This window comes from Phragmites australis, chromosome 12, assembly GCF_958298935.1.
Source record: "Phragmites australis chromosome 12, lpPhrAust1.1, whole genome shotgun sequence".
NCBI lineage: Eukaryota > Viridiplantae > Streptophyta > Magnoliopsida > Poales > Poaceae > Phragmites > Phragmites australis.
The window spans coordinates 3,130,863-3,201,648 of record NC_084932.1 but is presented as its reverse complement, the minus strand read 5'-3'; the positions used below and the strand labels follow the sequence as shown (position 1 = coordinate 3,201,648).

Genomic DNA, 70,786 nt, shown 5'->3' with positions numbered 1-70,786 from the left:
TGTATGAGATCTAGTCGGGCTGGTGGACAAGGGAAATTTATACAGGTTCGGACCGCACGGAGGCGTAATACCCTACTCCTGTGTGGTGTATTGTATTATCAGGGCTCTTGGAATGCCCTTCTATGGATCTCTAACTCTCTCGAGCTGGTCTATGTTACAAAGGTGTTTGTGTTCTATCTATCTTGAACCCGGGTCTTCAAGTGCCGGACTCTCTGAGCTTGTTCACCTTCACCTAGCTTGATTCTTCCTGGACTCTGTCGACCTCTTCCAGTCTTCAGAGCTTCTATCATCAACTCAGCCCCCTTGGCCCCTCTTCTTCCTGATGAAGTGCTCCCCCTCTTATACAACCGGGGGAGGCTTGGCGTGCCCAGAACTGGGGTACAAGTTCCCGTAAACCATAAATGAAGAACAACCATCATGGGTCTATAGTTTGATGTTACAGGGGGTTGGAGTGCACCCCTTGGGCTGTCCCGTCGGCCTTCACGCCCCAGCTTTAGCAGGCGCAAGGGAGGGGGCCCGCCGGGTAGCCACCAAGCAGCCCCGCACGTTCGCTCGGTCAGAGTGGGTCTAACACAGCAGGGGGGTAGGCGATAAGCCTCGAGCCCAGTGACGATATCTCCAAGCCGTGTAGGATGACGGGCGATGGGACCCGTCGCATTAAATGTCCCCACGCCTTCCTACCAGGCGGTGGCAGGGACTGACGTACTCAGTATGACAGGTGTGGGGGGAGTGGTTGGAAGTGTTAGGCTATGCTCCCTCTTGAATGCAGGATCGGGCCTCCCACCGATTGACACCTCATCGCTGAGCCCTTGTGGGGTCCAGCGGCAAGGGGCTTCTAACGTCGTCGGGGAACTGCGGGTACCCGGGGGCCACGCCCGAGCACCCTCTTCCCGGAACTGTTCATCTTGGGTCCTCGGTGAACTCAGGTACTCGGGGACCACTGTTCATGGCCCCGAGCACACCTCTCCCGGAACTGTCTTCCTCAGGTCTTCGGGGAACTCCGAGTACTCGGGGGGCCACTATTCCTGGTCCCGAGCACTCCTCTCCCGAAACTGTCTTCTCAGGTCCTCGAGGAACTCGGGTACTCGGGGGGGGGGGCATTGTTCCTGGCCCCGAGCACATCACCTCCCGGAACTGGATTCGTCGGGCCGTCGGGGAACTCGGGTACTTGGGGGCCACCTGTCCGTGGCCCCGAGCACCCCCTCCCGGAACTGTCTGCGTGGGTCCTCGGGGAACCCGGGTACTCAGGGGGCCACTGTTCCTAGCCCCGAGCACCCTCTCCCGGAACTGTTCACCTTGGGTTCTTCGGGGAACTCTGAGTACTCGGGGGCCACTGTTCCCGGCCCCGAGTACTACCTCCCGGAATTGTATCTTCTCGAGTCCTCGGGGAACTACGGGTACTCGGAGACCACTGTTCATAGCCCCGAGCACCCCGTCCCGGGACTTGTCTTCCTCAGGCCCTCGGGGACCTCCCGGGGAGGCAATCCCTGAGGCACGGCGCCATGTGGCACTGCGCTATCCTGCCCTCTGGACTCGGGGACCCTCCGATCCCATTACACCGACAATATTCATTTCGACATTTTCCTGGAATTTCCCGAAAGTGACAATTAATTATAGAGAAAATAGTAGTACTTTTATGCATGTACATAGTTTTAACATGTAGGTGAAAGTAATACTAATCTAAAAAAATTGTTTCATATTTTTTTTGAGTTTTAGATATTTTTCTTTGTATTTTAGATTTTTTTCAGCCGATTTATCAATATAATTAATATTCATTTCGACATTTTTCTAAAATTTCCCAAAAATGAAATTACCCATGTATGTATAGATATATGTATATATAACCCGTATCAAGGCTACTGCTACAGTAAACTACAGTAGCAGAGGGCTTGAGAGGCCACCGAATCTTGACTGGATAGTATATGTTACTGATACACTAGGCTACGTGTATCTCACCATGAAGAGACTAAAAGTTTTTTCCCATTATCTAAAAAAATACGATCCACAAGATATGAAAAATAAATTATAGATCAGTGTAAACATACTAGCTAGTACGACGTGCACCGTCCAGTCCAATGCCTTTTGGTTAACCTGGTTAGGTGACTGTCCAGAGCTAGTCAACTAGTGCATTTTACGTGCACAGATGGCCACAAGTTATAAGCTGACCCAGATCACAGGTAACGACTACCTTGACCTTTTGCACCTGTCTCACTTGGGGGAGATCAACCCTTCATTTGTTATTTGCATTAGTGTGGCTGCAATGCCCGATGAGTTATGAACACCACGTATATGTATGCTTGTTTAGAGTTGATGGTAACCAAGATAGTGACAATGAGTTAGGAGAAGCGTCGCCTTCATATGATCGTCAAGAGAAGATATTTTTGGTGTTGAATCAAACGGCCGACAACTTCCAGCTCGCCCGTGATTTGCATCATATTCATCTTTACCAAAAGGAAATGATGCAAGAGGACCATATATCACGATGGCATAAACATATATATGATAATGAACTTAGTTAACAAAATTATCAAGGATCATCTCTCATTGCGTAAAAAATAGCCATAGGTAACGGGTAATAACCCTCATTGTTGACAGGTCATGTACCCGTCATTCTGAACACGTCACTGATGACTAGTCATTGGTGACGAGTAAAGACCCGTCAATGATATCATCGGTGACGGGTCATAATCTCTACCCGTCACCTTTAAGTGGACATAAGTGACGAGTAACCTTTTAACCCGTCACTTATATCCTAATATAAGTGACAGGTATCTGTCACTTATGTGTATGATACCCTATAGGAATATCTTGTTTTCAAGCTGCATCCTGAAGCGTAGCCAGGATTTAACAGCCGTCTTCTCCATGCAAACAATAGCAACACATCCAAATCTATATCTACAAACACGCATATAAGAACTCGCTTCATCACATAATCGCAAAGATTACAAAGTTCCAATCAATTCATTACAGAATCACATATGTTACAAATTAAGTTTCGATCAACTCATATTACATATATAAGACCTCATAACTTAGGGATTCTATAGTGGAACTCGTCGTGTGGGCTTATGATTTCAGCCACCAAGAACTCTGTGATCCATCGTCGAATCTCCGAAAGTGCACCGTCGTTGAAAAAAAGAGCATCAAATTCCTGAATAATTTGACGCATAACCAATGTCATGTTATCATGGAATTAAACTAATTACTAAAATTAGTTACAAATAATCTCGTATTGAACTTACACCGAGATGGCGACGACGGTAATGCTCCGTGTGCGGCGGGGCTCCGACTGGGGTGGGGACCCGAGGGCAGCGGAGAGGGGGCCGCGATAGGCTCGGAGGCGACGGCGATAGGCTCAGCGGTGACGGCGATCGGATCGGTGGAGGGCACAGGGAGGCGGCGAACCCTAGCGTGCAAGCAAAATGACTTAGGCAAAATGAGAGGAGTGCGCGCGGGGACGACTCAGCCTATATACATATAAGTCATAGATGATGAATGATTAATATCACCTGTCACCTTTGAGTATCACCCGTCTCTTATTTTAAGTAATAGGTGACAGGTTAATAATATAACTCGTCACCTTTTACTTTAACTCGGCTCTTACATATAAGTTAAAGGTGACGGGTTATGTTATTTACCTGTCATCTATTAGTTATAAAAGTGACGGGTTAATAATATAATCTGTCACACTTTATAAATTCAAATACCTTGAAACCTAAAATTCAAATTTTAAATTAATATTACAAATTCAAATAAACTGAAACAAACAAAATTCAAATTTTAAATTAATATTAAAAATTCAAATAACTTGAAACCTAAAATTCAAATTTGACATTAATATTACAAATTCAACTTGAAACCTAAAATTCAAATTTGGCATTAATATTAAAAATTCAAATAACTTGAAACCTAAAATTCAAATTTTTCATTTTCGTGCTTTCTTGACATGGATCTCTTCGTTATGGTCGGAGCGCAGGTATAGAGTTTTCTTGGTCGGCGAAAGGCGTGGCACGATTGCAGTAGAAAAAGGGGAGATTTCATCGAATTTATTGAACTCCTCGTCATCTACGACGTTTGCAACTCTGACGATGCGTTTTTTCCCTGCGAGAACCACATGACGTTTCTTCTTTGTTGTGTCAGTCACATAAAAGACTTGGCGAACATCTTTAGCGAGTACGAAGGGTTCATACTTGTATCCGACATATTTGAGATCAATGCTAATGAATCCATACTTATCATTAGTGACACCCTTTGCCCCAAGTTCCCAACAGCACCGAAACAGGGCTACCTTGAATCCCAAGTAGTTCAGCTCCCAGATCTCTTCTATTTGACCATAGTATGTGCCCCTCTGCATGTCGTTGTTGTCATAAGCATCTATACAGACATCACGGTTCTGGTATATACTCTTCTCATCTTAGGCAACCATGTAAAATGTGTATCGTTTATATCGTACCTTTGATATGTCATAATTGTGTATATAGGCCCCGATACCAGTTTTTTTATCAGAGTACTTGTAGGAGTACTCGATTGTCTGATTCGATCTCGGAACCAAGTCGTGAACCTTTGCATATGTTGCCTCGCAACCCAAGCTTCGGTTTGCCCTAGATTCTTTTCAAGTAGCATCTATTTGTGCTTATTGACATATGGGCACACTTCGCTCAGTTGTTCCAGCATGAGAAAATGAGTTTGGTCATATGCCTTCTGATAAGGAGTTATTGCCATCTTCCCCAGGACCCCTACACTTGCGAGCCTCCTCTCATGGAGAGACTTAGGCACACCAATTGGGTTATTTGGGTCAATATAATTAACAGACCACTCCAATGCTTCTTTTGTCGCATAACCCTGCATAATGCATTCGTCAGGAAAGGCTCGATTCCTTACGTACAACTTGAGAACGCCCATATATCTCTCATATGGAAACATGTGATGCAGGAACACGGGGCCAAGGTAGTGTATCTCCTTCACAAGGTGAGCAGTGAGATGTACCATGATATCGAAAAAGGATGGTGGGAAATGCACCTCAAGAATACATAGAATCTCAAAGTGTCTTTTTTCAAGCTCCTCCAGCGAGTCTAGATCGAGCACCTTTTATTCAATTGCATTGAAGAAAAAGCATAGGCTCAGGATAGCCTCGCGAATCTTAATTGGGAGGATGTTCCTAATCGCTATCGCAAGTAGTGACATCATCATCATATGGCAATCATGGGACTTCATCAAGGTGAAATTCATTTTCAGCTCTTTCACCAAAACAAGTCTTGCGATGTTGGACGAGTAACCGGAGGAAACTTTCACACTGTGCAAGAACTCACAGAATTATTTTTTCTCCTTCTTTGAGAGAGTGATAGCTGCTGGGGGTAGGTGTTTTTCTGTGACCGTATCATGTGCATAGAGCTCCGGCCTTAAGCCTATTTCTTTAAGGTCAGCTCGTGCATTCTCACGATCCTTTCCTTTTCCCATCATTTGGAGCAATGTACTGATCAGACTCTCGCAGATATTCTTCTTTACATGCTTGTTATCGATAGAGTGGCGAACATCTAATTTTTTCCAATACTCTAGCTCAAATATTATTGATTTCTTGTTTCACATTCCTAATTGTTCATCATCCTTGGAGGATTTTTTTTTCTCTTGCCAAGGGCAACGTTGATATTTTTAACCTGATTATGGACATCTTCCCTGTTGAAATGCCTCAGAGGTAACGCTTTCTCCCTTGTGCCATCGAACTGCTTGTCCATGTTTCGGTACGGGTGCTTCCTGGGAAGGAAACATCGATGCCGCATGTACACTATTTTTTTTGAGTTGTTCAACCTCAAACTGCATGTGTCATCTAAGCAATATGGGCAAGCTTCACCTTTTCTTTTGCTCTGACCTGACAAGTTACGAAGTGCTGACAGATCATTGATGGTGATGAACAACATGACATGCAAGATAAAGTACTCTTGCTAGTACTGATCTGACCTAACCAGAGTTTCCTAAGATCATCGACTAAAGGCCTGAGGTACACATCAATATCGTTGTTAGGTTGTTTCGGTTCTAATATCAAGATCGACAACATAATGTATTTCCTCTTGTTACGAAGCCAAGGTGGAAGGTTGTAGATTGACAATACAACAGACCAGGGGCTATGTGAGGTACTAATGTTATCGAATTGATTCATACCATCTGTGCTCATAGCAAACCTAATATTTCTCAATTATTCAGCGAACCAACCAAATGTGGAATCAACGATTCGCCACTGAGTGGAATTCGTCGGGTGTCATATCATTGCGTAGTTCTTACGACCCTCTTTATACCAACGCACCAATTGTGCCTCATTTCTGTTGGCAAACATACGCTTCTGACAGGGAATTACAGGAAAATACCACACCACCTTCCTGGGACCACATTTACTTTTCTCGCCTCCATCCCCGTCACCATCATCATTTCTACGCTTATATCGATGGGTTCCAGAAACGGGGCATTGATCCAGCTCTGCACACTCTCCAAAAAACAAGATACAATCCTGCTTACATGCATGTATTTTTTCTATTTTCAGTCCTAAATGACAAATTATCTTCTTCGCGTCGTAAACGCCCTCGGGCACCAAATTCCCCTCCGGTAGCATGTCCCTTAGCAGATCAAGCAATGCTTCAAAACTCTTGTCAGTCAGACCATGGGTTGCCTTCAGCTGTAGAAGCTTTAGGTTCCCAAATATCCGCATGTACTTCTTCTTACAGTTGGGATAAAGGGGTATCTTGGAATACCGCACAAAGTCCTGGAATCTAGCAAACTCACCATTGTTATACTCGTCATGCCGCTCGACATCCCACATCATCTGGTCCACATTCTTCACAAAATTCTCGAGATCATTATCATTGAAACCTAATATATCCTCATCCTTGAGATCATGATCCATTTCACCGGGTGTAAGTCCTTGATCCACACTATCGGTATGGAGGGCCCGATCCAACTCTCCCTCGTTAAGGCCTTCCTCGCCATGTTTATTTCAACAAGTATAATTCTCTTTAAATTCACGCATGACCAAGTGCGCATGGATATTTTTTGGTTTCGGAAACTTCTTATCATTCATGCAGTCACAACATGGACAATACATTGCCGTTTTACCACGATCTTTCATATCCGTCAAGGCAGCACTCATGAAATGCTTCACTCCTCTCAGGTACTCCGTACAAGTTCGGGTCTCAAAGTATATCCAATTTTTTTTCCGTCATCTACAATTAATGTAAAAAAAACATTCATTCTTCATTAACAATTACCTTAATTTTGTGGTTAAGCATGCGATTAAAAATTTCAGACAAATACACTACATCTGTGGTATCTCGCGATAGATCAGGTAAACTTAGTATCAAATCTAACATAAATACAACTCACCTGTACTAAGATTTTGGATCAAGATGCAAAATGACCGATTGCAACTCAAAGCACAATAAACCTACCAAATAGGGATTAGAGGAGGAGAAAAGGGGAGATGCAAACCTTGAAAGACCTAGCACCAATTCAAACTTCAAATCAATAAGATATTAAAAAATCTCTACCGGAGCTGGTGAGAATCGCCAGCACTGTACGGGCGGAACCATTGAGTAACTGTTCGCCCGCACAGTGACTAGCCAGGTGTTAAAAGCTATCTAAGTAATAAGTGACGGGTGATAATATTACCCATCACTAATTATTTGTTATTAGTGACGGGTAATATTACGACCCGTCACTTATAACTGGCCTAGGGAGACTCGTCACCTTTGCCAAGTCATAAGTGATGAGTCGTAATATGACCTGTTACTTATGACTAGTACATGAAGCTCCCGTCACTTATGACCAAGTCATAAGTGATGAGTTTAGTTATTACCCGTCACTCATGTTATAGGTGACGGGCAATATTACGACCCGTCACCTGTTATCTGTGACGTGTAAATACCTAATCCTGACCTGAGATGACATAAGTGATGGGTCGTTGTCGGAGAGTGAACTCCTGTCGCAGGGATCCCGAGAGACCCCTCTTTAGAGATTCGGCCGGGGGGATGATCCTAGAAAAGCTTGTACGGGAAAACGAGCGGGAACGGAAGTAAATGCGATGGCTTGCGGGTACACCGGGTTTTTGGACAGGTTCGGGCCGCGCGGGGGCGTAACACCCTACTCCTGTATGAGTGTTATATCTATCCTTGAAGGGGATCCTTCAAGGATATATCTGGTTCTCAAAGGAGAGCTGTTTACAAAGAGCTGGAGGCTCTTATGTTCTAGCTAGCTGGTCTCTTGATCGTCTTGCGATCGGGGGCTGTTGTTTTCTTGTTCTTCGACTGACTCTCCTCTTCCTTTTGGTGTCCTCCATCCTTTCCTTTTATAGATGCGCCGACCTCGACATATCCTGAATGGGAAAGAGGGGACGCGAATGCCCGGGTGCCACGGAGAAAGGCGTAATCATTTCATTTTGGCGAAGTGACAGGGGCGGTGGAGGAAGGCGGCGTGCATTCGACCACCAGCCGCTGCGGAAGCTTCGGGGTGCTCTGAAAAGGGCCCACCGGACAGCCTCAGAGGTGCCCGGTGCGCCCACCCTGTCTTGTTCTCCTGCCAGGGCAGGGTGGCAGGCCGAGCGCTTCGACTCTGGCGACGTTATCCCGAGGCGCGCAGGCGAAAACAGGACGGGACCCGTGCATTTAATGGACCCACGCCCCCCTGCCAGTGCATGGCAGGGTCTGACACTGGAGCGTGGGCAGCCGAGAATGTCAGGATGTCAGAATGTCAGGCCACGCGCGCCTATTAAATGCGGCATCGGGCCTTTGACTGGATGACACCCTGACGACGGGGCCCTTTGAGTCTTTGAATGATCTTGCGTGAACCTTCTGGGGACCGAGTCCTCGGGGGCTGCCACGTGCAGCCCCGAGCATTCTCTCCCGCGCACCTTGGAAGGACCTTCGGGGCACCGAGTCCTCGGGGGCTGCCACGTGCAGCCCCGAGCACCCTCTCCCGAGCTCCTCGGTGGGACCTTCGGGGCACCGAGTCCTCGGGGGCTGCCACGTGCAGCCCCGAGCACCCTCTCCCGAGCTCCTCGGTGGGACCTTCGGGGCACCGAGTCCTCGGGGGCTGCCACGTGCAGCCCCGAGTACTCTCTCCCGAGTACTTCGGTGGGACCTTCGGGGCACCGAGTCCTCGGGGGCTGCCACGTGCAGCCCCGAGTACTCTCTCCCGAGTACTTCAGCGGGACCTTCGGGGTACCGAGTCCTCGGGGGCTGCCACGTGCAACCCCGAGCACTCTCTCCCGAGCACCTTGGCGGGACCTTCGGGGTACCGAGTCCTCGGGGGCTGCCACGTGCAACCCCGAGCACTCTCTCCCGAGCACCTTGGAGGGACCTTCGGGGCACCGAGTCCTCGGGGGCTGCCACGTGCAGCCCCGAGCACCCTCTCCCGAGCTCCTTGGTGGGACCTTCGGGGCACCGAGTCCTCGGGGGCTGCCACGTGCAACCCCGAGCACTCTCTCCCGGGACTCTGCTTCCACCTATCTTGCAGGGTGGTGATATGTGGTGGACGGCCGGTCTGGCCTCGGGACTTAGGGACCCCTGGTTCTAAATACACCGACAGTCGTACTACAAGACATCTAGGAGAATTCACCTATGTGAGTGTGATTGTGTGGTCGCAATCACAGAGAAACCGGGTACTTCTCTGAGTAGCACTCATGAATCAAAGGTATTAAGACATGACCATAACGTCCAAACCGAGATCTAAAGGCTTAGCAGCCTAGTACAGGGTGTTGTATGGATGGAAACTCTTACACCAAGATAGAGGATCAAGGTGTAGTCCTCCTCTGTCTGTTCGAGTTAAAATCTATATGACTAGGTATTGTGTTCAAACCCGAAAGGTACACTTTAATCAATTCCTGTATTTAAAATCGCGCACTGCCAACATTAAAATTTTGGTGGGGACTGTTGTAAATTATGGAAATTTCAATGTTTTATGCTTTGGGCTGATCTTTGGGCTGCCAAGACCGGGCCTCTGCTCTGTTTTCGGCCCAGGCCCAAGATGGGCACCATATATTTGGCTTCTAGGGTTGGGAAAGGAAAGTGTTTCTTCCCTGGCTATGGCGTTCGATGCTTTCCTGGGTGCTGGCGGCAGCAACGGCTTCGGCCGAACCTCCCGGGTGCTTCCTCGGGCGGTTACTCCTCTGGGCGGCATGGCCGGCTGCAGCAGCACCGGGAGCCGTCGGATCGTTGGATGGCCGCGGGAATCTCGCTAGGAAGCTAGCGCTGGTTCTCTGCAATGGGGATAAGGCCCCTATTTCTTCCCTTCTCCCTCTGTGTGTGAAAAGCATGAGATTTGACTGTTTTCCTCTCCCCTGTGATTTCTCTCTGAGGTGCATCGGGAGCTAGAGCTCGAGGCTTTCTCGTGCTGTCTCTGGTGTTCTACTCTAGAGGAAGGGCTGTTGGTGGCCGGAGCTGCAGTGTCGAGGCTCGCCCGTATTGCGGTGGCAGTACGGTAGAGGGCTTTGTATCTCCGATCTCCTCTCACCGCCGGCAACGGAGGGTGATAGGTTTTCTGGGTCAGCGTCTTGCTAGCCGTGCCTAGCCACTCTTCATTTTGATTTCGGTCGATTTTTCGCTGTGAGTATTCTCCCTCTCCCTCTGGACGGCACATGCTCTGTGATGATCTTGTGATTTTAGGTTGGGCTATTAGATGAATACAATAGCTATGGACTTGTGATCTGGACATAAAGCTATTGTTCCTGTTTTAGGTTCGGCATTGCATTTTGGGCATAATTCTGTTATTGCTTTTGCACATAATAGTAGCTGCAGGCTTGTGTGCACGTGTTGTTGAATGTTGGCTGTAGCCAACTGCGCATGTGTTGCTGATTATTGGCCGTAGCACTGTCAGTTCTTTTGAAGGTGCTTTGATCAGCTCAGTACTGAGATGTTTTGGCCATAACATACTTCAGTAGATCTCATATTTTGTATGACTTGGTTAGTTCTGTTATGGCTAGATGAATTCAGTTAAAGGATTTCATTTCAGTCCACTGTCCAGAACATACACTTAATTTTTGTCCAGGTTCTATTTGCTAGTTGAGATCTCACTAATAGCCCAATCTCTGATAAAATCAAAAAAAAAACAATTAGGGGGCAAGACAACTAAGTCTTAGGGCCAATTGTTACATAAATCTGAGAGCAATAAATCTTCTTTCATATTTAAACTGTCATTATTTTGGAGCTCTTACTCATATGCTTTATTCTGGAATTCGGCTATTGAAGATTCACCTGTTAGACATGTTTGCTACTGTTAGTATTCATTCTCTCAGTTGCTTATTCATGTGTATAGATATGTCGAATCTTTATTCTTGTATTTATGTATGTGGAATAAGATATATGCTCATTTTATGGCAATTCATTCAACAATCCAGAAAACCTATTAGTGCTTCTGAGATGACTAGCTCTGGCTCTTCTGTCCTACCCCCGTCGTCCTCGGACGCTATTAAGCCTGAGAGCTTTGACGGAACCGGTTTTAAGCGCTGGCAGGCCCGAACGAGGCTATGGTTGATGGAGCTCGGATTATTCTGGGTCCTCATTGAAGAGCCGCCCGCCCCTCAGGGGGAAGCCGTGCTAGACGAGGTCGAAAGGACGCGTCTCGACGCGTTAAGGGCCCGTTGGGAGAAGGCAAATGCCTCAACCCTGTCACGTCTTTTGGCCGTCCTGTCGAACAGGCTATTCGACATCTACGTGGGCTTCGGGGAAGCGCAGAAGGTGTGGACGGAGCTGAATGACAAGTATACTAAAAGCGACAACGGCAACGAGTCCTTCATGGTGGCAAGCTACCTGAACTTTCGTATGGGAGATGGTAGATCAGTCATGGAACAAATCCATGAGTTACAACTGACCGTGCAGGACTTAGGCCAGTACGGCTGTGTCCTCCCTGAGAATTTTCAGGTTAATGCCATCCTGGCCAAGCTGCCTACTTCTTGGCGTGACTTTGTCACTGCACGTCGGCACTTAAAGCAGAGATTAACTCTTAATGAGCTCATTGCTGCTATAAATGTCGAGGAGAAGTCTAAAGCAGGCTATGGTGGGGGAAAGACGCCCGCTCAAGCTAATCTTGTCGAGCACAAGAACCAGTCTGGAAGAAACATGAAGAAAGAGAAGACCAAGCCTGGGTTTTCGGGACCGAAGGCTAATGCAATGAAGAAGAAGAAGAAGCCCGAGATTGTCTGCTACGTCTGCGGTGGGTTGGATCACAAAGCCAACAGATGCCGCAACCGTAAGGGCAAGGGGCCGACACCTGACCAGCAGAAGGCAGCCAAAGCCCAAGTGCATGTGGTTGTTGCTACGGTCGATAACATCGGCAAAGGCGACACAACTAGTGGGTATGTACTTGAGGCCTTTATAGCAAATTCACTAGTAAGTTGGTGGGTTGATACAGGTGCTACAAGGCATATTTGTACTGATCAGACATGTTTTACTTCTCTCCAGGGCGCAGACGGTGGATCCGTACTGATGGGGAACGGGGTATCGGCAGCAGTGCGCGGAGTAGGACAAGTGAGCCTGAAGCTGACTTCTGGCAAGACTCTTGTCCTGAAGGACGTACTATTTGTGCCTGCCATGACCCGCAATCTACTCAGTGGATCGATGCTGTGCCGGCAAGGAATAAAATTAGTTTTCGAGTCAAATAAAGTAGTGATGACCAGGTGTGGGTCGTTTGTAGGGAAAGGCTATGATTGCGGAGGCATTTTCCACATCTCTACTCTTGATAGCTCTACAAACATTTTCTATTCTTCATTTTTGAATAAGAACATTGATATTTGGCATTCTCGCTTGTGTCATGTTAATAATGAAGCAATTGTGCGATTGAGCAAGATGGATCTTATTCCTTCATATAAGTTTGATAAGAGCCATAAGTGTGAAGTGTGTGTGCAAGCAAAGCAGCCCCGTAAACCGTTTCATACGGTCGAGGGGAGAAGCACATCGCCACTTGAGCTGGTCCATTCAGATCTTTGTGAGATGAATGGAATATTAACTAAGGGTGGCAAGAGATACTTCTTCACTCTCATAGATGATTCCACTAGGTTCTGCTATATCTATTTGTTGAGAACAAAGGATGAAGCACTAGAATACTTTAAGATCTATAAGGCCGAGGTGGAAAACCAGCTGGGGAAGACAATAAAAAGATTGAGGTCTGACAGAGGTGGGGAATATATTCCCAGGGATTTCTCCGAATTCTGTGAAGAAAGTGGCATAATCCATGAATTTACGCCACCATATGCACCACAGGCCAACGGAGTAGCCGAAAAAAGAATCGAACAATTTGTGACTTGGTTAACACCTTGTTAGAAAGTTCTGGTATGGCTAACTCATGGTGGGGTGAGGCTGTTCTCACAGTTAACTATGTCCTGAACAGGGTCGCTCCTCGGAATCGCGAGGTAACCCCTTATGAAGGATGGAAGGGGAGGAAACCAAATCTGTCTTTTCTTCGCACATGGGGCTGTTTAGCTAAAGTACATGTTCCCCTGCCAAAGAAAAGGAAATTAGGACCAAAGACTGTCGACTGTGTCTTCTTAGGGTATGCACACGAGAGCACAACCTATAGATTTCTAATGGTCCAGTCTGAGGTCTCAGACATTGCCGTTAACTCGATAATGGAGTCTCGGGATGCGACATTCTTTGAGCACATCTTTCCTATGCGAGTGAAGGATACTGTTTCCCATGATCTTTTAGTTGATGAACATGTTCCTCAGAGCGTTGATGACACGGTTCCTGATCTGGAACTTAGGAGGAGCAAGAGGCAAAGAACTGGAAAATCATTAGGAGATGATTTTGTCACCTATGTCGTGGATGATGAACCACGAAACCTTTCAAAGACATACGCTTCTCCAAAAGCAGAGTACTGGAAGGAAGTAGTCTGTAGTGAGATGGATTCGATCGTCACTAATGGGACCTGGGAGTTAGCAGACCTCCCAATTGGTTGCAAGCCAGTCGGCTGCAAATGGATCTTCAAGAGAAAGCGCAGACCCAATGGTACTATAGAAAAGTACAAGGCCCGATTGGTGGCTAAGGGTTTTGCGCAAAAGGAAGGAGAAGACTATTTCGATACTTATTCTCCTGTGGCCAGATTACCCACTATCCGTGTGCTCTTAGCACTGGCAGCCTCGCATAATATCCTTGTGCATCAGATGGATGTCAAGACCGCTTTCCTCAATGGAGAGCTGGATGAGGAGATTTATATGCAGCAGTCAGATGGATTTGTGGTAACAGGACAGGAGCGTAAAGTCTGTAGACTAATCAAATCCCTATATGGTCTCAAACAGGCCCCTAAGCAATGGCATGAAAAGTTTGACACTACACTGACTTCGGTCGGCTTCTATGTTAATGAAGCCGATAAGTGTGTGTACTATCGCTATGGTGGGGGTCGAGGTGTTATTCTATGTTTATACGTGGATGACATATTGCTGTTTGGTACAGATCTGGAAATGATTAACCAGACCAAGTCTTTTCTATCTCAGAACTTCGATATGAAGGACCTGGGAGAAGCCGATGTAACTCTAAATATCAAGCTCTTAAAGGGCGAGAATGGGATAACACTCAGTCAATCCCATTATGTGGACAAGGTGCTTACACGTTTTGGTATGTTAGACTATAAGCCTGTAGCCACGCCCTATGATCCAAATGCTAAGCTGAAGAAAAATGTAGGCCATAGAAAAGACCAGTTAAAGTATTCACAGGTGATAGGTTCCCTCATGTACTTGGCCAGTGCAACTAGGCCTGACATCTCATATGCAGTATGCAGGTTGAGTCATTATACGTCCAATCCAGGAGATGATCATTGGATAGCACTGGAGAGGATTCTCAAGTATCTAAAGGGGACAAAGAATCTTGCGATTCACTATTCTGGCCATCCTGCAGTCATAGAGGAATTTAGTGATTCCAACTGGATCAGTGACTCGGATGATATGAAGGCTATGAGTGGATATGTTTTCACTCTAGCAGGCGGAGCAGTGTCCTGGAGGTCATCTAAGCAGACCATCCTTACTCGTTCCACGATGGAGGCTGAGCTAGTGGCGCTAGACTCAGTAGCCGTAGAGGCAGAATGGATTAGAGAACTCCTTTCTGACCTGCTGATATTGGATAAACCAATTCCGGCTGTTCTCACCTATTGCGATAACCAAACCATTCTGGTTAAGGTGAAGAGTAGGAAGGACAATATAAAGTCTTCGAAGCATATAAAATGGCAACTCAAGTCGCTAAGGCATGCACTAGAGACGGGTATAATCGTTGTGGATTATATTCAGTCTGAAAGGAACCTTGCGGACCCTTTCACAAAAGGAATGGCTAAAACAGTCATTCAAGCGGCGTCAAGAGGAATGGGATTATTACCCTCTGATAAGGTTCACACCGGTAGTAACCTATCCTAGCAGATCGGAGATCCCGTGAACTAGGCTTTAGGAAAACAAGTTGTGTGGATACAAGAGCAAATCGATCCCATTTGCTGCTATGCTCTTTTGTAGGAGAGGTTGAGCTGCTAGCTCTTAATGAATTCAGTGCCGAATGGCAATAGATATCGTCCTACAAGACATCTAGGAGAATTCACCTATGTGAGTGTGATTGTGTGGTCGCAATCACAGAGAAGCCGGGTACTTCTCTGAGTGGCACTCATGAATCAAAGGTACTAGGATATGACCATAACGTCCAAACCGAGAGCTAAAGGCTTAGCAGCCTAGTACAGGGTGTTGTATGGATGGAAACTCTTACACCAAGATAGAGGATCAAGGTGTAGTCCTCCTCTGTCTGTTCGAGTTAAAATCTATATGACTAGGTACTGTGTTCAAACCCGAAAGGTACACTTTACTCAATTCCTGTATTTAAAATCACGCACTGCCAACATTAAAATTTTGGTGGGGACTGTTGTAAATTATGGAAATTTCAATGTGTTATGCTTTGGGTCGATCTTTGGGCTGCCAGGACCGGGCCTCTGCTCTGTTTTCGGCCCAGGCCCAAGATGGGCACCATATATTTGGCTTCTAGGGTTGGGAAAGGAAAGTGTTTCTTCCCTGGCTGTAGCGTTCGATGCTTTCCTGGGTGCTGGCAGCGGCAACGGCTTCAGGCCGAACCTCCCGGGTGCTTCCTCGGGCGGTTACTCCTCTGGGCGGCATGGCCGGCTGCAGCAGCATCGGGAGTCGTCGGATCGTTGGATGGCCGCGGGAATCTCGCTGGGAAGCTAGCGCCGGTTCTCTGTGATGGGGATAAGGCCCCTATTTCTTCCCCTCTCCCTCTGTGTGTGAAAAGCATGAGATTTGACTGTTTTCCTCTCCCCTGTGATTTCTCTCTGAGGTGCATCGGGAGCTAGAGCTCGAGGCTTTCTCATGCTGTCTCTGGTGTTCTACTCTAGAGGAAGGGTTGTTGGTGGTCGGAGCTACAGTATCGAGGCTCGCCCGTATTGCGATGGCAGTACAGTAGAGGGCTTTGTATCTCCGATCTCCTCTCACCGCCAGCAATGGAGGGTGATAGGTTTTCTGGGTCAGCGGCTTGCTAGCCGTGCCTAGCCACTCTTCATTTTGATTTTGGTCGATTTTTCGCTGTGAGTATTCTCCCTCTCCCTCTGGACGACACATGCTCTGTGATGATCTTGTGATTTTAGGTTGGGCTATTAGATGAATACAATAGCTATGGACTTGTGATCTGGACAGAAAGCTGTTGTTCCTGTTTTAGGTTCGGCATTGCATTTTGGGCATAATTCTGTTATTGCTTTTGCACAGAATAGTAGCTGCAGGCTTGTGTGCACGTGTTGTTGAATGTTGGCTGTAGCCAACTGCGCATGTGTTGCTGATTATTGGCCGTAGCACTGTCAGTTCTTTTGAAGGTGCTCTGATCAGCTCAGTACTGAGTTGTTTTGGCCATAACATACTTCAGTAGATCTCATATTTTGTATGACTTGGTTAGTTCTGTTATGGCTAGATGAATTCAGTTAAAGGATTTCATTTCTGTCCACTGTCCAGAACATACACTTAATTTTTGTCCAAGTTCTATTTGCTAGTTGAGATCTCACTAATAACCCAATCTCTGATAAAATCAAAAAAACAATTAGGGGGCAAGACAGCTAAATCTTAGGGCCAATTGTTACATAAATATGAGAGCAATAAATCTTCTTTCATATTTATACTGTCATTATTTTGGAGCTCTTACTCATATGCTTTATTCTGGAATTCGGCTATTGAAGATTCACCTGTTAGACATGTTTACTACTGTTAGTATTCATTCTCTCAGTTGCTTATTTATGTGTATAGATAGGTCGAATCTTTATTCTTGTATTTATGTATGTGGAATAAGATATATGCTCGTTTTATGGCAATTCATTCAACAGAATATTATAAAGCAATTTTTGTTTGTTTGCTACCTCGATCAATGTTAACCAGGGGAGATGAAAATATTATCCAAGTGGCACATATATTTCCAAGTTTAGCGGCCAAAATAAGAATTTCGGATGTGCAATAAGAAAAAAGTTGTACATGATACAAGTACAGTCGGCTAGCTGCTAGCTCGTGCCACGTGTATCTATACTCTTATATAATCTACCAGTTATAATTAATTCGGACGATCTCTACCATCCATTCAAATTGATAAAATGGTCACCATACAAAGTTAGATATCGTTTCTCTTTTCAAAAATACATTTAATCTTACATCATTTGTCTTTAATACCTAGATATCAAATATTTATTTTTTATACATTCTAAAAATTTATTTAATTCTTTATTATTTGTCTTTCATACCTTCTCAAATTACTATATACTAAATTGATTTTACGTGTGTAACACATGTACAGTTACTAATATCTAATCATGTGAGACTTCGATCGAGAGAATCACATATTTTTTATTGTGTGCAGCCCTACGCATTTTCTAGTATCTCACGAAACGGAAAAAGCAAAATCTATGGCTTAGAGGCTAAGTCGTTCAACATCGCGATCAGCACTCCAATCAAGCTTTTTTTAGGGAACACTGAATCAAGCTATTTTCTGTCACTCATATATATTATTATTTTCTTTATCAGACCCGGTCCCTTTTTTCCGAACTCCAATGGACGGCGATTACTTCAATTCTAGGCAATCATATTTTTTTTTGTCAAAAAGATAGAGATGGCGTCGTTACTTCGTGACCACATGGGTGTCTACAGGCACGGGCTAGGGTGCAAAAAACCCATTCTGAAAAGAAAATGAAAAAAAAATCGAGTAGAAGATTTTGTTTAGGAATGTGGTTTCCAAAATATAGATTTTACCAATGACTTATTCCATTTTACTGCATCTGAAAGACTAGTAAAATTAAGAGGCTACAAATTAAAGTACTCCTTGAGACAAAGTTAAACGTATGTATAATTTTCGCTACCAAATATTTAGAAATACACACGTAATTTGGGTACGCCTGTGCTGCCTTGCATATTCGTCGACGCGCAGCTGCTGGGAGGCGTGTGGACGTAGCCTGTCAGCCAGTGGTACTCTGCATTCCCGTAGACCAACACGGACACCAGCCAAGCCTATAAAACCTCCACCAGTAGGAAGACACCAGCCAAGCCAAGTGTACTATAGTTTTTAAGCTACCGGACCAACTAGGCAGCAGCCATGTCGGAGGAGAAGCACCACCACTTGTTCCACCGCAAGAAGGACGACGAGGACAAGGCCACCGGCGGCGAGTACTCGGAGACCGTGGCCACCGGCGAGAACGAGTACGAGAGGTACAAGAAAGAGGAGAAGCACGACAAGCGCAAGGAGCACCTCGGCGCGACGGGCGCCGTGGGCGCCGGCGCTTTCGCACTCGTACGTATACCGCGACGTATCTTTAGCAAGCCATGCATGCCAAGCAATTCACTGTTCCATTAATTTCTGAATCGTATCGATCCTTTTTTGCATGCAGTACGAGAAGCACGAGGCGAAGAAGGATTCGGAGCACGCGCACAGGCACAAGATCACGGAGGAGATCGCCGCCACGGCGGCCGTCGGCGCCGGCGGCTACGCCTTCCACGAGCACCACGAGAAGAAGAAGGACCACAAGGACGCCAAGGAGGCCAGCGGCGAGAAGAAGCACCACCATCTCTTCGGCTGATCGATCGACGAGCACGCACGCACCCTTCGGCTTGTAGTTTCTGTGCATCTACCGTGTTTGACGAGTCATAATAATAAGTCCCTTTCGGACCTCGCTTGTGTGAGGCCGAGAGGTGGGCCCGTGCGTCGAGCTGTCGTACCTGTCCGTGGTTGATTTTGTCTGGATGTGTGTGGTTGCGTTGAATAAGTGGAAGCGTCGTGTTGCTCCCGGTGATGTATTTTTTTATTTTATAATGGAAGCTTTATAATAGAATCACGTAAGATTTTACCTATACATCCCGAGTGATGTATGGGTGGTTGAATGTTTTGAGCCTTTTGGGTTTTTGGGTGCAACCTTAACTTTATCAACAACATAAGAATCTAATTTTTGTTGGTGTGGTAGCTTTACGTTGAACTATTTAGCTATATTGTAATGATATTGTCTTTGATATGTTGAGCTATTTAGTTATGTCATAATGATATTGTCTTCGATAAAAAAAAAACAACAATCACTTCTTCTTTGTAGGTATTTTTCAGAGGAACGTGGCTTCGGTATTGGAGTTCGCTACAGAAAGAGGAGGAAAGGGTATATGTGCACAAGGTGTGCCAAAGATTGGAGATAGTTGTATTGCAAGTCTTCATCAAGAATGTGTGGCGATTTAATTTCAGAATATGTGCTGGATGATGTTTCCGTCCTTATACACTTTGAATACTTATTTGCTTAATCGATCATACATGTGTCATGCAACTCGATTGTAATAATGAACCAGATTGTGTTTTTATAGTGTAGAGGTTGAAATTTTGTTTTCCATTATTAAAAAACTAGTGGAACTTTGCCATATTCGTGTCAGTGTGATTATCATTTCCTGTTCTTAACTTGCTCTGTCCTCTGGAAAATTCGACACTATGCAATTTGCTCTCTTAGCTGCGTTCAAATTTCCCATTGTGTTCGGCCTCCTAAATATTAGGGGCCCCAGATCTTACTTAACCATTAACTAGCACTAATTAATTATAATGATACTAGCAACTACACATGTGTTTCACATATGTGAAATCAATTAAGGAGAAACTCAGCTGTGAAGGTATGGAATGCAAATAATTTGCGTCTAGGTATGGAAGACAAATAATGGAATTGATCATGTGAGTAACGGTGAGGTTAATCTCTTGATTCGTGGGCAGGGAGATTGAAAATATTTTTGGAAGGGGGAACATGGTTGAATTTTGCACGGTGGCCGTTTGATCAACTCGGATGGACGGTGAAGATCGTTCAAATTTATTACAATTCGTGCATTTTATAGAAGTATAGATTAGGTAAATTTGACACTATGCAAATTTTCTTCATGTAAGAACTAGTCCATCTCTCTGAAAGTTAACTCCTCACCTCCTAATTCTCCTCCTCCCATGTAACCTGTGGTTTCTGCATATATAATAATCCATTTTGATGGAAATTGATCTGATCTCCCTCCTCACTACTACTCGCTCCATTCAATAATGTTTTGATGTATTTTATTTCGAAAAAATCAAACTTTATAAGTTTTGATCGACAATTAGTTAAATTATATGCATGTTAGTATACGAATTTGTTTTAATAAATTTTTATTTTAAAGTACTTTTAATATGATGTTGATTTTATAGTAATTAACAATATATTATAAAAAAATTAATGGTCAAAGTTTACTTTTAATGATTTTTTTTTAAAACAAAATTTGTCTTACGTTGTTGAACTAACAGATGGAGTTATCTCATTGAAAGTTAGCTCCTCACTACTCTCTTTCCCACAATCCTTTGCGTGGCAGCAGATCCATCATCTCCATTTTGATTTATCCATTGCAACCTGAATTGCGCCCAAAAAAGAGAAAAAAAAATGCATCGCTGCTGAACCGGGACGGCAGGAACCCAGCGGCCAGCGCTAAAAAACATCGATGCCCGGTACTTAAGATCGCGCGAGAGAGATCGATGAGTGCAGCAGAAATGGCTCGTAGCATGGGCTCTCTGTTGACGCTGGCCTCGCCACTGCTCTTGCTGTTCCTGTCGTCGTCGTGCACCGTGCGCTCGGCTGTCGGCTCGCGGCGAGGGCAGGCTGACAGACGGCTTCACCGCCGTGGAGCTCGCCGAGGCGCAGTTCAAGGTGCAGAAGACCTACGACGTGCCGCTGGCCGAGCGATACGAGCTCGTCGACGGCGTGCGACGGATGTGGGTCTACGCCACCTGTTAGAAAGCCGCATACGTTTATTTTGTATAGCCGGAAGTCACGGCGATGTCACAGTCTAGATTGTTTACAATATCTGCCGTTATTACGTGTAACAGCCGGCTGCATGTTTGATCAAGATAGAGATAAAGCTAGGACTCTATCTGTACATGTGTGTGCTGGACTCAAACATCTATCTCTTACACATATTCGAGAAGCTTTATCTCTAACATTCTCCTTTAATCATAGCTTGTCTAAATTAATATTGTTCTTGAATGCTTCCAAACTTCGTTTAGTAGAGAGATAGATGACACTAATGATGTCACACCATAACCGAGCTATTTTATGACATTTAACACCTAATTCAGCAAGTACGGTTTGTACCCACATGATTTCTGCAGTAACTTACTTCCTTGCACTCCAGGATACAAGATTTATACCAAAAAATACAGCAAAACCTCCAATGGAATGTCTATTATTAGAACAACTAGCCCAATCTATATCAGAGAAAACATTGATAAGCATCAATGGTGACTGACTGATTCGTAATCCTAATCCCAATGTGAACTTTAAATATTTTAAAATTCTTTTGACTGTTGTCCAATGCTGAGTAGTTCGAGCATGGAGATACTGACAAACTTTATTAGCAGAAAAAGAAATACCTAATCGTGTCAGAGTTAAGTACTGTAAAGCCAGGCCCGGCTCTGATATTTCGGTGGCCCGAGGCGAGATTAAAAATAGGTCCTTATTATTAAATATAAATCGTCCAGATCTAATTTTTTCAATTTGTTTTTGAGCCGATATACACAGTATGCATATATATATGGAGTCTTTAGATTTTGGGGGCCCGGGGCGGTCGCACCGCTCGACCCACTCTGGACTGGCCCTGTGTAAAGCACCAATAATACTTCTATATTGTGTTGCATCTTCAAGTCCTATAGTCTGTCCTATAGTCTAGGCAATTATATATTTTTTGTCAAAAAGATAGAGATGGCGTCGTTACTTCGTGACCACATGGGTGTCTACAGGCAGGGGCTCGGGTGAAAAAAAAACCCATTCTGAAAAGAAAATGAAAAAAAATCGAGTATAAGATTTTGTTTAGGAATGTGGTTTCCAAAATATAGATTTTACCAATGACTTATTCCATTTTACTGCATCTGAAAGACTAGTAAAATTAAGAGGCTACAAAAGTACTCGTTGAGACAAAGTTAAACGTATGTATAATTTTCGCTACCAAATATTTAGAAATACACACGTAATTTGGGTACGCCTGTGCTGCCTTGCATATTCGTCGACGCGCAGCTGCTGGAAGGCGTGTGGACGTAGCCTGTCAGCCAGTGGTACTCTGCATTCCCGTAGACCAACACGGACACCAGCCAAGCCTATAAAACCTCCACCAGTAGGAAGACACCAGCCAAGCCAAGTGTACTATAGTTTTTAAGCTACCGGACCAACTAGACAGCAGCCATGTCGGAGGAGAAGCACCACCACTTGTTCCACCGCAAGAAGGACGACGAGGACAAGGCCACCGGCGGCGAGTACGGCGGGTACTCGGAGACCGTGGCCACCGAGGCGGTGACCACCGGCGAGAACGAGTACGAGAGGTACAAGAAAGAGGAGAAGCACGACAAGCGCAAGGAGCACCTCGGCGAGACGGGCGCCGTGGGCGCCGGCGCTTTCGCACTCGTACGTATACCGCGACGTATCTTTAGCAAACCATGCATGCCAAGCAATTCACTGTTCGATTAATTTCTGAATCATATCGATCCTTTTTTGCATGCAGTACGAGAAGCACGAGGCGAAGAAGGACCCGGAGCACGCGCACAGGCACAAGATCACGGAGGAGATCGCCGCCACGGGGGCCGTCGGCGCCGGCGGCTACGCCTTCCACGAGCACCACGAGAAGAAGAAGGACCACAAGGACGCCGACGAGGCCAGCGGCGAGAAGAAGCACCACCACCTCTTCGGCTGATCGATCGACGAGCACGCACGCACCCGGCTTGTAGTTTGTGTGCATGCATCTACCGTGTTTGACGAGTCGTAATAATTAGTCCCTTTCGGACCTCGCTTGTTTGAGGCCGAGAGGTGGGGCCGTGCGTCGAGCTGTCGTACCTGTCCGTGGTTGATTTTCTCTGGATGTGTGTGGTTGCGTCGAATAAGTGGGAGCGTCGTGTTGCTCCCGGTGATGTATTTTTATTTTATTTTATAATGGAAGCTTTATAATAGAATCACGTAAGATTTTACCTATACATTCCGAGTGATGTATGGGTGGTTGAATGGTTTGAGCCTTTTGGGTTTTTGGGGTGCAATCTTAACTTTATCAACAACATAAGAATCTAATTTTTGTTGGTGTGACAACTTTATGTTGTGCTATTTAGTTATGTGGTAATGATATTGTCTTTGATTAAAAAAACCACAATCACTTCTTCTTTGGAGGTATTTTTCAGAAGAACGTATTGGCTTCGGTATTGGAGTTTGCTACAAAAAGAGAAGGAAAGGGTATTTGTGCACACAAGGCGTGACAAAAATTGAATATAGTTGTATTGCAAGTCTTCGTCAAGAATGTGTGATGATTTAATTTCAGAATATGTGCTGGATGATGTTTTCGTCCTTATACAGTTTGAATACTTATTTGCTTAATCGATCATACATGTGCCATGCAACTTGATTGTAATAATAGACCAGATTGTGTGTATTGTATAGTGCAGAGGCTGAAAACTTGTTTTCCATTATTAAAAAACTAGTGAAACTTTGCCATATTCGAGTCAGTGTGATTATCATTTCCTGTTCTTAACTTGCTCTGTCCTAATGCAGAGCAAAGTGATGGAAAATTCGACAGTATATAATCGAGCTACTTTATGACATTGAACACCTAATTCAGCAAGTACGGTTTGTACCCACATGATTTCTGCAGTAGCATTGGCCAAAGACTTATATTCTACCTCTGTTCTTGATCGTGACACAATTGCTTGCTTCCTTGAACTCCAGGATACACAAGATTTATACTAAGAAATACAGCAAAACCTTCAGTGAAACGTCTATTATTAGAACAACCAGCCCAATCTGCATCAGAAAAAATACTGATAAGCATAAATGGTGACTGACTGATTCGTAATCCTAATCCCAATGTGAACTTTAAATATCTTAAAATTCTTTTGACTGTTATCCAGTGCTGAGTAGTTCAAGCATGGAGATACTGACAAACTTTATTAACAGAAAAAGAAATACATGATCATGTTAGAGTTAAGTACTGTAAGGCATCGACAATACTTCTATATTGTGTTGCATCTTCAAGTCCCAAAGTCTATCCAACATAAGAAAATAGTTTTTCTGTAGTGGAGAGTGATGTAGCTATATGTTTACAGTTTATCATACTTACACGCTTTAATAAGTCTGTAGCATACTTCTCTTGAGCTGTAGCATACCATATCTCTATTTGAAACAGAATTCTAATAATAGCAGTTTTAATAACAGAACTGAAAGTGTCCTCGTAGTTAATATGATATCTCTATTTGAAACATTTTACAAGAAAGAAAGAAATATTATTAATTGTAAATGGCTTTACAAAATAAAGCGTAAGGTCGATGGCATCATTGATAGGTACTAAATAATGTTTTATTTTCAATGAAAGTTATATATTCAGTATTCATAGTATTTTTCATAGTAGATTTTGAGACTCTCCGGTAGACGTAAACAAGTCGTACATGATCGTTCCATCGGTGTACTGTTTCGGTTTGCGAACGCCAATGCGAAGCCTAGTACTGTATTTGGGCGATATCGTACCTCCTCGATTTCAGTGCCATCAGACGACGCAGTTCCTGTTGAAATTGGCTCTGTGAGCTCCGTACGCCGCGTGTCAACCTGCGCAGGGCTTTCGGGTGTGTGCACAGAACTTGTCGGGGGAGCAACCGAGGCCTCCCTGACCTGTCGCGTCTCAGAGCCGGTGGGGAGAGGCGACCCTCGCCTGCCGCGTGGCCTGCCGCGTGTCTGCACTGACGACTCCAGTAGAGGGCAGGGGAGGCATCAGTACAGCAGGAGGAGCCTCCCGCGCCTGCCGCGTGTGTGCGCTGAAGATTCCAGCAGACAGGGGTTGCGTCAGTACAGCAGGAGGAGCCGCCACGAAGTCAGCAGCTGTCACACCAACATTTGCCGCAGAGGGATTAGCTTCGAGTTCTGCGCTGCTGGACTATTGTAACTGGAGGCCGGGGTTATGCATGGACTAAGGTGATTCCTGCACCAAAATTTCTACAGAATCTTCCGAGGCATTAGGGCATCTCTAATGGGCATTTTTAATGTATAGAACCCGCTTGGGTCTTAAGGTGGGCCCCACGTGTACTGGTGACTTCTTGTGAAAAAACTACGAATGTATAGAGCTCAGGTAGTTATAGAACTGAACCCACGTTTCTATTAAAAAAATACAAAAGCCAACGAACCGTCCTTTATCAATCGCACCCCCCCGTGGGTGCGTTCAATGCTTTTTCCAATATTTTATTCCTTGGGGTCGGGCACAAGTATAGAGTCGAATCTTCTTTTCTTTTTTTTTTCTTTTCTAGAACCGACTTGCACAATGTATAGGACCTGGTCCTAAGTCCTTAGAACCAAGTTTGGGCTCCCATTGGAGACGCCCTTAGTAGAATTAGTAGGCATATGGCATATTAATCAATAGACTAGCTTTGGACACACCCCCAGGAATAGGATATGAAGGTAAGAGAAGGATTTCAGACCTAAGACGAGAACCGGCATTTGGATTTAATTGAGAGAATGGGAAAATGCCTTCATCAAAAATTACATCACCAGAAATATATATACACGTCCTGTGGCGACATGCAAGCACTTGAAGCCTTTGTGAAGACTGCTATATCCAATAAAAACACACTATTTGGACCTAAATTGAAGCTTGCGTGAATTGTGACGAAGATTTGACCAACAAACAAATTCAAAAACACGAAGAGAAGAGTAATCGGGTGATTGATGAAACAACTTCTCTAAAGATGCGGAATTTTGGATAAATTTACTAGGTGTGCAATTAATTAAATAGGTGGTTATAATAAAGACTTCATCTCAGAATTTAAGAGGTATAAAAGCATGAGCAAGCAGGGAGAGACCAACTTCTACTATCTGACGATGTTTACGCTCAGCCGAACCATTCTGTTGATAGGAGTGTGGATAAGAAACAAGATGAGTAATGCCCACCTTTTGAAAACCAATATGTCTGCATGGCAATTATCTTGCGACTAAATAACCTCTCAACAAGGTTTTGGAAATCATAGAATTTCTTAAACACTTTCAACTTGTGTCTAAGAAAATATATCCAAGTAAATTTGCTATAGTCATCGACAAAACTAACATAATACTCTTTCTTTCGGACGAATCTAGAGCAGGACCCCATACATTAGAAAAGACAGGTTCTAAAGGAATTGAAGAAACACTCGATGATCTAGGATACGGTAACTGATGACTCTTAGCCTGTTGACATACATCACAGACTAACTCCTCACTAACTTCACTAGAACATGGGAGATTATTTTTACTAATGACTTGATGAATAACCTAAAACAACGGATGAGCTAGACGACCATGCTACCTTGTTGATGAGGGCTTGACCAAACCTAGGATTTGCTTCCATGGTTCGGCTGTGGGGGTAGACTGAGGGTACAGACCACCTTTACATGTGCCTCGAAGTAGAATTCTTTGTCTCAGGCACATGAAGAACATTATTTAGATAAAGATTGCGTCTAGGGGTGTGAACAACATCATGTCCAATGTGATTAATATTCATACATGCACCACTCACAATCTTGATATGATCTTTGCCAATGTATTTGTCATGAACAATCAATTTATCAAGCTCGCTGGTGATATGATATGTAGTATATGTGTCTGTGTACCAGTTGGTGTCCACTCCATATGAGTTTGTAGCAGCAACAACACTTCTTTCATCTAGAACAAAGTCAGGATCAAAGCGATTTCAATAAGTAGCTTTTGTGTGCCCGTTTTTATAACAAAGTTGACACTTGGGTCGTCGCGGATTGTTGTTGTCACAATTGGGATTACCAGACCAAGGATTGTGGGAATAATTACCACAACCTCAGCCATGGTCGCAGCCTCGTCTACCGTGACCACAAGAGTTGAAGTTTCCATGACCACCACGTGAAGCAGCATTTATAGATGACTGCGATTGTGAACCACCCTGCAATAGATCCATTCATGTTTCAAAGCTTAGTAACTAAGCATACGATTCATTTACCATAATCGGTTCCACTCGTGCAACTATAGCTGATTCGATTGGATTGAAGTTGATGTTGAGGATGTACGAAATCATCTCTTCATCATCTAATGGCCTTCCTATGTTCGCCATCTCATCTCCTAGCACCCTCATCTTGCCGACATACTCGGCAACAGACATGTTGCCCTTCTTTGTCGTGACCAAAGCTATGCAGGTATTGACTGACCTCAGCACATGTTTGTGAGGAGAACATATCCTCAATTGCCTTCCACACTTGCGTAGATGTCATCATAGCAACAAACTGCGTAGGCACTTCTTGAGAGAAAGATGACAGCAGATAGCCGAGGACTTGTTGGTCACGTGCTATCCACTGAGCATAAGCCAAGTTCGGCCCTTTGGTTGGCTTGTCTCCAACGATGATCTCGATCTCCCTGTGCGGGGCTTCTTCTGTTCCATCAAGGAACCCTTCCAGTAGGGCACCGCGAACTGCAGGGAGAACCTGCGCACACCAAAGCTGATGATTGTGTTTTGCCAGCTTTTCAGTGACCGGGTTACCATGCATCGCCGGGATAACCAGGGTAGCACTGGTGAAAGGAATCGTTGTACTGCCAGCGCCAGCGAGGGACGAAGAGGCTTCAGTTGGCGGAGCGACACGACGATGGTGAGGGGATCCGACGGAGGTTCAGCGGCGGCACAAGAGCTCTCGGGTGGAGGAAAAGTGATGGGAAGAGGGGGCTTAGGTGCGGTGGAGTGCGAAGAAGCTCGGGGAGGGGTCGATCACGACTTAAATAGAGGGGAGAGGAGGTGGCGACGTGGGCGTGGCATGGAGATCGTGCAGTGGCGGTTGCAAATGACGGTTGCGACGACGGGGATGACAGGCGGACCCGACGCATCAGCAAGAGAAAGAGAGGGAGATCACACACAGAGAGAGAAACGGGCGTCACACTAGGTATTGCTGCCTAAAGAATGGATTAAGGAGTGATCCTATATTGTACCAAGTGGTACGCTAGCAACTTGGAGTCTTAGTGATTCGCTGACACTGTGAGCATTGGTGGCTCATGCTTGTTGACCTTCTGACTTGATATGAAACGGCGGCAAGACTCTTGTACGGGGACGCAAAGACCCTTGCCTTGGTAGCTCAAGCTCCGAAGTGAAGACGGCGATAAGTAATCGGAAGAGAGGCTTGTGGTGAGACTTTGTCTTGGTGGTTTGATGGCTCAACCTACTTGAGGTCTTGCCTTGGTGGCTTGGTGGCTCAAGAGTCGTGACTGGAAGAATCTTGGCGACTGAGAGCATATCCTTAATGAAATTCCAACGTGAACTAGAGATAAAATTTATACCATCGATACCAGCTTATTTACGTTTCCCCATTTACATGATTAACTATAGGCTGCAAAAAAATTTAATAGTAAAGTAGACACAATAGATAAAACTAGAGCATATTTAGATAAAAATTGATATAGATTTATCTTACAAATTTTTTAAAATTATTTAGTTTTAATTATCCTAATTCACCCCCACCGGGAAATTACCGTTCCCTTCAACCTCTATCAGAATGCCCAGTGCAGAAGATGCTGCTGCCCAAACAAATGTATCTGGTGATTGGCTCATTCTACCAACCAATGTAGCAAACACCTTGATACAAAAGAATGTTAATAACTTGCCATCAAGCATATAGACTAACTAAACTACCGAACATCCAGAGTGGATACCTGGGAGAAATAAGGAGCGATGAAGCGTTGGTCATCCAAAAAAGGATAGCATGCAACTCACCAAACAAACTGCGTTTGCTCTGACCGGCCAAGGTGCATCAAATGCCTAAAACAAGAAAAACAGTGTTGGGTTTTGCTTTACTAGTCTCTCAACTCTCATTGTACGATTAAAAAGAAAAGTATACCTGGATAGCAGATTCTAGGTACGTAGTAGCTATCAACTCTGGCAGGAGACAGTCGACAAAGTTGGTTTTTGCTTCACTAGTCTCTCAACTCTCATTGTACGACTAAAAAGAAAAGTATACCTGGATAGCAGATTCTAGGTAGCTGTCAAACTCTGGCAGGAGACGGTCGACAAAGTTGTCTTGTTAAGTCCCTAAAGTCCTTGTCATCGGAACTGAGGGAAAATCATACTAGAAATGTCACTGTCAAATAAAAATGTCAAATCTGAAAAGAAATAGGTCAAAAGGCTCAACACAAACCGGCAATCGGAAGTAAAATATTGCTTGCTGAGGAGCAAAGGCAAACCATCTACTTCCATCAAAGGGGCTAGGAGCTGGAATGTGTTATGTTTTGACAAAATAATGAATATCAACATATGCAAGCTGAAGCAAATCTGTTGCAAGGAAAATGGAGTGAATATATACACGACAGGCAAGGCGAACACTTAGGTCATCATCGTGAAGATGTAGGATCAAACGAGGAAGGGTGGCATGTATCTGCAAAAGGGGGCAAAGAACTTGATAGTTTGAGTAGCATAAGAAAACAAGAAACAGTAGAAGGGCACATGCTGCATGCGATTTCCCCAGTGCAACATGTAAAATGTTAAGTTTCCATTTACCATAGAGAATCACAACAGTCATCTTGCATTACCAAAAGCATTATTAAGAAATAGCTGCAAAATTCGTATATTAAGAAAATTACATCCACTTTGAACAGAGGAGACCAACCCAAACATTCAACTTCAGGTCTTACATTAACAAAGCACTTAGGCTGCATGTACCCATTATCGACTAGTACAGGAAAGCAGATAAAAATCTAAGACATCACTACTGCTGATGTATTAATTCCATAGTTTCTTTGTATACGCAGAGGGGCGAGCATCCCTGCCTCAGGAAGTGCGCTGGTCATTAACAATTTTGCCAGGACAGATCCGAGCAAGTGCAACTTGCTTGTTGGCTAGTTGCTAGTATGTGCGGACATTATGGTTGTTCCAAATTACATATGCACTCTAATTCCACATCATCTCACAGATCCCCGAACAGTCCAGTACCTTCTATTCCATGCACTTAGTCCAATTTCACATTATCCTTTCCATAACAAGCATTTTACAATGTGCAGATTGTCTTGCATCATGCAGTTTAAACCAGCAATACAAGTAAGTACGCTTGTTATGGATGGTTACCTGGAGATTCCGCAGCCTTATTAAGAGATTTATTAAGATGGGATCAACATCTTGTTCTGACAAATCAAGAACCTGGAACCAGTATCTGTTGTTCATTTATTCTATTAATATTGATTAAAAATGGAATTACATTATAGAAAAAAGAACTCACAGTTAACAAGCATTGGGCAGTAGTTAGTTGAACTGATTCATTGGGGTCTTCAAGTAATGCTAGTATTACTCCTAAGACTTGCTGGATGTATTTAAGCATATGGCTCTCAGGAATCTGAAGGAGATAACAAGGAATGTTAAGCATAAGGTTAGTAAAAAAACCCAAAAGGTCACAAATGGATCAATTAAATCATGATTCACTCAGCAATTAGACTATGTTAGTGTACAAATTATACAATTCAAGGAGAAAGGGAAATGCAGGATCTGATAAGTTGATAAAGCAACATAGATACGTGAATGATTATGGAAGAAGCAAAGTACGAATATCTTCAACTCTGTTAGTCAAACAATATAATCCAACCAATGTTACTCAAATAATAATAGTATCTAATGAAGAGAACAAATATCCATGCTGTACTTAGATATATTGATAGCCTGCACGAGTCCACGCAGACAGACTCCTGACGGTTGGTGAGTCATCACTGTTCCAGCAATGCAGGTTCTTTTTCACTGCACAACAAGGATGCTGCAAATGCTACTGGCGGGTCTGATGGTGTGGGGAATAAAAGTAAGCCATACTTGTGTTTTGCAATATCATGAACATACTTGTTATGCCAAGGATCTCCTGGTTGCCCAAATCCAACTCCTGAAATTAAATCTAAGAACCAAACATTTTGAACTCCTCGGCCCTAATCATCGCTTATCCACAATCCACAAAATCCCCACCATCCATCTCACTGAAACTGAACTCCATTGAACAGAGGAGGGTTTGCGGGATTAGTACACCACGACCCGATCAACCCGCTCTACAGATCGAAAGATCTCACCATCCGCACCCAGTTCACCCAACTATCTATCACCCAAGAAAGGTAGAATGCAAAAATAATAATAATCAAGCATTCATTACACGCATCACCACCATCACCGCATGCCCCTGAAAAATCGCAGAACAAAAAAAATTACAAGCTAACATGCCCCGACGCAAAAGTTGAAAGGCAAAGGCAGAAACATTTTGGCATACCAGACGACAAGAACTCCAACGATCAGCAGCAGCGGAAGTAGCCGGCCGATCTTGTCGATGGTTCCCTGGCCCCCGGCTATATAATATATATACCCGAGGAGGAGGCAACACGAAACAGAAGCGCGTGCTAGAGACGACCAGGGCCAGGAGGAGGAGCGCCACGAAAGGCGCGTCTCGCGGCGGCGGCCTGCGTGGGCGGCGGGCATGGCGCCGGAGCTAGGTCTTCGTCGACGGCGACGGCCTAGTGGGGGGCAGCAGAGGGAGATGGGGAGCGGACTCACATCATCGCCGGAGAGGGAGATGCGGAGGTGGAGGCGCCGCACCGGCTGCGGAGGCAATGACGGAGGTGGAGGCGACGGCCGTAGAGGTGGAGATGGCAGCGGCGGCGGTGGTCTCGCTCGCGAGCGTCACCGATGCCAGGACGACTCGAGCGGAGCAAGGCGGGTAGCGATGCCCCGACGTGTCAAAATGGGGCGCGTTTTCCCCGTGGAAAACGAGTGGGTCGGGCTGGAGACCACCGTGAAACGGGCTTCTAAATGGGCTTGTTTGTTGGCCCGTGGAAATTTTCTACGCAGGCTTCCTCTCTGGGGATAAGACCGGGAACTCCACGGGGTTGTGGGCTTCCAAACATAGCCTAAGCCTTCTTAGATCAAAGGGTTACCACACTATTTGATATCCGGCAAAATCATGGCACAAAGCAGGGGCGAAGCTTGGGTTGAAATGACCCTGGTGCCACTTCACTATATATCTAATAACATACACAAATGTATATAGTCGATATAAGCAGGTTACTAATAAAAAAATTTCACTCTGATGCACCACCCAAGGTATATGTAGCTTTGTCCCTGCACAAAGATGAAGTTATGGCACAAAATTATGGGAACAACTTGGTTTGCTTGCAGCCTAGTATCTTAGAATGCTGTTCTGTTTGTTGTGTGGTCAGAGCTTTGGCGCCGATCCGACCTCCGGCTTCACCACCGTCCACCTCGCGTGAGACATGTTCAAGCTGCACAAACACTACAACCTGCTGGCCAACGCGGGAGCTAGTCCACGGCGTGCGGCGGATGTGGGTGTACAATATCGATAGACCGGCCCCTCAGTCTTGGCGGCCCCACCCGGCGGCACTCCGAGCTGCTAATCATGTTAATTGTTCGAGCAGAAGCGTTACAGGTCCGGAATAATAACTATGATGGATGGATTTGTACTGCAGATTTTTCCTTCTAGTTTTTGCAAGATCTTAAGGTATGTAACAATCCTATGCAAAGAACACAATACTCCCTCCGTTCAGAAATAGTAGGCGTATTTCTTTTTAGAAAAGTCAAACTTTGTATATTTTGACTAACATTTAATCAAATTATAAAAATACTTAGTGTATAAAAATTATACAACTATGTTCACAATTCAAAATGTTTTTATACTATATACGTTTTGTAGCTATAAATGATATATTTTGTGAGAAAAACTTAGTCAAAATCCAACTTCTTAGACTGAGCCTAAAGAAATACGCCTACTATTTCTGAACGGAGGGAGTATGATATATTGGTGGCATATCACCAAAGTTTATGAACAAATAATTGAACCGTTTCTCTAAAAGAATAGTTGAACAGTCAAAAAATATATGGGTTATGCTATTCTTCAACCGCCTAAAAACGGCATTAGTTTCGGTCGATGCCCTCCCCCATACGATCAAAATACAACAACCATCATCTTCTCTTCTTCCTCTAGCCAGAGCAATCCTACTCTTCTTCCTCCGTGTGACGCCCTCCGCTGCCCTGCTCGCCCTAGGGTGGGGATGTGAGTGGACGCGAGGGACACGAAACAAAAGGTGGAACAAATGAAAATTTTGTGTCCATAGCACATTAGTGACAGGTGGTTGGGGATGTGAGCGGACGCGAGGGACGTGAAACAAAAGGTGAAATGAATGAAAATTTCGGGTCTATAGCACATTAGTGATGTGTGTTTTTAGGCCTGTCACTAATTACTTTTACATTAGTGACGAGTGTTTTTATCACCCGTCACTAATGAGTGGTCTCTCAGTAACCTGTCACTATTGTCATTAGTGACGGATGATTTTCTCACCGTCACTAATGACAGGTTATTAGTAACGGGTCTGATACAGATCTCAGCCTGGGGTGACATTAGTGATGTGTCGTCACTGGACCCATCACTAATGGGTTATTAGTGACGCGCACTATGCAGATGTCACTAATGTGATGTATCCTTTGATGGTTTCTTACATAGTGCCTCCGCATGATCGCTCCCGCTTCCCGCCCTCCTCCACCCATCTCCGGGCACCAGCACCGCCGCACTAACCCGGCTCCACCGAGCCATCTCCGCTCGTTCCCGCCTCGGCACCGCTCATCGGTCGTCATTCGCCACCTGCGCCCGGTGGCGTCCCCTTCGCCTCACCACTCCGCCCCTGCACCTGCCTCCTCCGCAGGGCTGGTCTAATTCCCTAGGAGCTCCCTCTAAGGCCGCCAATGGAGAATCCCGCTAGAAACCGAATCCCCGCTACTAAACCTCGCCGACTTCTTCAGTTCAACATCGTCTGAAACCGTCTCCATGATTTTAGGTGCATGATGTAGGACCGAGAACGGTGACTAGAGAGGGGTGAATAGGCACCTTATAATTTTTTTACGAAATAGATGACCTACTCCTTGTTCACCCAACACCGCTCAAAAACGTACAAACGGAAGCATAAACTTTAGAGAGACAAAGCTAGAAAGAAAGTTCCAAAGCAACATAACTCCACAAATGGAATATGAAATGTAGGATCTATTCAATACCATTCCATGTGTCATTGAGCACAAAAGCTTGAAACTCGAACGAAGAACAAAGCAAAAAGACAATCACCGAAAGAAGCAACTCTCCAAGTTGATAGTCTAGAGACAAGGGGATTTAAGACCCTCTCAAATACATTAGTATATGAACGCTTATACCTCTAGCAACAAGAAGAATAACTTTCCAATGTTAAAAAATCGTAGCTCAAAGGCAAAAACAAAAATTAACAAGAAAATCGAAAAACTTACACCAAAGGAAAGGGAACCAAAAGAAGGAGACTAGAAGGAGATAAACACAAGATCATGTGAGAAAATAAAATTCATTAAGCACAGAGGTCAGCCCTATTTTCAGCAAATTTCAAAGTTATTTTTCTCATAAAAGCTCTAGCCTATTACAAAGACTAAGCATATCATCTCATCTCCTCCAAAACCTATCACCAGGCTATCAAATGGCTGGCTCAAGAGTTACAACTAGCCCTCCCCCTCTATTTATAGGCCTAAGGAGGTCGCTTAACCCTTAAGATTCCTTGTCCTCAAAATACTCCTCGCTTACAATGGTCTCCTAACTACCACGGGGCATTTTGGTCCGAATTTTGCTCTGTTCATCGAATGGCCGTGACACCTTCATGACTTAGCTTCGCGATGATGCCACTTGTACTCCACCCTTTCGCGGTTTTGAGGCCAAACCGCGAAATCCCCTCACACGCTTCTCAAAGTGTGACTCACAGCTGCTTGACTTGACCTTAAGCAAGCATCCCGATGTTGACACGTGTACTCCACCTCGCGATTTTGACCGCCGGTAAGTCTCTCCCGCTCTCGATCCCTCGATCCACCTTGTCACTTGCACCGGCATCCCCTTCGCTTGACTTTGTCAACACGTTGTCTTCATCCTTCCATCTATGCATTGCTTAACCTTCATGTGCACAGCTAGGATCACGCTTGACTCAACCCAGCCTCCTCGATCGTCTGGCACCAAGCAGACCGCTTGGCCCCGATCTTCCCGCCGTCAGCCGCCAAGTTGCATCCATCACCTGCACACCATGAGACAAGCAAACATGTTTCTCCAAACCTCCAAACCATAATAGGTTAGTCCATAATCATAGCTCTCAGCTCAAGGCACATCCTAGAAGAGATCATGAACGCCGGATAGTCCGGCGTGCACACCTCCTAAGCGTCGAACCATCCATCATGTACAATCCTTCTGATCCCCAGTCTTGCAATCCTCTCTGCAAGAAATACTCCGGCGTTGTCTTCATTCCATCGCCGAAGCATCCGATGTGTTTATCTTTGCCAGAGCACAGATTTGCAACCTCTCTGCAAGAATTGCTCCAGCGAAGCATCCGGCGTGTGTACCAAGCATCGCCGGATCATCCAGCATGTGAAGGCCGCCAGACCCATCTTCCAGCCTCTCTGCAAGAAATGCTCCAACGTTCACAAGGTCCATCACCGGAACTGTAACACCCCAGGGCCACAAAACCTGGGATGCCACTAAACTACGCAACCTAGCTTGTCATAAAAAAAATAATAGCATCTTCTCTATAAATTAAAGTATCATGGAAGCAATAACATAGATAAACAAGATATGCAGAATATCACATTAGCAGATAAAATCATCCTGACATGAACCAAGAGCAAAATATTAAGTTTAACATCACCACTACTCTTTAAACTTCCAACGAACGACCATAAGGACTAGACTTTGTTTATTATTACAGCACAAGATAAAAAGTGTAGACATGAAGTGCAAAATGTGCTGCTACATCCCCATCCCCTCATGGCATGCATCAAGTACCTGGAAAGAGTAATGCAAGGGTGAGATTGAAAATCTCAGCAAGCAAACTTGTTTTAACAAGCTATTTAAATCACAAGTTGATTAAGCATCGATTAATATAGGACTTCTCAAGATATAAGGCATGTTAGTATAGTATCAACAAGTATTAAAGAATAACCTCGAATAAAGGTCACAACCACAAGTATAACTTCATATCCACAATAACATATAAATATTATTAACTTCCATGAATGCACATTAATGCAATGATATATCTTCTTTTACATCGCACCCCACCTCGGGCAATGTACGATGAGTACCAGTACTGTCATGATATTTACGACATAACTTCCAATGCATATGCAAATGCAGGTGCACATGGCAGCAATATACTGCAATTGTCTAAGGTGTACCACCAATAATACCGCAACTTTATTCTCAAGTCGAACAGCAACATAGATCAACAAGAATTGTAGCAACATAAAGATAGACATATGGCAATGATTAACCATGCTTAAAGGTAAAGAACAGCATATAATTCAGATCATAGTCAAATTTTTCATGGTTCTGAAATAAAAGTGTAAGTGATGGAAATAGGAAGTCAAAATAGTAGCAACACCATAGCTACGTTTACTTGCCTTCAACCGGCGATAACGGCGAACTTCAAGTATGAGACGAAGCACCACCACCTGAACACAATCATAACTCAGCACCAACACTCCTCATACAAGCAAATACATAAAACAAAGCGCTCCTACACCCGAAGCCCTCAATCAAGCAATACCGACAAAAAAAAAAAACAGCACACACGCATTGGTTTGACAGGAGCAGCAGTACTTCTCTTTTTCTTATCTATTTTTCTACCACATATATGATAACAAATAAATAAATTTTAGGAAACTACATAACAAGGGCTACAACTTTTATTATGGTGACATAATTTTTTTCATGCCTCTAAAGTCTCCTAAATGGCATAACAAAACAGCTCCAGAAACCTGTCGTCAATTTCAAACAGCAGCCACTCAAAACTGTTTATTTCCAGAAATACTCAACAAAAAATTCTAAAATTTTGTGTACATGTAGATCATAACAAAATATTCAACTTTTATATAATTTGGATCTACATAAAACGTATTTAACATGGCCTAATCAAGCTCTGAACTTCGACACTGAAATCTGTTAACAATTGATTGCAGAAAATTTAGAACAGCGTAACTAGAGCTATAACCAACGAAAAATTACATACTTCACACCATTGGAAAGCTTAACGAATCCTCTACAACTTCCTAGCTATTTAAAAAACTGGTTCGGCATCTAAGATGCCCAAAAACTGAATAGATCTACTACTGTCCAGATTCTCGCCAGAATCTAACAACCAAATTCAAAAATTCATAGCTACTAAACTACTTAACCAAAAATTCTGAAATTTCACTGGTAGCTAGGTTTCGAAGTTAGCTACAACTTTGTCTCTGGTGGACAAATTTATTTCGGCAATTAACTTGCCCAAAAATGATGTTGAACAGAGACTGTACAAGCTGATAGATTTCAGAACATGGACGAAATTGATTTCGACCAAACCTCCAACTAAATCCCCTCTAAACTCGTGATTAAAACCTCATAAATCGACCAAACGGATGGGATTAAGGTGGCAAATCTCACCTAGGCAACCAAAGAGAGCACACCGACATCCTCAGGGGTTCTCCTCCTCTTTCTTCTCCTCCTTCTCCCTCCCTTCTTCCCTTCTTCCTTTCACTTCTCTCTCTACTGCACAAGAGCAGCAGCAGGGGGGAGGACGTCCAGCAGGTGTAGGGTGGCGAACAGGGAGGAAAAACAAGTCCTGGCTAGGGTTTTGGCCGGGTGGAGGGGAAAAAGAAAGGGGAGGGGCGCCTGGGCCTTTACCGGCCCAAGCCTAGGTTGGCTTAGCCCACTCTCAGGTTATGTTTTTTTTTTTTTTAAAAGAAAGTTGCTGCTGCTACTTTACTTCAATTCCTTCTCTTTTCTTTTCTGACGACAGCGATTCGACACTGAAAACCAAAAACGACAACTCCCAACTTTTCCCAAAATTTTAAGGCGTTACAGGAACATCTGGCGGGTACTTCTATTTTTGCCTTATACTAAAAAAAATGCTTCAGCGTGTACTCTGCCTGAACGCCGGACCTTCCGATGCATTCAATCTTCCAAGTGCCGGATCATCTGACGTGTTCAAATTCCCTGGACTCAGAGACAAACACGCAAACTCCAAATCCTTTTCAACTTTGGTTAGACAAGATCATCATTGCAGTACATAGACATGTCTAAGCAATCTTAAGAACCTCAAACCAAAACAACAACATATCAATCACTCATCACACATAAATCAAGGTTCATCTCAACGTGGTTTCTCACATGAAGATTAGGAAGCATAAAAAAGTATGTTTGGCACAGAAGAAGAGTGTTGATATGAACTGGTAACACATGTATGAATTAATCGACGAATACACATCTATCTGCCGTGATTGAGCAAGAGCAATGCAGTGAGTTCAAGTACTATTACACCATCACCTGTTGGACCAAAACTGTCAATATGAACCATCAAAATTAACAAGAGCAAAAAAAACATTAATGGAGTAGTAAGTTGCTTAAATCAACTTAGTCATGCATGCACTGGAGCGGAAGCTAGCGTCCATGGAGATCTGTTATTATTACATCCTCCTCCTGGGCACGGACATGGTGTTGCCGTCGAAGAGCTCCTCGATGATGGCCGAGGTCCTCACCGCTGAGCTTGTTGTACTTCTCCATCTGCCTCCCCACGCTGAAGTGTTGCGCGAGGCGCTCGCGGAAGGAGCGGTACGCCGGCACAATGACGGCGGCGATGGAGACGTGCAGCTCCGACTGTAGCTGCTCGTCGATCACCACCCATGCGCCCTACGTCCGCTGGATCTCGTCCACGGTCGTGTTGAACTGCTTGAACCGCTCCTTGATCAGCATCGGCTTCTGCACTGACCCCTTCACCGTGATCACGCCGTCGTCGCGGAGCAGGTTCAGCACGCGGCTCCACGTCTCCCACTGGTAGTTCTTGTGGTACTGCCGCAGGTCCGTCGACCGCTTCTGCGACAACGCCTCGCCCACCACGGCGTTGATCTCAGGCGAGCCGCGGATCTTCTGCAGCATGTACCGCCCGTTATTCAACAGGAAGATGCTGTCAGCGCCGGGTCCTCGTACAACCACGACTTCGCCTCCAGGTTCCCGTGCAGCAACTCCATCACCTCCATCAGCTGCGCCGCGAACCGGTCGCCGCTGCCCTCATGCTCGTCGCCGTCCGGGCGGTGGTGCTCCCGGAACACCTGCTCCAGCGTGTTCTTGTACTCGCACGCGTACTTGAGGTAGTTCGTCAGGTACCGGGTCAGCGGGTGCACCGCGCCGCCGGGGACAGGCTGCTTGCCAGCGTCCGCGCGGATGGAACTCTCCAGGTCACAGAAGATGGCCATTTCTTCGCTTGCAGCTCCGTCGCCTCCATTCTTTGCGTTTGCGCCGTCTCCGGCCGAGCTAACTCCCTCTTCAGTACTACAGGACCCTCCAAAGTTGACCCTATGGGTTTTTATTGATGTTCATCCGCCAGATACCCTTACCCACCGCTGCACCGACCACCGCCGTCGCCATCTCCGTCGCCTGACCACCTTGACCTCGTTTCGGTCTCGTTCTCGCTCGGGGTGAGCTCGCCGACGCCACCTCTCCCTTTTCCGCCGCTCTTCCAGCTGTTCTCCGCCGCTCTCCGGCCATCCGCAACTGTGCTGAGCCCTGACGACGCCTCTGGTCAACCGTGGACCCGTGGACCGAGGGTCCCCTTTTGGTTCACAGCCGCGTAGACCTGGTCGGTGTGATTTTCAATAATAAAAATATTTCAATTATGAATAATGACATCAGCATGCGCAATAAATAAGTTTTCAATATAAAAATTAATCAGTTGTTTCTCTTATAATTAGAAAAATTGCAAAAACACCCATAGAATTTCAAATGCTTATAGTTTTTTTGCTCGTAGCTCCGTTTTATGTGATTTTTGCATTCAAATTCTCATAGAGACGTTCATAATCTTTTTGTAGGGTTTTTACCAAGTTTTAGTATTATTTGTTGTACTGTTCTTATGTTGTTTGTGTACTCGATTAGACGATTCAGTTTAAGAGTAGTTTGGAAGTCTCCAAGAAGAAAACTTTGAAGGAACCGTGCATCACCTTAACAAAGGCAAGTGTCTTGACCATGTTATGAGCCTAGTTTTCAATTAAAATTAGTTTTACAAAACATGCATGCTATTTTATGGTGAAATGGGGTAGTTTAGCAAACACTAGCAACATATGTAGTTTTTCTCTGTTGATGTTTTATTCGATAACATGAGTATACTTCTTAGCCATGCTTTTATATCAACATGTAGTATATAGGTGATGAACCATGACATATGGAATTAAAAGTTGAGATAAGTGATAATTGATGTTGTAAAGGGTTTTAGCAACAAGGAATCTAGGGTTTAGGCAAGAACGGGATGTTGATGTGTGCCTGTTGATGCGTTCCAGGCATTGTTAGCTATGGATGGATATTCTGGTGATTACCCTTGTTAGTTAGTTGGCGATCTTACCCAGATCATGTTAAGGACCGGTTTGTGAAGCAACCACTCATGACAATAGTACAACCATGAGACCTAAATGGTACGACTTAGCTAAGTAACTAGATGTTCTTCCAGTGGTGCATGAGCCAAATGAATGTGTAGAGAAGGAAGGGGTACTTTTTTATTCTACCTAGCACAAGAGGGGGCTTTTGGGGTGGAGGGTTACTCCACTTATGTACGACGGTGAAACCTCAGTGGGCAAATACATGCTGGGAGACTCTTCAGAAAATCCTCATGGTGATCTCTCGGCGCACACCTTAGAAGTGTGTAAGGTATTGATGAGTACCGGTAAAAGAGTTGATCATGACTTGTGGGTAAAGTGTACAACATCTGCAGAGTGTCAAATAGAATATTCAGTCGTGCTCGTAGTTACGAGAGGTATGGACCCTTACATGATTAGTTGGGTGGATGTTTACCGTGGTAAATATATTATTGAATTCTCGAAGGTTAAAGGAGATCAATTACACTTCTTTTCTTTTGAAAAACTACTTTCTGGAACAATACTCTATAATTGGTTTTTATGCAAATTAAACCCTAGATGATAGAAAAATCTTGGTTTAAGCCTACATGTCATACTTTCCCTCACCTATTGAGTATTGAAAATACTCACGCTTGCTTTTTAGAAGGTGAAGCTTTCGAGGAATATCCTAAAGACAACGTAGAGTTCTAGGTTTATGGAGCTTCCGGTCGACTGCCTAAGAAGTGGGCATTGTGATGTGTTTTCTTTCCGCTGCTATGTAATTTTTTTAGACTCATGTGGTCTAAATAACGTTGTAATAATGAACACTATGTTTATTTTCCACTAATGATGTCACTATATGTATGCGTAACTGATCCTAGCATAAATATAGTTTACATTCGGTTTAGCCTTAAAACCGGGTGTGACATCCGGCGACCATTCGTTTTTGTGAACCCTCGGCAGGAACGTGATTCTGGCGAGCTCACCGGCGCACCTCGGCCATGTTTTCTCGCCACCCTTCCCCCTTCGCCGCTCGTTTTTGTGAACCCTCGGCACGAATGTGATTCTGGCGAGCTCACTGGCGCACCTCGGCCATGTTTTCTCGCCACCCTTCCCCCTTCGCGCACGCATGGCCACACCCGGCCGCGCCGTGCAGCCTGGTGAGTGGACCACGGCCCAACCACAGGTGGACCGGCCTGCTAGGCCAGCCTAGCCGCCTCTAGTCATGCCCAATTGGTCGGCCCAGCTCCCGTAGCCCGCAACTAGCCAGCCCAACCCGAGTGGGTCGGATACTGTGCATCCCAACACAGTGCAGCCTAGGCCCAAGACAGGCCCAATCTGAGCCCATTTTGACCAAATCGGGTACTATGCATGTGTGTCCCACCGTTTATTGTTCAGTGGGCCCTGATTATTGTTCAGTGGGTTCCACCTGTGGGTCCCATATATGAATAGTACAATTTCATATTTTTTTGATTTAATTTTAGATGAAATCTTCCAGGAGTCGTAACTTCTCCGTTCAGGCTCCGATTTTGGTGATTCTTTCATCTAAATTTGATATCTACCTATATATCATGGTGTGATATCCATTAGGACTCATTTGGCTTTCCATTTGGTGTTAATTGATTCTTCTCTAGTATAGCTTGATATTGATCGTAGTCGCGTTACAGAACCAGCTGAGTTTTGCGAGTGCTATACGGGAAGCATCAGGAGCGAGGAGGATCTGGATTTCAACCAAGGCTTAGAGGACAAATTCAAAGAAGTCAAGTCATATTTCCTTGATCATATTGATCATATGCTTTCAAATAATCTATATGATCAACTAAAACTGGACTTATTATCGCATATGCTATGTATTGTGTTTTTTTTTTCAAACTACTTGTAGTAGCTAATCCTATCAAACAATTACCATACCTTAAATGTTATCATCCATAATACATATCACTCTAGGATTTACCAGTCGTTAGCTATATTAACGTCGGACGACCATACTATCTAGCATGCTTAGGATTAAATGCATCTCTTCGGAGATATCGCTTCACTCTTTATTAAATTAACTCATATACCATGAATCCTTGATGGTTATGAATTCTATGATGGTTGTGAAATCCTTAATGTCATGTGGGATATGGAGGGTGATGTGTAAAAATGGGTGAAAACTGTTTTGGCAAGGGCAGGTAGAGTAGTACTCTGGATAAGGATGCTCTTGGGAGTTTTTGTTACCTTTGTGGTATTCAGTGCCATAAGATGCCTACATTGGCTGCTTAAGGACCGAGTCATTACACTGTCATACTTAGTCACCTCAGTGCAACCATGCGTCCTGTATGGGCAGGACTTGACTTTTTTTCACCGGACTAGATTGGGCATCATACTAGAGGTTGAGCGAGCAGCGAGGGGTCAAGTGACCATCTGTCCATCTATTTGAATGTTTTTGAGAACCGGCCAACGGCTTAAAAAGGGGCTGGCATTCAGTACAAGGCCTTTGGTACTTGGAGTATCACGTAAAAATATCCGACAAGAAAGGTGATTAAAGTGTCTTGGTATGATTTACTCCTCAGCTCACAACCGATGAAGGTTGAGCATATCGTGTGGGTACAGTGTACAACCTCTGTAGAGTGTAAAACTATTCAAATAGCCATGTCTACGATCATGTATATGTGAAAGCAGTAACCATCTTGATTAGACTCTGGGTGCATATGTCTTGATGAGTGAGTGTGTGGACTAGACGTCCGTATGACAAGGTTATTAGCTCAATCCACCATGATTTGTGTGGTACTAGAGGTATACCAGATGTGATGATAGGGACTACGGAGTGAGGTGTAGCCCCTCCCAGGACAAAAAAAAACCCAGATACGACTTGTTACTTGGTTTTGAACTACTTCAAACTGTTTTAAAGCTACCGGTAGAGAATACAACTTAATGACTGCATAAAAATGCTTTACGCTTAAAACTAAATTGTAAAGCCCTATCCTTAATACTCTTCATGCATCTATCAATAATTTGAAGTAGTATAGAGCTTACTGAGTACCTTCCATACTCACTCTTGCTATCATTCAGATGAGGAAGCCACTATCGACTACGTCGAGGATGGAGGCGCAGATGAAGAGTAGAATTAGAAGTCACGTTCGCACCCTACCTGCCTGTGTCTTGGGTAGTTATTTCTGTTGTACTTTTGATGGTCGTTAAGCCAAGTTTGTAATATACCGTATGGCTTGTAAACCTTTTGTATGTTGAATCTTAATACCTTATGTATAAAGTTTAACTGTGGTGCCACCATTGTTATACTTTGGGTATACCCTACTTAATCCAGATACTGATACGGGAGGTATAAGAGATCCCGGGTTTGGGGTCTTACACTTGGTGTATCTCGTAGTATAGTTCAAAAGGGAAGGTGATTGCAGTATCTCGGTATGATTCGCTCCTTCGCTTGCAACGGTTTGAGGCTGAGCCTATCGCGTGGGTAAAATGTACAACCTTTGCATTGTGTAAATCTATTCGAATAGTTATATCCATGGTCATGGACATACAAAGCAATGACCTCATTGGTTAGACTCAGGGGCGTGTGTGTCTTTGATGAATGAGTGTGTGGACTAGATGTCCGTGTGATGAGATTGCTGGCTCGGTCCGCCATGAGCTATGTGGTAATAGAGGTACACCAGACATAATGATAGGGACTTGCTGAGTACCTTTTATACTCATTCTTGCTATCATTCAGATGAGAAAGCAGATACCGACTTCGCTAGAGATGAAGGCGCGGATGTGGAGTATATTAGTGGTCACGATCGTACTCTAGCTGCATGTGGCTTTTGGATATTTATTCCACTGTGCTTTTGTTGGTCAGTAGGTCAGGTTTATAATATACTGTATGGCATGAAGACATTTTGTACTCTGCAAACTTAATACTTCTATGTACGATGTATGACTGTGATGTCACAATTGTTGTACTATGTGTATCAGCTACTTGATCTAGGGATTGATACAGGAGATATGGGAGATCCCGAGGTTTGGGGTCTTATAGTTTACCTATACATCCCGAGTGATGTATGGGTGGTCGAATGTTTTGAAGCTTTCAGGTTTTGGGGTGCAACCTTAACTTTATCAACAGCATAAGAATTTAATTTTTGTTGATGTGGCAGCTTTATATTTAGCTATTTAGCTATGTCGTAATGATATTGTCTTTGATAAAAAAAAAACAACAATCACTTCTTCTTTACAGGTTTTATTCAGAGGGACGTATTGGCTTCGGCATTAGAGTTTGCTACTGAAAGAGGAGGAAATGACATATGTGCACAAGATGGGCCAAATATTGGAGATAGTTACATTGAAAGTCTTCGCCAGGAATGGTGACGATTTAATTCCAGAATATATGTTGGATGATGTCTCTAGCCTTACATAGTTTGAGAACTTATTTGCTTATTCCATCATACATGTAACTTGATCGTAATAATGAATCAGGCTACGTGTACTATATAGTCTAGAAACTAGAAATTTGTTTTCCATTATTAAAAAAACTCATGAATTTGCCATATTCGTTTTACTGTGATTATCATTTCCTCTTCTTCACTTGCTCTGTGCTAATGCAGAGCAAAGTGATGGAAAATTCGACACTATGCAATTTGCTCGCTTGGTTGTGTTCAATTTTCCCGTTGTGTTCAACTTTCCCATTGTGTTCGGCCTCCCAAAAATTATGGGGCCCAGATCTTACTTAACCACTAACTAGCACTAATTATTGGTAACGTTATTTGATAAAATTAAGCAAATCTTTCTTCATGTAAGAACTAGACTATCTCTCTGAAAGTTAACTCGTCACCTCGTAATTCTCCTCCTCCCATGTAACTTGTGGTTTCTGCATGTATAATAATAATCCATTCTGATGGCAATTGATCGGATCTCCCTCCTCACTACTATCTCTTTTTATCTCTTTGAAAGTTAACTCCTCACTACTCTCTTCCCCACAATCCTTTGGTAGGCAGCAGATCCGTCATCACCATTTGGTTTATTCATTGCAACATGAATTTCGCCCAAAAGAGAAAAATAAAAAAAAGCCTCGCTGCTGGACCGGGACGGCAGGAAACGATAGCTCTGAGCCTCTGACCGGGCACGGCAGGAACACATGCAGCGCGGATTCAGCAATCCACAACCCAATCAACTCCCATGGCCGGCAAAACTACTACGAATTAACAACGGCTCGCCGAGCCGGCAACTTTGTCCGTTGCATCTTTTCTTTTTTGAAGAGTATCCATATATGGATGCCCCGTAATTAAGATCGCGCGAGAGAGATCGATCAGTGCAGCAGAAATGGCTCGTAGCATGAGCCCTCTGTTGCTGCTAGCCTCGACACTGCTCCTGCTGTTGCTGTCGTCGTCGTGCACCGTGCGCTCGGCTCGCGGCGAGGGCCAGCTGACAGACGGCTTCACCGCCGTGGAGCTCGCCGAGGCGCAGTTCAAGGTGCAGAAGCCCTACGACGTGCCTCTGGCCGAGCGATACGAGCTCGTCGATGGCGTGCGGCGGATGTGGGTCTACGCCACCGACAAGCCCATCAGCTCCGACCACCCCGGCGGCCCGCGCACCGAGATCAAAATCGAGGCAAGATCATCGATCGCCTCCTAGTGGCATTTAATTATCTGCTCTGATCAGGTGATCTTGCAGTAACGATTTGCTCCTGCATGCTTTGTTTCAATCGGTCGAACAGCTGATCTACAGCTCCGGGGTGTGGCAGTTCGAGGGCTACGGCTACATCCCATGCGGCACGTCGGGCGCGTCGGTGATGCAGATCTTCGGCGCGGCGGAGCACGCCACGACGCTCATGCTGCACGTCTACGACGGCCAGCTCACGTACTACCACGACGACACCAGGGTCGTCGACGCCGGCGTCTACGACCGCTGGTTCAGGCTCAACGTTGTCCACGACGTCGCAGCCTCCAACATCACCGTGTTCGTCGACGGCGAACACAGGCTGACCGTCCCCGGGCGCGGCGGGGACTCCCACTACTTCAAGTTCGGCGTGTACGGGCAGACCAAGAACAGCCCGTCGTACCGCATGGAGTCGCGATGGAGGGACGTCAAGGTCTTCACCAAGTGTTGATGATACTGTTGTGTTACCAGCTTGTGCTCTGTGATTTGTTCGTCGCAAATTAATGACGTGAAAACGCTCGTTCATCGAATTCAAATTCAAATGTCTGTTCCAGACCAGAGCAAATTAGGCCGAAGCCCAGCGAAATCAAATTCAAATGTCTGTTCATCGAAGTAGACCAGAGCAAATTAGGCCGAAGCCTAGGGAAAACTCGATACGTTTTAGATCCGGTCTGGTTGGCCCGAGTAGCAAGCTTGTGTCAAAAAAATTTGGGCCCATTTCAGGCCCAAGAGCAGTATTGGGCCGGGCCGAACATGACAACAATTTTTTGCACAAACCAAACCGGGCCTTTCCATGTTCTACTAGCTCAGCCCGGGAAATCCTCATGTCTACGCCAGAGCTAAGCCTCCTCATGTCTACACTATTTGATATCCGGCAAAATTATGGCACAAAGGCAGGGGCGAAGCTTGAGCAGGTGCCACTTTACTATATATCTAACAACATACACAAATTTATATAGTCGATTTGAACAGATTAGTAATAAAAAGTTTCTTCACCCTGGTGCTAGTGCACCACCCAAACTATATGTAGCTTTGCCCCTTCACAAAGGTGAAGTTATGGCACAAAATTATGGGAAAAACTTGGTTTGCTTGCAGCCTAGCATCTTAGAATGCTGTTCTGTTTATGTTGTGTGGTCGGAGCTCTGGCGCCGATGTGACCTTTGGGTTCACCACCGTCCACCTCACCGAGGACATGTTCAAGCTGCACAAACCCTACGACCTGTCGCGGTCGGTGCAGGAGCTGGTCCACGACGTGCGGCGATTGTGGGTGTACAATACTGATAGGCTGGCCCTCAGTCGTGGCGGCGCTCCGAACTCCTCATCGTGTTAATTGTTGGAGCATCAGCGTTACAAGTCTGGAATAATACTCTATGACGGATGGATTTGTACTGCAGATTTTTTTCTCCTTCTAGTTTTTGCAAGATCTTAAGGTATGTAACAATCCTATGCAAACAACACAGTATGATATATCGGTGGCATCTCACCAAAGTTCATGAACAAAATAATTGAACTGTTTCTCTAAAAAAAAAATAGTTGAACAGTAAAAAATATATGAGTGATGCTATTCTTCTACCGCCTAAAAATGGCATTACTTTCAGTCGATGCCCTCCCCCGTATGATCAAAATCCAACAGTCACCATCTTCTCTTCTTCCTATAGCCATTGCAACCCTATTCTTCTTCCTCCGTGCGACGCCCTCCGTGTGCTCGCCCCCACCTCCAACCCTCCTCCACCCATCTCCGGCGGCGCTCCGGTCGCCACATTAACCCAACTCCTCTGGGCCGTCTCTGCTCACCCCGGCCCTGACACTGCCCACCGGTCGTCCTCCACCGCCCGCGGTGTCCCTGCCACCTCGCCGCTCCACCCCCACCCCCTCCGCAAGGCCAGTCTCCCTCCATAGGAGCTCCCTCTAAGCCCGCCGATGGATAATCCTACCGAAAATTGAACCCCCGCCACTAAACCTCGTTTGCTTCTTCGGTTCAACGTCATCTGAAATCCTCTCCGCAATTTCAGGCGCATGAAGATTAGAAAGCGTGAAAAAGTATGTTTGTCATATAAGAAGAGTGTTGATATGAACTGGTAACACACATGTATGAATTAATCAACAAATACACATCTATCTGCCGTGATTGAGCAAGAGCAATGCAGTGAGTTTAAGTACGATTACACCATCACCTGTTGGACCAAAACTGTCAATATGAACCATCAAAATTAACAAGAGCAAACAAACAACATTAATGGAGTAGTAAGTTGCTTAAATCAACTTAGTCATGCATGCACCGGAGCAGAAGCTTAGCGTCCATGGAGACCTGTTATTGTTACGTCCTCCTCCTGGGCATGGACACGGCGTTTCCGTCGAAGAGCTCCTCGATGATGGCCTCGAGGTCCTCGCCGCTGAGCTTGATGTACTTCTCCGTCTGCCTCCCCGCGCTGAAGTGCTGCGCGAAGCGCCCGAGGAAGGAGCGGTACGCCGGCACGATGACGGCGGCGATGGAGACGCGCAGCTCCGACTGCAACTGCTCGTCGCTCACCACCCACGCGCCCTGCGTCCGCTGGATCTCGTCCATGGCCGCGTTGAACTGCTTGAACCGCTCCTTGAGCACCGGCTTCTGCACCGACCCCTTCACCGTGATCACGCCGTCGTCACGGAGCAGGTTCAGCACGCGGCTCCACGTCTCCCGCTGGTAGTTCTTGTGGTACTGCCGCAGGTCCGTCGACCGCTTCCGCGACCACGCCTCGCCCACCACGGCGTTGATCTCCGGCGAGCCGCGGATCTTCTGCAGCATGTACCGCCCGTTGTTCATCAGGAAGATGCTGCTCAGCGCCGGGTCCTTGTACAACCGCGACTTCGCCTCCAGGTTCCCGTGCAGCAGCTCCATCACCTCCATCAGCTGCGCCGCGAACCGGTCGCCGCTGCCCTCGTGCTCGTCGCCGTCCGGGCGGTGGTGCTCCCGGAACACCTGCTCCAGCGTGTTCTTGTACTCGCACGCGTACTTGAGGTAGTTCGTCAGGTACCGGGTCAGCGGGTGCACCGCGCCGCCGGGGACAGGCTGCTTGCCGGCGTCCGCGCGGATGGAACTCTCCAGGTCGCAGAAGATGGCCGCCGCCGACTCACCCAGGCGGGACCGCACGGAGGCGAGCTCAGACTTGAGGTCGGCCAGGGCGGTGGCAGCGCTGCCGCCGTCTTGATCAGAGGCCTCGTCTTCCGAGACGAGGAACGCGTCGACGACGGGGGCCGCGTCGCTGATAGCCTCGTACATGTCGAGTACCTTGAAGAGCTTCTCGGCCGCGCGCTTGGTCATGGTCACGGCCTCCGTGAAGTTGAGCATGTGCACTACGGCGCAGCGCGCGAGGTCGGCGAAGATGCCGCGGCCGAGCCCCTCTTGGCCGCCGGCAAACACACGAACGCAGAGGTCGCGCTCGCCCGGGAGGCCAACGTCGACGGCGTGCCGGAACGCCTTGATCCACGTCGCGATCTCCGACTCCAGAGCCTCCCACGGCATCTTCACCACGTCGTCGATGCTCGCCTTCTCGTACCCGAGGCTCTGCATCGCCGCGTCCAGCGCGTTGCGGCGCGCCACCAGGAACACCTGCGTGCACTCCGTCCCGTACCCCGCGGCGATCATGGACTCCGCCATGGCGCGGAGCCGCTCCACGGTCTCCGTCGGGAACGGCGGCGAAGCGTCGCCCCCGGTGCCGTTGCCGTCCGAAGACGGGAGGACGCAGCGGTCGGGCTCACCGCCGTGCCCAAATGACGGCGGCCGCTTCATCGACTTGCTGGTGGCGCTGCCCGTGTCGCCGCTGTGCGGCACCGTCTTGGCGACGCGGGGGTCCTCGAGCATCGCGTGGAACTCGTCCTCCACGAACGTCATGGCGCGGTGCAGCACGCCGGTGACGCGGTGCACCCCGATGGTGTACGTGCCCCCCTCCGCGTGGTTCGCGGTGAGCACGGACGCGAGCGCGGCGATACGCTTGATCGCAGCGAGGAGCTGCGGCACCTCCCCAGCCTCATCCGACAACCACTTTTCGTCGGCGCCCTCCGCCTGCGCGATCTCCTGCTCGACGGCGTTAGCAAACTTGTCCAGCGTCACCTCCGAGACGACCGGTTCCGCCGCGTCGCCGTCCCGAGCGGCGAGGAAGGCGTCGATCTCCGCCGACAGCGCGGCGAGATCCGGCTCGCTAACCTCCTCTGGCACGGGCTCGACCCCTGCCTCGCCGCCGCCCGTGTCATCGACGTGGCCTTCGGGTTTCTCCTGGCGCGCCTCCTTGACGTGCTCGTTGAGCTTGATGGGTCCGAGCGAGAGGTTGCGGGCGAGCTTGTCCTCGCGGATGGTGGCCGCGGAGAAGCTGCTGGACTTGAGCGGCGGGATGGGGATCCTATCCATTTCTTGCCGCGGCCAAGCTCGGTGCAACAATGGTCAATGCCTCAATGCTTCGATCGCGCGTATGGTCTGTGAGGCATGCAAAGGGAGAGAGAAGAGGGCAGAGCGGATAGGGAATGGAGGAGGTGTTAGAGAGAGAGGAGAGGTCGCCGGAGGTTGAGGGAGACATGATTTGAAAGAGTCTTCCTCTCTTCTCTCTCCTCTCTTAGCAATGCAGAGTTTGCCAAAGAAACCATCGGTGCTGGCTAACTCGCCACGACGTGACTCCCTCGAACCAAAACATGCATGTTCTCTGCACGAAGCTGTTCTGCTCCCCAAGAAAGTGGAAGAGGTTCAGTATGTAAATGTTCAGTATGAAGAGCTTCAGTATGTAAATGGATAGATGATTAAAGTTTAAATAATGCTTTGACTGCACGGAACCGAAACATCGCTTATTGGTGGCCGAAAGGGAGTAGAATATTTCATGAATTTTAAATTTGGTGTTTTCAAATAGCATGGATTTAAATTTATTCTATTCATAATTCAGATTTTTAATTACAATTGATTGCTTTTTGAAATTTCAAACTTTTGATTTTTTGTTTTCCAAATTTCAAGTTTCAAAAACTGACAATTTGACATTCAAATTTCATTATCCGGATTTCAGCATTCCAAAATTCCATATTAAAAAAGGCCAAATTTGAAGTTTCTAAAATTTGGTTATGAACTCAAGTTTTGGAAAATTTAAAACTTACCACTCCTTAGTTCAATTTTTCATAAAGTAAAAAATTGTATTTGGAAATTCAAATCTTAAATTTACAATCGATGTTTAAATTTTAGTTTCAATTCCAAATATTTACATTACATTTTTTTCTAATTTTAACTTAGAAAAATCCATTTTAATACATGGAACTTTTATACGAACAAACCAAGCGCTACAACTTGAGCAGCCTTATTCCCTCGGGATTTGGTAAGTGTTCTCTTTAATTGATAGCACCACAAATATTTATGGAAACACAAGCTTCTGGTTTGTTCTCTATTTCCTGAATTTTCCAGAAAATTAAAAATACCAATTTTGGTGTGCAAGCATTCTAACCTTAGACTAGGCAAGTTGACATGTGGGATAAGAAGGTGGTGGACCAATGGTGCACCCATCGATCTCCTCTGCTCCAACATGTCTTTCTCCCTAATGCAGTCCTGCACAACATGTGCAAACCGCTTGCCATTGCCGCCATGAAAAGGAGGAGCCCCGAGATCCAGCCTCCCAATTTAGAGGTGAAGCCGGCCGCTGAGATCTAAAGGTCGTCGACAATCGGACAAAAGAAGAGGAGAGGAGAAACATGAGAGAGGAAAGAGGTGGGCTACTGTCATGTAGACCACACATGTCAGGCTCCACCCTATCATATGCCACATAGGCAGGTGAAAGCTGATAAGGACGATTTGGATCTTGTATGGCATATTTAGCAAGTTTAAGGATATGGATTTCATTCTATTTAGGTCCAACAGCACGAACCTACACCGCAAAGAGGAGAGGTCATTTGCTTCCTCGAATCGTACAGAGATTCAGATCGTTTCACAACAAATCTGATCTAGGGTTTGCTCTGTCTGAAGTCTCGTGATGGAGTGAGAGGAAGCAGGTACATGGTGCGGAGAGGAGAAAGATGGAGTGGCAAATTTGACAAGTGGAACACAAGCTTATATTGTTGAGGAAACATAAGCTGCGACGCAACATTGCTGCGTTGCTTTGAGATTATTTGATTCTCATTAGCCCCTTGCATAGTACATGGTCAGGTCCCGAGTGCTGCGCCGCCCTTCCTTGGTCTCGCTTTTGTACTCATCAATGTGGGCGGCAGCGGCTGGGGAGCTTCCGGAGTTGGCGGTGACGAGTGAGGCTTCTTCTTCCTTCTGAGTCCTAGCAAGAGAGTCGGTGACAGGGTTTGCACAGCCGATGTCTGGCCCTTCCTTCCCTGGGTTGTCGCTGTTCTTGAGCTCTTCCTCGCTTCTGCTTCTATTTTTTCTCCTTCCCTTTTTGAGTCCTTTTCTTGGTTTATTATTTTTCATTCACGCCGTGCATAGAGGACGAAGATTAGCAGACTAGCTTACACCGGCCGGCCACCGCCGGTGCATCACGGCATCAAGTAGTTCCTTGGGCTGCCAGGGATGTAGCCCGAGGAGGCCTCCAAAAACAAAGCTAGCAGCTTGCCCAGCCAGAAGCAGTGCGCCATTCCTTCCTTCCCACCAAATCGGGAGCTCTTAGCGTCCCCTGCGCGCACTGAATCCACAGCGCGCACCCCACTCACCTAGCCCGTAACGGTTATACTCTGGTTATAAATACTTATCATTTTTAATTTTTTACAATCTTCTATATATAATTTTAATTATTATTTTATATTAGAATATAGTTATAATATCAAATAAAAATATAATAATATAAAATATTTTTAAGACAAATCTACGTATATGATTTTTATGTTTGCAAACTAAATATTCTGAAAGCTATTAACGGTTAAAATTTTATAAGTTTAATCAAATCTTAATTAAAACGAAAAGTATTTATAATCGGAGAGAGTACTAAGAGAATGCATTTGAGATGATGCAAAAGAGGGTACGCAGATCAAATCGCACACAATGATACGATTAACATAACACAGGGAGACTCGCACGGTCTACTTTGTATGATGTCGTTTTTATAAGGGGATGACTTGCCATCAGTAACAACATTCCAAGTTTCACTCAACTATTCTCCCCATTGGAAACATGATACCATGAGCTCTGATTGTCATATACGCTTGGATATTTGACTCAAACTAACATGACAAAAAAAGCTACCTAGTTTTCTTTAACAGTTATTTTCACATGAATTTAGTTATTTACAGATAGAAAATATTCGCTTTGAGTCGACATGAATCAATTGTCACCAAGAACAATGTTCTAAAAAATATATAATTCGATAGGCTTTTCATGTCTTTGTAGTTCCTGGATAGTGATGCGTATAAAAAAAAAACAGGACTAGTTCTTCTATCATCTGGCTTTTCATTAAGCAGCATCATGCTCTCATCTAAGATTCGGTTTGTTTTTTATTTTGATTATAGATTCTAACTCAAAAACAAAAGTAAAAACAAATAGTTATAATTAAAAACTGATTCTCACAGTACAAAATTAAAATCTCACAATTCACAATATGATAGGAAAGAGCTTTCACATATTCTACAGATCAAACTGGATTTTCACCGTCTAAAGCTAAAACAAACATCCCGTTGAGCTCATCTAGCTCCTCCGGCGGTGCCACGGAATGTTGGCCGGCCCTGTACATGGTAGCAAGAAGAGCAGGCTGACATACATAAAAATATACTTTCATCGAGTTAATGATCAATACGTTTAGCAATGACCGGCAGAATGAGAGTCGTTCGATGGTGCATAAAATCTGCATCAATCTGCAGATCAGCGTGCTTGCTCAACCAGGCGATCCAGCGACGCCATCGGGCGAGACACAATTCGTGTTCGATCATCGATCAATCAACAGGACAAATAATGCAGATGCATGCATGGGTGGACACGTACCTCGTCCTCGCCATCTCCTCCTTGAACGAAGCGTGGACGCAGAGGCAGTAGCCGAAGAACCCGGCGAGGCCCAGGACGGCGAGCCAGGTGGTGAGCATCGCCGCGACCTCGCCTATGGTGGCGACGGACAACACGTAGAGCTAGCATGGGGATAATGTAGCAGAAGTAGACGATGAGCAATGTGAAGCCTCCCTCGCCGAAGAGCGCCCCCTGCAGCAGCGCGGACACGACGCCAGACCACCACACGAGCGCTCCGGCGAGCGGGACGAGGACGTACATTGCGAGGTGGTCCGCAGTTTCGTCAGCCGAGTACTGGCACAGCAACCACGCCACGAAACCGGCGACCCCCAGCGTGACCAAGGGGAAATAGAGTATGTTGGAGATGAACCGCTCATCTCCATCTCTCTAACTCTCTCACTTGCTTTCATTCTCGGTGGTTCTCTCTCACCAAGATACACACACATACACATGCAGGAAGAACAGAACTAGCACACGCACACAAGAACTTTGCAGCAGAAAGGAATTATACATTTTGCTCTCCTATTCTTCTCTCTGCACACATACATATGGAGACTCACTCTGAACCAACTCCTCCTTGGTAGCCCGGGCAGTCCTCCATGGCCACCTGCCAGCCGGCCACACAAAAACACTAGAGACTACATCTTGCTCTACTTCCCTCTCGACAGCACATCTGCTACTTATACACAAAGTTAGCACACAACCACTTACATCTACCACTAACTCCACTTCTTGCATGTTAGCACAAGCACCATGCAGGTCACTACCCGCTGCATGCACACACATGCAACTCACATACCTGCACTACTCCTACTCTCCAGCCATGCATGATCCAAGTCCAACTAAGGGTATGTTTATTTCAGTTAGAGATTGTAAAAACGGCTTATAGATTGTGGATTGTAAGAAACTGAATTGTAAAAGTTAAATTGTAAAAAGATGAATTGCAAATTGTAAAAGCTGATGGAAGATAGATTGCTGAATTGTTAAAATCTGGGAGCTGGATTGTAATAATCTGCCTTTTAGATTATGCCCAAGGGTTTCTCGTCTGGGGCGAAAATTCCGTCATGAAGGGATTTTTATTCCCTTCAATGCTCCAATGATTTCCCTTCACAGTTTCCATCACGAAGGGATTCCCAGGGTCATTCCCTTCAGGACGAGATTATCTCTCCTTTCCCTTCGCGATTCTCCTCGAAGGGAAGCTGTTGGAGATGAGAGAAAATAAAGGGAATGAGAACGGGGAAAAGAATCGAGAAGGGAACGAAATGAAGACAATCTAGCTAATGTTTCAGCTTGTAGATTATGATCATAATCCAACTTTGATAATGCAACTGTTTGTTTCAGCTTGCCGATTATGATTATAATCCAGCTTTTACAATTCAAAACAAACAAAGCCCAACTTAACTATCTAATCAATTCACGAACTAAGCACATAATCAAGATTATATCTAACAGAGTACAAGGGTTATCTGGAGGCAGCATAGTCTCTCCTCCTCCTGGGTGGCCAGGACGGGGACGACGGAGGCGGACACCTCGGTGCCGTCGTGCTGGTAGCGCTCGATGAGCGCATAGCTGAGTAGGCTGGTGGCAAAGTGGGAGTTGAGGTGCGCGACGAGCACCCCAATCTTGGGGCCCAACTTGCCATAAGTGGCACAGGCCAGTAGGAGACCATATGAGACATAGACAAACATCGTGCGTGTGCATGGTCTCCGCGAGGAGGATGACCTAGAAGAAGAAGCAGACGCAGACACGGAGTAGGAGCGAGAGCCACAACACGACCGGCGTGGCCACTGCAAGCACTGGGGACAGGAGGGTGAGGGCGTTCAGCTTGGCCCTCTCCGGGTCGAGCGACTCGCGGAGGCTCTCCTTCTCCTCGTTGGCAAAATTCTCCCGACCATGGCTCCCCTCCTCCTTGGTCTGGTCTGCGGCGTGCCTCCCATTCTTGATGTCGATGTCGATGGCTGTGGAGGAGGAGCTCCCAGAGTTGGCGGTGACTGAAAGTGCATCTAGCCCTTATGTGTGATTTTGGTAATTAATGACAATACCTATAGACTAACAATGATATTGAGTTTGTTAGTAGGTTGTTCCATAGGTAATGCATTGAGGGTCATGACAAGTGATCCTGGGGGTGGATTCACGGTTGCTCCAGGGCCTGAGGGATCTGGCCGGGGCACCGAGGGAGGAGTTACGGCTAGTGTTGTCGAGAGGGTCGAGGACTTGTAGCGACAACAAATTGCGAAATCAAGGAAGAACGTGAAGTGTCCGCACCTAACCAGAGAGCTTACCGCTTGAACGGAGCTGTGAGCACAACGCTTGTCCTCACAAAGCTGCTGAGAACAGGCGGAGGAGAGGTTGGCGGCCCGCGGGTGCATTTGGATGTTTCGGGAGAAGTTGGATCCACCGCCGACGTCTTCCCCCCTTGACCGAGGCTTAGCGAACATCAACCTAGGCACCCCTGGCTGGTTCGGCGCCAGGCTGGTCGCTCCTCTGCTGGCCGACACTACTCACAGGGTCTCCACCCATGGTCAGCAGTTGGCTCCAAGTAGTCTGGTCATCATCGTGCAAGCTAGCTATCGGCTGGGCCAGTGTTAGGCGACGTCGAGATCGGTTGGGCATCGGGATGGATGTCTTGGCGAGCCTCAAGGACCTCATCGATTATTGGGAGCAGGACATCAATCTTGGGAAGACCCTACAGTAACACAAACCATGATACCCTAACCCAGAAAAAGGCTGGGGGCAAAATTTTTGGAAATGATGAACTTACCCTCCTGAGTCGTGCTCTTTCCGCCGAGGGAAGATTGCACAATGGAAGGGCACTGGCCGACAGACTATCTTTCCTCGAGGCAGCTGACATTAGGCTTCAGACCCATGAGTCAACGACCTCATCAGTGAGATCTGGATGATAGGGGAGATGTGAGAGGCCACACACCTAGCAAAAAAAAAACACCAGGGGAACGGTTACGGTATTACCTGAGGAGCTCTTTCAGGTGATGTCGTCTGGCCTGGTGTACAAGAATGTTTTGTGTGCTCACCTCTGCAAGGGGCACAACTAACGCTTGACAAAGTAGTGAATGACGTCCGACCCCGTAAACCTGGCCTCTCGAAGCTTGTCGATCAGTGTGGCGAGGGACAACAGCTCTGGAGTTGTCAAGGGAATGCTCCCCCAGTTGTTGGTGACATGCACCAACGCGGTCGGTACGCAGAGGTTGTCTAAGTAGTTATTTGCCGTGAAGTAGAACCACTCCTCCCTCTAGCCCGATTGTGATGACTTCAGGCCCACCTTTATGTAGGAGTCTGGCACCGTCGCAGTGGCAGAACCCACAACTTCATGTGGCCAGCCCAGTCACCGATCGATATATGTAGAAGAACTAGAAGAGGTCAAGGTACTGCTCGATCCTAACAAAGTTCTCACATAGATGAGTGAAGATGCTCAGCATGAGAATGGAATTGGCGTTGAGGTGGAGGTGACAAATATCATAGAAAGAGATAATGGTGGTAAAGAACTCAGAAAAGGGCGACACGAGGCCCGCCAAGAAGAAGGAGACAAACATCACGATCTTCCCCTGGCAGGGAGCAGGCACGCTCTCCCCGGAGCAGTACCCCGAGGTCAGGCGGCGAGGAACTTGGCTGGTGTCGTGCATTTGCTTTAGCCTCGCCACATCACACTTGGATTTTGGGAAGGTAGGCTCACTGCCGGCGCACGCCATTGGACGACGGAGGAAGATGCTTCGGTGGCAAGATCGGAGGTGGAGATTAAGGGCTCTGGGCGCGGAGGCTAAGGGAGGTGATGGAAAGATTCTTTGCAATCCCCGACGCTCCAATTTATAAGGCCGCCACGGTGTCTCAACCGGCTTAGAGTCTGGTCTTTTCAAATTTCAAAAGGCCATGATTGGGGAATCAGACGTTTTGTTTCTCCCTCCCTCTCTCTCTCTCTCTCTCTCTCTCTCTCTCTCTCTCTCTCTCTCTCTCTCTCTCTCTCCCTCTCCCCGGATGATCAACCTCCCCTCGGGATGCGGTTTCCTGAGTCGACCATTAAAGCAGGCCGCGCTGGCGACCACTCCCTAGGGCAAACATGCGCTCACCTGGGCCCAAGTGGTGCGACTGGACCCGACCATGACCACAAGGCGCACAATGACCATGGGCCACTGCAACAAACTGCTCATTCCACCACATCCGCGATAGAGCCTGGGGACTACTATAGATGTAATATGTAAGGGGTGCCCCACATGGCATGCCTCACATAACTAAATGGCAGCAAGCGATTGATATCCATGAGATCACAACTTCACCCCGTGACCAGGGCGGGGCTTAGGCGACCAGCCCCCTGGTCAATGAAGGCAATCCTATGACCAGCCCCTGCTAGTCGCATACCAAGTACTCACATAACCAGTCGAATCGTACTAAATGCTATCCACTCAAGTTTGTTCCTTCCCCTAGGCACCTCCTTTCGGCGAGCATGGTCGGGGGCAGACGTAAAGTTGGCATGACCCGCCCCGTAGCATTTATTGCTACAGGATGACCTCGTAGGCGATTGTAACGATGCTCTGCAAACGTGACAGGGCCTGCATAGTGACTAGGGTAGGATGGGCATGTGTGCTCTCCGTAATGATGACATAGGAGTTGTTGGCTTCGTCAGGAGTAGGTCTGCTACTGTGCTTGATACGGTCTATTTGTATGCTCTCATTTTCCCCTGTTATATAAAGGGGAGGACCCGATTTGTAGAGGACATGTTGTAACAAGTTCATTCATTCCATAAGAAAATACACATGATATAGGGTTATTATCCCAATAGAGGCCTAAACCTGTATAAATTCATGTGTTCTTGAGCCCGTTTGATCGAACTTCAAGAAACGTAGATCAACGCGCATATTGATTGGTATACCCTGGATTCATTGTTAGGGATTGTTCCCCGACATCGTGCGTGCGGCCTTCATGTGGTGCTCGCTTCTTGTGCGTGCTCTACTCGTGGTGACCATGCTCCAGTGTTGGTTGTCTTGGGCTGATGTTCGACAACATTCTCCCTGGCCCAGAGTTGGGTCTCTCTCTGTTGCGGTGTTCCTTGCTACTCGGGTGCTAGCTGCAGTGTGCCTTGCAGCTGGTACAACGGTATTGTATCTTCGAGAATACACACCTAGTTGATATCGGCATAGAGGGGGTGTCTCTGTTTTCTGGGACAACGCTGTTATGCCCCTTGCCTTCAGTTTCTTTGTTGGACAGTAAGCTCGTTCCCGTCGCTTTACTTGATTTCTATCTAGCTTGCAATTGCTTGATCTCTGTCGGTATAGATAAAAAAAAAATTGCATGCTAGTTGAGCTGGGTGTGATGCTCTGTGATGGTAGCGGGCTAAGTGAAATTAGTGTGACAGTTTTGCACATTTTCTAGGCTGTAGTCGTTTGTATATCTGTTTACTGTCTTTCTTTGTGAGCAATTGATCTTGTTTAGTTTCTGTTCAGCTATTTTGATCTGTTCTGGTGAGTTCGTTGCAAGGTTGATTGTATAGACAATGATTTGAGTAGCTCAATCTAGTAATTTATGGTGAAAACTATCACACTAATTAGTGAACTTAGTAAACGTTGGATGACTGTTAATTTGGTAACCTGTACTGAGAGCAAAACTATTGATTTAACACTTGCTGAGTTTATTCATATGTTAATTCACCTTTTTATGTTGATTGCCTTATATGATATCCTTGTGAACATGAGCATACCATGTTTTGTCATATCTGCTTTCGAAATGATCATGTTAGTCTATGTGATATCGTTTATTGGCAGTCATGTTCTTATTCAAATGTTTAAATTTAAAATTAATTTAATCAAAATGTTGCTAAAACGTATTTTGAAACAACAGTAGGCTTGTAGCAGGACCGGGATAAAAATCCATAATGCACGTTAATTGCGTACCATAAAAACTAAATAAGGCTGGGAAACAAAATTGTACTGAGATAATCGTAGCTGTCGCCATTGACGACCCTGGCGTCGTCGTGGTGGTAGGTCAGCCTGCCGTCGTCGACGTGCATGCATCAGCGTCGCACCCAGGTTCTGCCCGATCAGCATGCTCGTAGACCACCTGACTGCATGCTCGATCGGTCGCACAAAGAAACGATTAATTTCGTTGTCGTTTAAGACGTTCACATCGACCTTGATCACGGTGCGCGCGCCGCCGGGGGTGGGTGGCGCTGAGGAGCTTGTCGGTGGCGTACACACGCATATGGCGCACGCCTCCAGCGAGCTCGTAGCTCTCACGGAGCAGCACGTCGTAGGACTTCTACACCACGAACTGGGACTCCCTAAGCCTGACGCAGGGTGATCAAGCCGGCACGCAGTCAGGTGGCAGCCGGATCCAATAGGGGTGTGTTTGGTTCAGGTGATGAAGTAGGATGGAAGGAAGTGATTTATGTTTTTATAGTATTTGGTTCAAAGACAGTATGGATGAGATTATCTCTACTAAGGAATATTTTTTTAATATGCTGGATGAAATTATTCCTCTAAATCAATAGGACGTAGTCATCCATATTTGGTAATCATACTCATTAGTAAAATAATTAGTGATATTAGTATATTTGTATTACTTATTAATATATATTACTATGAGATTAGAATTTGTAAGAGTTAATGTACTAATTAGTAGTAATTAATAAGCTAATTGAGTTAATTAGTATATTTTATTGTTAATTAGTAATGATTATAGCAAGAGTAACAATAATACGTGTTAGTGTATGTTGATTAGTGTATTATTAATGATTATTATTTAAAATTAAAAAAGTAATTAGTTAATAATTCTTGTGCTCATCCGTTCTCGTCCCTCCAACTAAACAAAAAAGACATTCATCTAACTAAAAAAGAGAAGCATCCTATCTAAAAACAGGGACAACCCTATCTTATCCTACTTTGCCTCCCAACCAAACACACTCTAGATCCCTGGGTGTGGCTAGGCAAAAAAAAAAAACTAGTTTGGTATAGATATAGTTTAAAACAAAAATTAGCAGACGTTACAAATGGCACATCTGATATACTAGAAATTACAATTATATGCAACCGGTGTGGAATGGTTATACCCAGGAGAAATTTTAGATTCGCCGCTGTCAGGCAACCATCAGGAGTGCACGGCAACGACAATGCAAACGCACCAAATTGAACTCGTCGAACATTGGAACGAGATCATAAGAGGATATGAGTCGATTCGTCCAATTCATACTCTTTTTGGTTCGTTGGCACAGGCTCAAAAAGAAAAAAGAATTCGGGAACAAGTGTGATGCTTTGAGTTCAGCACAGAAGTGCGCAGGAAAACCCAACGTTCCGAATTTCCAATTCAGTAGTGGCCCTCCAAACGAGTTAACAATGTTGCAAACCGATGTGCAAATTCCACTTTCCCAAAGAACGCAAGCAACAAAAAAAATGATGCGGTGGGGGGCAAAACCGGCAAAGCACAACAGGAATATAGGACATGATGGTAAAGGTTGTCGCTCCCATGTGCTGAATCTGCTGACCTGGAGCATCTAGGGGCTGATTGGTTATGTTTGGATATGGGTTGGAGGGAGTAAAGCCAAATTTGAGTTATGTCTTGAAAATTCGTTTGGTTTGAGGTTTAAATTTGATTATACATCAAAAAATTTAACCAACCAAATTTATCTATAGCGTTTCTGATTAAATCTTAAACGGTCAAATTGTTTCCCAAAATTTTTAACTAACCAAATTTTAGCTTAGTTTTAAACCAAATGTCATTTTAATGACTAAAATTTAGCAGTGCTTTAATTTAGTCTCTAACCAAATTTTGGCTTGACCTATTGGGACAAAAAACCAAACAGCAGCAATATTGGCAACCAAAGCATGATAATCAAAGCAACATCATTGCAATTGGCAGCAACTCTACTTTCCACTTTTTTTCCTTGAGAAAAACCATAAGCATCGTGTCTTATGTTCCTGCCAATATTACACCCGGGGGGGGGGGGGGGGTAAGGCTAGGCAACCAAGACATAAGAAAATGAAGAAGAAACCGTTTGTTTCTTTTCATTTTCGTCGCAGTTTTAGAGCACAAGATTGCAAGTCAGGCAATCTGGAGCCGAAGAAGGCTAGGTTATCGGTGTCTTGCCGGGAGCCCACCGCTGCCGCCCTTGCGGATGAAAGCATTTCTGTTCTTTGGCTTTGGTATGTCATTGATGTCCATCACCTGGATTGTCCTCTGCTTTTTGGCTGTCAAAAAGCAAGCATGGAAAAAGAGAGAATGGTTAACCAATTTGTGTCTGGGTTGTCCCTTGCAAATTGATTTCAGATATTACAACTTTGTCATTTCACTTGCTACAATTAGTGCTAATGCAATAATTAAAAAAAGGAGCGACTTGAAAGACATCAGGGGTCTTAAAAAGAAGACATCAGAGGAGATGCCAATAGACAACTTAGTGACTTACCATTTTGTGCTTCTTGATAATTCTCCTGAAGCCTCTTCCTTGCAGAATCCAGCCTATCAATGTCCAAAAGACTGTCCTTTTGGTCCCTTGTCATCTGCTGCATGGAAAACTGAAAGTCATTCTCACATGCCGAAATCTATCAAAAGAAAATAAGCAGCCTCCTTTCGACAATTACACAGCAGTACAAAATTTCTGATTTCATGAGAACTGTAATTGCATTGTTCATTAAAAGTGGAACACCAAACTTTTTGCAAGTTGCATGATTAGACACCATTGTGCAATAAGTAGTGACAAGTGAGGCAAAAGATGCTACATATGGGGTCCATACTGATAGAGCTAGTTCTACTTTAAACAAAACACAGAGCACAACGTCAGTTTGATAGTAATGGGGACCTAGGAAATAAGGAGAAAGATATGGATAAATCCTTACAGCTGGAGCAGATGACGAGGTCATAGAATGATGGTTGTTGTTGATCTGCCTGGAATTATGATATGCTGGCAAAGGGCTTGCTCTACGCTTCATGTCCATTGTCGACTCAAACTCATTGTTAGCCCTTTCTGAACTTGAACCATCTAAAATTTCAGAAACAAAGAATAGACCACCATAAGTAAACTTTTACAGGTATTAAAACGATGAATACTGAATACTACGTCCTAGGAAGATAATATGTGACACTCACTATGCCTTTGTGGGCTAGGAGAATACTGGAACCCTGAAACCTGAAAGATTGCATCAACAAAGGTGTCATTGTTAGAGTTTGTAATCAATGAAGAAAAGTTAAGTACAAGGTCTATTAAATTGAAACAGGTGTCACTATAGCTAATAACTAATGGCTTTGCAAAACCTGTTAGTAGTTTATTCAGCACGAGAAAAGCATGGATAATTGCTTTTTTTTCAGATATGTGATCGTTTGGTAAATTAACAGGGGAATAATAGAGAGGGGAATATTCCAGGCACGATGCTTCTTACCAAAAAGAAACTTTCCACAGACAAGGGAGTCACTAAAGAAGTTTGTGGTATAGATATTTAGAGCCATTTCTAAGCAAGAACAGTTACCCGGGGGCTTTGGTGGCTCTTGCCTTGAAGTTTCTCCGGGGAGTCACCATCAGCTGCCATCATCAAAGCAATCAATTCCACCCGTCAAGATTATCAAGAACAGGAAAAAAGAAAACTTTTACACAAAAATGCTGAGCCAAAGAGACTGTAAAACTTTGCACAGTGACATACTTATGATCGAGCTGCCACCGTCAGCGCCGGAATTGTGCAGGCGCACCCAATCGTTCACTATCTCCTTCCACTTCCTTCGAGTTGCAAGCAACAGCAAGTTCCACAAAAGAAAGGATAATTTAAGCAGCATATTCCAACCGGAAGAACATTTTGTAAGCAACAGTGTTCTTGTTCTTCACCTGATAAGCTGCTTTACCAGTCGCCGGACTTCGCCGGAGGGGTGCTTGCGCAGGCCATTCACATGCCGGCCGATGTCAGTGTCCTGGACGAACACGAATACAAGCTCAAACTTTTTCACCCTCTCCATGGCTGCTCATCACGAGCAACTTTAACTAATCCCTCATATCCTTTCGTAAGCCAAATAAAAGTGAAGTAAAAGAACGGCAAAAAAGCTTCACCTGGAGCGCCTTGTAGGTGACGTCCATGTCTGCCAGGTTCTGCAGCAAGCTCACCAGCTCGTCCTCGGGCTGTGACAAAACATCACAAGCGTGCAGTTTGTGTGAAAAAGCTGCGCATTTGGAGCAAATTCGCGTTGCGAGGTGGTAAAAGTGGCTTCTTTCGGGACCTGGTCGGGGTCCTCCAAGAAGTCCCTGATGGCCAGGATCTTGCTTTCCTGCCCGGGCTCGCCGTCGTCGCGGCCGCCGAGCTCCTCGGCCTCCTCCGCGACATCGGCTCCCGCGTCACTCTCCTCCTCTGGTGAGGCCGGAGCCTGCTCCTCCTCCTCCAGCCCCGCCGCCGCCAAAGCAGCACGAGGGGGACGCCCGTCGCAGTTGCTGCAGCCGGCGGCGGCGTAGAGCCGCTCGACGATGCCGTCGCGGCGCGCGCGCAGCTCGTCTGGGCGGTCCCGCGCCGCCGCGGCCAGCGCGGCGTCGACCAGCCCCCACACGTCGCCCCCAAAGGCGGGCAGCGCGCGGCGGAGGCGCTCGTCCCGGTCCATCGCCCGGGGAACCCGCCCGCCGGTCCCGGTTCCTGGGACCCGGGCCGAAAGATCCGATAACCCAACCCAACACAAACCCCCACGGCAACCTTACGCAGCCAACGACCTCACCCCCGCCGCCGACTGGGGCGGCGAGCACCGGTCGTGGATCACTGGAGAAGGACGGCGGCGGGTCGGCTCCCGGTAAGCGGGAGACGAAGCGAAGGGACCCGCTAAGCCTGCTGTGTTGGATCCGAAACGCGAGAGAGAGAGAGAGGAAAAATTCGTTTGCGATATTCCTGTGGCTGGATTTGGCTGTGCTCAGCGTGGTCTGGGTGGGTTGGTTCGTTCTCCCCCCTGCGGCGATCGATGCTCGCCGGTGGGCGCTGTCGGCCTGGTCCCGTGCTGCTTTTAACTCGGGAAGTGACGAAAATAGCCTCGGAAACCGTGGGGGAGGGGGGTGCTTCTTCTTCTTCCGGTCTTGCGGCGCATTTGTTTCTCGGAATTGCTCTTCTGCTTTTTTAGAGATCGAGATCGAGATCGAGAAACAAAGGATTTTTTTTTTGGGGAATTGCTAGCTGCTCAAGTTGGGTAGTAGCCCATGGAATTGGATAGATGTGTTGCGAGACCGTGCGTTGGATGTGGATAATACCGTGGTTTCAGTGCTTGTAGGGTGAATTTGTTAACCGGTTAGTAATATATACAATTTGTGTGATGATATGTGTATATGGTAGCACAATAATTTTAATATGCTGAAAATTGAATCGTGCTACCTTGCGTTTCACATGGGAAAACCCCAATGTTCTAAATAGCAGTTGTAGCGGCTTAGCAGAAAGGTAGAGAAAAAAACTAGTACATCAGTATAGCTAGTTATAGCAGTAGCATAATATTAAAATAATAAAAAATAACAAATACATGCACAAGATAAGTCAGAATTAGCAAAATAAAAATTGAGTACCCCAAAATCACTAATAAATATACATAAGTTGATCATAGTTATGGTCTTACGCTACTAGAGAAATTATTGTACAGGCGGTTCGAAAACCCCGTGTGAGACGTTTTTTTCGAACCATCGGTGATAAAGAGTCTGTATAAATCATTAGTACATACGAATCTAAACTGAAACCGTCTGTACAAATCATTAGAACATATGGATCTAAACTGGAACCGTCTATACTAATAATTTGTATAGACTGTTCTAATATTTTAAAACCGTACGTATAAATTATTAGTACAGATAGTTCTAATTTAAAATTGTCTGTATAAAAAATAAAAATAATAAAATTATGGCTCATGCATCAATTGCATCGATCTGCTCTCTGGTTACATCAAATCCATAACATGCACACGATATAAACTTGGATAAGTATCAAATATGACTGCAATGTAGGCGAATCTTCTGAGTTTGCTCCCTCAAAAAAGCAAGGGAAACAAATAACATGAGTCAAGAAAAATTCTAATAACTCTTGATGAAGCATGCATGCTAGTTCATATTGGGCTTCAACAAATTCTGATCTTGTGAGTTCCACGCCATCTTTGTTTTCCAAAAATTGAAGTAAAAGCATCAAGTACAGTCCAGCTGTCCATATTGTGGCTTCAATCATTGTAGCATCATGTGCACTAGCTTGCCATGTGAGTAAGCTGATGAGAACTGGTGCTTGGTGATAATGATTAACTATCCTTTTAATCCAATAAGCCCTGCAAAGATGAATTGCTCATCATGAAGCAAATTGATTTACATGCTAACTAACGAGATTCAACAAGATAAAAGAACAAATCATAACCAACGCAGAAGATATCATAAGTCATAACAATGGCAAGTATAATACTATAAGTCCAGCAGTGCATTATGACTGGTATAAGACCATCAGTGCATGAAATGCGTTAGTTCAGGAAATGCAACAGCTGGTTGGGAACTCCTAATGAATACAGGTTTTCAATTTTTCTGAAATATAATCTACAACACCATTTTGCAGAATCCAAAAAAGTGCAAAACCTTGCATAATACTCTATAAATCATAACATCAAAATAAGTTACGGTGCACAATGATCCACGATGACATCTTCAATTAAAAAAATCCAGGACAATTTCTAGCTCTTGAGAATATCACATTTTTTTTAGTAGGGGAATATCACAATTCCATCATCAATTTGAAGTAAGACAAGTGCACCGAGTCATTGACATGAATAATTTGTAAAGATGAGTTAGTGCAAAAAGCTATATCATAGCACAAGAATATAAATACTTCATGGATATGAAGATGGAATGATCATAAGTTCCTCCATGAGTGAAAAGACCCAGAGCACAAGAAAATCTATATGACGACTTTCAGAACCAGAAAAAGTATGGAAAAAAAGAAGAGAATAAAGAATTCTTATAGATCAAGCATCCAATATATCTGCCTCTGAAGTGCATGATTTTTGTCTTCACGAGCATAATAGCAATTCAGTGCTTCCACGTTATCAACCTGAAAGTTCCAGCATCAAAACAAAAATGGTACTAGCTAGGCATCTCAATATGCAAGTGTTTATTGCTACTCACTACGCCTAATTCAATTCTAACAACTGACACTGAACACGATTGTACAAATCAATCCGCACTAAATAAAACTGAAAACACCATAATATCAATAGAAACGCTGATAGGAGAACAGAGAATGTCAACATCATCCAGTCCAGGTACTCCTCCCAGATCTTGGAGATGAGCATGGTGCCCATTCCTGAACCAGTACCTCCTCCTAGCGAGTGGCAGACCTGGAACCCTATAGTAGAAAGGAGGAAGACATGAGCAACCATTTAGGCTATTAGGCATCTAACTCTACAATCACTTCAAACTATAAGCACCCAACAAAATGACAAAAAAAAAATAACCGCTCAATTCCTCGAAAATTTCATGATTCGCTTAGATCTAGGTGAAAATGTTCAGATCTACTAGCTCATGACACGCGCAATGCCGCATGAACCCTAGATCCATAAGCTGTGCAGCTTCATAAACCAAACAAGTAAGGCAAAAACTCATCAGATCCAATGTAGATTCACGCATACACGTACCTTGGTGCTGGGCTCGAGATCTATGAGGATGGCGTGTGGGACGAAGCGGCCCCCGCTGGTCTCATTGTAGTAGACGTTGATCCGCTTGAGCTAGAGGTCGGAGTCGCCCGCGTACTTGCCAGTGTGGTCGATGTCATGCTTGTCGCAGATCACCTCCCAGAACTTGACCCGGGTCTAGTTGTCACACTTGCCGCCCTGGATGTGGAGGATCTCCCTCATCTTCTTCTCCTTGTTGTGTTGCGGCGGTGGCGGGGGGAAGAGGAGGAGGGGCATTTGGGGTGAATGGAGGAGTGGAGGAGGGTTAGGGTTTGGTAGCTGTAGCTGTGTAGAAGGGGCGGGGCATGATGGGGTCTCCATCCGTTGAGGGGCGGGTTGTGTTAAAGTGGGACGCACGGTTTCAGAACCGTCTAAACTACACCATTTGTACAAATGGTCACATTTTGGAACCATTTGTATTACTAGTACAAACGGTTCTTAAATGTGAACTGTCTGTACCAAAGCATCCCACTTTGAGGAAACTACTCATCGTCATTTTTCAGACGGTTCTAGTTTAGAACCGTCTGTGATACCCTACACATATGGTTTCGAATAAACACTTGTACATGAGCGTCTTACTAAATCATTTCTGTAATAGTATTAGAATCCAAAATATTAAATACGAATGCTAGAGTATTGAAAAAGAGCAAGGCATGACGTCTTGCTATGTTTCTATTATAGTTTAACCTTATAAGAGATGCATTTGGGATTTCTCACGCGTCGTTATTTAGTTGAACCCAACATTGAAAGTACTTGATATCGCCTAGAGGGGGTGAATAGGTAATATCTGAAATTTAAAACTTCGCAGCGGATTGCAGCATCCGGATACTCCGGGTCAATCCGGAGACTCTAGGTTATACAGACCCGGATACTCCAAGTTAACTCGGATAGTCTGGCCTGAACAGGAAATCAAAAAATAAGAACTTTTATGCAAATCTACTTTAGTCTATGAGCTACCACAGGTTCTAATAGATTTCTCAAGATCTATTGACCAAAAACCTGCAACTACACATTCACAAGCAAGTAGATAGGGGCAAATTGCTCAAAATAAACTAGAGCAAGAAAATATGCAAAAAGTAAATGAGACAAAAAAATTTGTATCCTGAAGTTCGGCTACTCCACAAAGAAGTGTCTACTTCTCCGTTGAGGAGCTCGCAAAGAGTCGGGTCTCTTTCGACCTTTTCCTCATGCAAGCGACCACCAAGATCAAGGTATGGTTGCTTACTTAAATCGTTGGAGTAATACAAACTTCCCTGGGCACTTCACAAGCTTGGGTGCTCTTCGGGCGACGCCTAACCGTCTAGGAGCTCAAGGCTCCAAGAGTAAAGAACACGGATCGACGGTTTGGCGATGAACTCAAGTGCTCAAAATTGGATTTAAGCTCACTAGCTCTTAGTCTCACTCTCCCAGTCCTACTCTTCAAATCTTCAAAGATTTAAGGCTTTAGAGAAGTTAGTAGAGCTATTGAATGGCTATGAATAAGTTTATCCACAAATTGTTCAGCAACAAATGAAGGAGGGGGTATTTATACCCCCCCCCCAACAAATGAAGGAGGGGGTATTTATACCCCCCCCCCTCAAAAACTAACCGTTAATATGCTTTTTGAATTGATACGGAGTATCTGGGTCAACTCGGAGATTCCGGGTTGGCACAAATCGCACAGCCAAGAGCCTATCCGGGGTGAAACTTTTAGGCTCTAACCGAGACTCTCTGCCGGAGTATAGTCTGGAGACTCCAGGTTCAAACATTAAACCCATCCCGAGAGCTCGGCTCGAAGCTCTACCCGGAGACTCCAAGCTGCTGTCCAAAATTCGGAGTATCTGGTCCAACCCGGAGACTCCGGGTTCAGACAAAAACGGTACTTTTCCAGTGTTCACGGATTATTATACCTCTCAATTTTTGGTTCTAAAAGGATACTTGAGCACTGAGACACCATCAAAACTATCAATACACGTTCCTCTTGATAGAACGACATTCCTAAACTCAAATTCGAAAATAAAGCGAATTAAAACCTATTGAGTGACTACATATCGCTTCTCTTTTCTTTTGAGAGACGTCGTCGTCGTTTAACTTCTCCATCAGAACTAAAACCTGTTCATAACCTCAATAAACACGTTAGTCCCTTAATCGTTTGTCATCAATTAGCCAAAACCTATATAGGGGTCCTAGATGCATTTTCAAACATGACACCATCTCTTGACAGATATGTTGTTGCTCCCCGCGTCATTACCGCTTCCCCACGCGTTGTTGCCACTACATCAAGCCGCCTCTACCACTTTACATCATGGAAGAACGCATTCATCTTGTCGAAAGGGGCGAAGGTGACGACGTGAAAATAGAAAGGTGATGAGGCGCGGGGATTCGACTCTAGGATGGTTGGGCGCCAGGGCATGATTGGCGACATGAATGATGACAGTGGTGTGCTCTTGTGCGCAGGGTAGAAGGGAGGAGGGGAAAGAAAAGTGAAAGCGATGACAGGTGGGACCCACTTGGAGGTGAGAGAAGTGCAAGAGAGTACCGGAGTGACACCAGCGAACCAATGCCACGTCAGAGTCCGCGCCATCCTAGATACAACTTATTGAGTGGTCTGGACTTAATTTAAATCTGTATTGCAAGTAGAGGGGATTATTTGTCCCACTTTAAAGTACATGCTATAAGTAGACAAAACCTGCATGACGGTGCATTCTCGCATGTTTCAAGGGGACATA

At 45.4% G+C, this 70,786-nt stretch overlaps 5 protein-coding genes, 1 long non-coding RNA gene and 1 pseudogene across 11 annotated transcripts; 3 read left to right on the top strand and 4 right to left on the bottom strand.

The window, feature by feature from the left end:
* The first annotated feature begins 18,504 nt into the window (after nt 1-18,504).
* LOC133887481 (abscisic stress-ripening protein 5-like) lies at nt 18,505-19,354 on the top strand. The gene is made up of 2 exons (XM_062327450.1): nt 18,505-18,767; nt 18,865-19,354. The coding sequence occupies exons 1-2, from the start codon at nt 18,573-18,575 to the stop codon at nt 19,051-19,053; spliced, it is 384 nt and encodes a 127-aa protein (XP_062183434.1). The 5' UTR covers nt 18,505-18,572; the 3' UTR covers nt 19,054-19,354.
* Nucleotides 19,355-22,626: 3,272 nt separating this feature from the next.
* On the top strand, nt 22,627-23,496 carry LOC133887355 (abscisic stress-ripening protein 5-like). The gene is made up of 2 exons (XM_062327286.1): nt 22,627-22,905; nt 23,003-23,496. The coding sequence occupies exons 1-2, from the start codon at nt 22,687-22,689 to the stop codon at nt 23,189-23,191; spliced, it is 408 nt and encodes a 135-aa protein (XP_062183270.1). The 5' UTR covers nt 22,627-22,686; the 3' UTR covers nt 23,192-23,496.
* A 5,374-nt stretch (nt 23,497-28,870) lies between these two features.
* On the bottom strand, nt 28,871-32,180 carry LOC133886096 (uncharacterized). Of its 5 annotated transcripts, XR_009903334.1 has the most exons (9): nt 31,734-32,180; nt 30,714-31,646; nt 30,563-30,634; nt 29,805-29,876; nt 29,640-29,713; nt 29,463-29,554; nt 29,343-29,380; nt 29,158-29,263; nt 28,871-29,080 (listed from the first exon to the last, which is right to left on the bottom strand). It is a non-coding gene; the product is annotated as an uncharacterized LOC133886096 (long non-coding RNA). The 5 variants fall into 5 exon arrangements; XR_009903333.1 differs by having other exon boundaries at nt 29,343-29,554; XR_009903335.1 differs by having other exon boundaries at nt 29,158-29,554; nt 30,714-31,222; nt 31,319-31,646.
* Nucleotides 32,181-38,965: 6,785 nt separating this feature from the next.
* LOC133887291 (exocyst complex component EXO70C2-like) lies at nt 38,966-39,751 on the bottom strand (annotated as a pseudogene).
* Nucleotides 39,752-46,174: 6,423 nt separating this feature from the next.
* On the top strand, nt 46,175-46,961 carry LOC133887290 (citrate-binding protein-like). Its single transcript, XM_062327228.1, has 2 exons — nt 46,175-46,462; nt 46,569-46,961. The coding sequence occupies exons 1-2, from the start codon at nt 46,175-46,177 to the stop codon at nt 46,959-46,961; spliced, it is 681 nt and encodes a 226-aa protein (XP_062183212.1).
* Nucleotides 46,962-48,626: 1,665 nt separating this feature from the next.
* Nucleotides 48,627-51,170, bottom strand: LOC133887341 (exocyst complex component EXO70C2-like). The gene has a single exon (XM_062327270.1). It carries the CDS (start codon nt 50,892-50,894, stop codon nt 48,828-48,830), a length of 2,067 nt encoding a protein of 688 aa, XP_062183254.1. The 5' UTR covers nt 50,895-51,170; the 3' UTR covers nt 48,627-48,827.
* An 11,126-nt stretch (nt 51,171-62,296) lies between these two features.
* Nucleotides 62,297-65,594, bottom strand: LOC133887187 (probable mediator of RNA polymerase II transcription subunit 26c). 2 transcript variants are annotated; one of them, XM_062327141.1, is made up of 9 exons: nt 64,641-65,594; nt 64,474-64,542; nt 64,255-64,337; nt 64,076-64,149; nt 63,905-63,957; nt 63,528-63,567; nt 63,278-63,420; nt 62,848-62,941; nt 62,297-62,632 (listed from the first exon to the last, which is right to left on the bottom strand). In XM_062327141.1, exons 1-9 carry the CDS (start codon nt 65,010-65,012, stop codon nt 62,517-62,519), a joined length of 1,044 nt encoding a protein of 347 aa, XP_062183125.1. In that variant the 5' UTR covers nt 65,013-65,594; the 3' UTR covers nt 62,297-62,516. The 2 variants fall into 2 exon arrangements, with proteins under 2 accessions (XP_062183125.1, XP_062183124.1); XM_062327140.1 differs by having other exon boundaries at nt 62,848-62,944; nt 64,641-65,592.
* Between the last annotated feature and the right edge of the window lie 5,192 nt (nt 65,595-70,786).

What these genes read in the sequence shown, in the direction of transcription:
- LOC133887290 (XM_062327228.1), top strand. Translation starts at nt 46,175, where the DNA reads ATGGCTCGTAGCATGAGCCCTCTGTTGCTGCTAGCCTCGACACTGCTC. An exon ending in GCACCGAGATCAAAATCGAG is followed by an intron (nt 46,463 to 46,568) that starts GCAAGATCATCG and finishes TCGGTCGAACAG; the next exon opens with CTGATCTACAGCTCCGGGGT.
- LOC133887187 (XM_062327140.1), bottom strand. Translation starts at nt 65,012, where the DNA reads ATGGACCGGGACGAGCGCCTCCGCCGCGCGCTGCCCGCCTTTGGGGGC. An exon ending in TCACCTACAAGGCGCTCCAG is followed by an intron (nt 64,338 to 64,473) that starts GTGAAGCTTTTT and finishes GTGTTCGTCCAG; the next exon opens with GACACTGACATCGGCCGGCA. An exon ending in TTATCAAGAAGCACAAAATG is followed by an intron (nt 62,633 to 62,847) that starts GTAAGTCACTAA and finishes GCTTTTTGACAG; the next exon opens with CCAAAAAGCAGAGGACAATC.
- LOC133887355 (XM_062327286.1), top strand. Translation starts at nt 22,687, where the DNA reads ATGTCGGAGGAGAAGCACCACCACTTGTTCCACCGCAAGAAGGACGAC. An exon ending in GCGCCGGCGCTTTCGCACTC is followed by an intron (nt 22,906 to 23,002) that starts GTACGTATACCG and finishes TTTTGCATGCAG; the next exon opens with TACGAGAAGCACGAGGCGAA.
- LOC133887481 (XM_062327450.1), top strand. Translation starts at nt 18,573, where the DNA reads ATGTCGGAGGAGAAGCACCACCACTTGTTCCACCGCAAGAAGGACGAC. An exon ending in GCGCCGGCGCTTTCGCACTC is followed by an intron (nt 18,768 to 18,864) that starts GTACGTATACCG and finishes TTTTGCATGCAG; the next exon opens with TACGAGAAGCACGAGGCGAA.
- LOC133887341 (XM_062327270.1), bottom strand. Translation starts at nt 50,894, where the DNA reads ATGGATAGGATCCCCATCCCGCCGCTCAAGTCCAGCAGCTTCTCCGCG.